The 62,995-nt window shown below is 40.8% G+C and overlaps 1 protein-coding gene across 1 annotated transcript; it reads right to left on the bottom strand.

Annotated features, from left to right (window-relative positions):
- Positions 1-3,205: 3,205 nt before the first annotated feature.
- Positions 3,206-31,921, bottom strand: KCNK1 (potassium two pore domain channel subfamily K member 1). The gene is made up of 3 exons (XM_072332387.1): positions 31,447-31,921; positions 10,693-11,088; positions 3,206-7,640 (listed from the first exon to the last, which is right to left on the bottom strand). The coding sequence occupies exons 1-3, from the start codon at positions 31,799-31,801 to the stop codon at positions 7,381-7,383; spliced, it is 1,011 nt and encodes a 336-aa protein (XP_072188488.1). The 5' UTR covers positions 31,802-31,921; the 3' UTR covers positions 3,206-7,380.
- Between the last annotated feature and the right edge of the window lie 31,074 nt (positions 31,922-62,995).

Below are 62,995 nucleotides of genomic sequence, written 5' to 3'. Positions count from 1 at the left end.
CAAGATCAACAAGTTGCACAGTGACCCCAAAAGAACTTGGGTTGGGAAGAAGAAGAAATGTAACTCCAAGAAGCAAACTGTTGGCGCAGCCTTTGAACAAGGATGCTGCACAGTCTTGCTGTTACAATACAACGTCCATCGGGTTGCAGAAGAGATTGTGTAAACACAGGACTGGCTCTCAGTTTTGGAAACGGTGGTGTAAGAGTTTCAGTTCCTTTGGGGTAACTTGGTGTTCCAGTTGAAAGGAGATGGAGCCACATGCATTTCTGAAACTGCATTCAGCCACTGAATGCAATTCTAAGGTAGTTTCCTGGTTGTCCCCAGGGACTGGGACAGACTGTCTTTTTCTTGTTTGATGGTGTTCATTTTGATTTTGGGTTCCACTCATGCCTAGGGCAGCAAAGCAACCGCAAGCAGAGCAGGGTGCTGCTCCTGTTGCATGGTGACTCAGTGGAACTAAGAACACTTTCGTGCATCTGACCAGTTGGTGTCCCATGGCCTGGGCTGGATCAGGTCAACTGAAACCAAAGAAGAGTTCCACTTTCTCTTACGTTCCATCAGACCTGATGGGAGGATACTCAGATTTACCAGCAGACAGAGAATAAAACCAAAGAATGATGAAGAACATGATGAAGAAAGGCATTACCAATTAAGTACTTGCACCTGATAGACTTCTTCCCATGACTTGGACTGATTCTATTCCTGCATGTGTTTCAATACAGCTGGGTAGAATAAACTGATTTCAGGGAAAGGTGACCTACGGAAACCAATTCATAGACAAGTATTTGCAAAGCGGAGCTTTCAGCCTGTACTATTCCCAACTCAATGCTCACCTGGGCTTTTTTGTTTTATTAGAACAAGAAAACTGAATACTGTTAAGTGACAACACATGGAAAACACTGCATAAAAATACCCTGAGAGGTAATGACCCATGTAAGCACAACCAAAGGAGCTGTTATTTAAAGTGTGCATTTTTCACCAAAGAATAATTGTCAGCCACTAATCTGTCGTGTAAATACACATGAAGTCATTCTTCCTCAGCACGAATGCTGTTTATCCAAAACCTCCTTCAGAGCCTATATTGGCCAGCCACTGAACAACAGATGTCTTTAGACAAAACCATCTGACATCAGCATCCCTCAGAGGACTGATAACTGAGTGAAGACTCGAGCCTGTTAAAAGCACATGCAATTCTGCACAGCTTTACTACATACTTACAGTCAATATGAAGCCCAATGCTCCATATTTGTTTTGAATTATATCCATCCAGCAACCCCTAAAGTGTCACAAGAATTTCTATGTAATCCATTTAGCTGGGGTTCAGACTGAAGAGTGACACACAGAACAGTTAATCACAGAATCACTAAGGTTGGAAAAGACCTCTAAGGTCACTTAGTCCAACCACCAAAACAGTGGCACAAATACAAAAGGGACAGAATCTCTGTGAGACCTTAGATACTGACCACACAGCCTCAGGAAATGCCTCACAGGGCTGCCAATGGGGCGGCGTTAGGACGCTGTCATGATGTTGACATAATAACTCTAAAAATCGCTTAAAATTGGTTTGGATTGTGTTCAAGAAGGGTGGCTGACCCGGGATTACAGGATGGCTGCAAAGCATAATAATGATAAAGAAGCAGAAAAGCAGCAAAAGCGATTGGTGCGGCTGATAGCATTAGCTGGAGTTCTGCCAAACTGAGGTTTCTGTGATAAACGTGTCCATTATTCCTACTGTCATCATTTCTGGGTGCTTCCTGCAGGCCTGAGCTTTGCAGTGGGGGAACACAGCTCTGGGTAACAGAGGATGTGTTTGTCAAGCATTCAGCCTCAGACCCCTGTCTGTGTACGGATCAATACGTTATTCTGTTTAGTCACTAAAATCACATTTAAGGGCATTCAGGTCTGAAACCATTGGAAAAACTATTGATGTTTTGAGATGAGTTTTCGTTTCAATGCACAACGTGCAAAGAAAAAAAACCTCATTAGGCCCCTTTGTGAAAAGATGAACTAGAAATACTCACACCATCAAAAGAAATGGTACCTTGGCAGATACTTGCAGATTTTCAGATGGGTCAGATGCACGTCCTCATGACAGCTGCAGTGCCTTGCCTGCAGGGAGCCTACCCAGGTTCCAATTCCAACTCCAGTGCCACATTGAACCTGAGCCTCCTTCTTCCCTCCAGCCCCAAGGAGCAGATGCTGCCCAAACCCTTCCCAGGGCACAGCCAGCCTGGCTCTGTGCTCTGCTGCTGGGGTTCCTCAGCTTTGGCCGTGGTTCAGCAGCACTGTGAGCCAGGTTGGGCCCCCTGGGAAGCAGAGTATGAAGTGAGGTTGTCTTCTAGGGTTTGTATTAGTTTTTTCTTTCCTCCAAACTCGCAGATGGAATTTGCATTAAGTGGAGAGCACAACCGAATTCTTGCAAAACACATTTGAAACAAGGCCTCGTTACCTCGCGCAAGTAGGAGAGGCCTGCAAAGTCGCTAAGAGAACGTTTCAAGGACTTCAGCTCGCATCTGTATTTTTTGCATCTGTTCAAAAAGAATGCTTCAAATCGCAACTTCCAGCTGCAGAACAGACCCAGCAGATCTTTGCCCACGGTCAGGAAACCAGCCTCGGAAAGCAGAATTGGGACGTGCTAACTCCCATTTAAACCAACAGTACAGTTTGTTGCCTTCTGTTTATGCAAGCATCTTAATTAATCTTCACCAACGCGTGGCTGGAACAGGCACTTTACAGCTGTAGGATAACACAGAACCACAGGCCAGGATAAAATTAGATTCTAAATAATGGCCAGAAGCAGAGTAATGAGGAACTTAAAAAGAAAATAATGTAATCCTTCTAGATGAGCTCCTGGTTTTTATAGTCCTCATGTTACAAGCAGCACATGCTCTGGCTGCCATACAGAGAGCGGCTGGGTGAATCCCACCATGGTGGTGTGGCTTTGGGCCTTGGGACCAGTATGAGGGACAAGAGATGCCACCCGTGGGCTGCAGCCCCACCACCTGCCCAGCCCCCATCCCTTCTTATTCCCCAGCTCTGCCATACGGCACAGACTCCACACACATGGCAGTCCCTTTGTCAGCTGAAGCACAAAGCAGCATCATGACCAGCATAATAACTGCACCACAACATTCATCAGCAGCAAGGTGACCTTTGAAGGTCATTGGAACCACAGTCTAAAGAAAACAGAGTGATAACTTAGGAAGTGATTTCAATATAGGTATTAAAAAATAAATAAATCAATATGCATTAGCATGAACATGATTTATAGAACTATTTGTGGCGATTTCAAAAATTACTGTTTGAAACAAGCAACATGAAGATGCATTTTTTTTTGGCTAAGAGCTTCTCGATAAACGAGACACTAATGACCATTACTAGGGGAACACTGCAGAAAAGAGAAGCCAAGCGCTTGCATACTGGTGCACACTTGGAGTGATGCTGTTTTCAGTATCATAACTTCATTTTGCCTCCACAGAAAGCAGAATCTAGAAGAGTGAGTAATAATGATAGTGCATTGGGAGAGCAATGTTTTAGCAACTTATGGTTCATCTCAGTTCTTTCCTGACTGCTATTTACAAAGCAAACATTAATGTTGAGCTGCAAGGTTCTGTTCCTACCTACGCAGGAGACAGCAGTGTCCAAGTAACAGCAGCTAATATTAATTCCTCTGCCTTTCTTTCCTTTTTCGAGAGGCTCTCCCACACAGTCACCACGTTCCATGTATTAGTGCTACGCCACCTGGCTGCTGCAGAGAACCTACCCTCAAGCTGTTTTGTGGGAAAGTAATGGGTAACCTTCATTTGATCCTGTGTGGGACAACCTCTTAGTTGCTGAGACAGAGCATGTACATCAGCACACTGTGTCCTACAGCACACCTACGCTGATGCTCTGTACCTCCCAGGTACTGCTACAGACCAAGCTCTGCACGTTGCTGGAAGCTAGGAAGATATCCTTTGGAACAATTGCTGCGTGCTTACCCTCCCCTCACACAAGCCCACACATATCTTCTCTTAGCCAAAGAAATAACTGGGCTAGACAGATATTCAGTGCAATCCAGAACTTCTGTTGTATAATCACTCTGACATAAATGCCCGGTTAGGTAACCTGTGTAATTCTGGCATTAAAGCTGCAAACCACTCAACTCTCTAAATTTACTTAAAAAATTACTCGTTTCAACCCCAAAAGTTTTGTGCTCACTCTCAGTAGATGTTATTTGTAATACCTGGGAAGAAACTCTCTTAGGGCACAGAACATGTTCTCAGAAGGACAAACATGGCTGTCACCCAACATCAAAACTCAATTGGTTCTTCCATTTTCTTTGATCAACTGAAGTCAAGAGGATGGCTAGGTGACAAGAAGATACAGACAACTCTCCATATACATAATTTACTCACTGACTCCCTCTTGCAGCTTCTGTTCAGGAAATGATGTTTTGTAACCAATGTTCTCCATATGAGTTTACACATAAATGCCTCACAGTTTGCTCCTAGGAAAGATAAACATTTTATACCAAGGTTCTTGCACAATAACCAGTTATCTTCTAAACTGGATTCCAGCTTTAACCACTCTGACCTTCTGCACTGGTTTCACACAAAGATGTAAATCCACTAGGAAATGAAGCTCAGCAAATGATCGGTGCTACTGGTAACAGGCAACGACAGTTTTTCATCCATTTCCTCAAATACTGCAGTAGTTAGTCTATAAAGACAAGGTAAACATTATGCTACTATCTTTTATTTGCTATAATCAGTCAGCATCTGAAAGAAAACAAACACACTTCGGAATGCTTTTTTTTTCCTATACAAATAACCAATACAGTGCTAAGCTACAATCAGTTTCAAGGTTAGGTAGCACACTCTGGCATTAACAGTCTCTCCTTGTGTTGAGGAAGACTTAACTGAAGGATACGCAATCTTGACAAATGCAGACAGGCTTTTTGCACAGTATGTGCACGCACACGCACTGCTAAAGAAAATACTCCTCACTTAATAGTGCAGGCAGCCAAAAGCCATACTCGTTTTAAGTTCAAAAAAAAACAAAGACTCAACTACATCACAGTATTACTGCTTAGTTTATCACTTCTGGTTTGAATTCTGTGCTTTCATTTAACGTGTCTATGTTTTGCAACTGTGTACACATTGCAAAATTATTTTGTATATCATTTAGTATCTGCGCATATCCTTTACAGCTTAATGTTACACTGAAATTCAAAGAAACCTTAAATTTTAAGGTACTGACAACGATAAAATTTCACTAAAAAAAACCCAAAACAGTATCAATATTTCTTGTGGTACAGTATGCTTATTTTTATGCCAGTGTTACTTTATGCCATAGTTTCCTATAATTCATTGTATAAAGAGAAACCTAGGAAAACAAAATCTAAAATGCTGTGCCTATGTTGATTAAACTCTGGTGATTTATGATATATGTACAGTATATAAATATATTTATGTATATATGTACATATATATTGGTTAACATTTGTTATAAATAGAACTGTGTTAACTTAAGCAGTATAAAAATAGCCACTTTCCTGGGAACATGCAAACACAGTATGCTCTCACCTAATCTATAAAACCCAAAACAACCAAAACCTTTAGCTTTGATTTTCTACAAATATAAATTGAAGACTTTTAGTTAATTTAGCCATAAAGTAAGTTTTTTTCCAGTAAAGATATAAAATTGGTTTGATGCTAGCTATAATTAAGCTCAAACACAGAATATTTTGGGTTGTTTACTTTCAAGTATTTTTCCCATGTGAGCTAATTCTAGACAAGCTGCATTTTGTTTTTTTTCTTTTACAGTAAAATATTCTTCAGCTCTAAACACTACAAGTCAAATTACAGGCAATCTGGCATGCTTGCACTGCAGGGAAAAGGCTCTCCTCTACACTATTCCTATGTGGGAGGTTGTCCTAATATGGCTATTTGTGCTCCAGATCTTCTATTCATTGCAAAACATTACCTAGATTCCCATTTCATAGATTCTTAAGGCCAGAAGAGAGTACTGTCACCACTTAGTCTCATCTCCTGCTCCCTGAAATTCACTTTGAGATCCCTGCATTCAGCACAGTGACAGGTAGCTGGACTAAAATGCCTCTCCTGTTACAGCCAAAGAGGTTCCAGCTACAGAAGTTGAGTGGGATCTTGACTTTGTAGAGACTTTTCCCAAGGGGAAAAAAATTCAGTTCCATCCGGTTCCACCTGAACCAAATATGACATTTTTCCTGTTTTCTTCCCATATGAAAAACTGAAAAATTGATTGGAAACATTCCATTCTCCTCCAAGGTGCTCCGAGTACTAGCTAGAAAATCAAATCAAGAAAAAGGGGCTGCGGTCAAAGATGACAATACTTCTATTCCTCCAGATGCCTAACAGCCCAGAACACGCTGGGTTGTACTGTAGGTAAAATAGAGCCGAGCCTTTACTCTGCTCATAGACTTCAACCCTCATCTAGGAGAACATTTAAAGTGTTTGACTCTGACAAATATGGCATATGCTGAATTTCAGTTCCCCTTTTCATTTTGTTCCATTCAGCCAAAAAAAGAAAAAAAAAAAAAAAAGAAAAAAGAAAAACATTCCTACCTATTCCAAAGGGAAGAGAACTTTCCCTTCCCTGCAGCCCTATCATCTAGCACTTTTGAATGGCTCTTGCTACCTCTCAGAGTTTACGTTTGTTTTTTTTTTACAAAGCAAAACAGCATGGAAGACTCAAGGCACATTCTCTTCAGGACAACATTCTTCCTGTGATTAGGGAACATTTTAAGGAAGAAGGAAATTTGAATGTAAATGGCCTGGGCAGAGGAAGGGATGGAGTCCTGCTTTTTCATTCCTAGAGTTATTGTTTGCACATGCAACTTACTGGGTAATAGAAGGATGAGCTACATACTCCCCTCCAGCAGGTCTACAGATACTGCTCTGGAAATGTTTTCCAGATGAAGATATTTGGTGTGTTTGGAAAAAAAATCTGTGACTACTTTTCTGAGATAAAGTACGTATCTCAAAGTTTCACCCGGTTCTAAGACAGGGCACGCAACCAGACAAGCTGGATTTTAGTGAAGGCCCTACTCTCCTAAAGACAGATGAAGTTGCTTGTCCAAGCCTTTCTCTCTGGCGCCTCCGAAAGTGGTATTCCCACCTCTTTATCTCTCAAGCAAAATGGCCTAATGTTCCCAGTCACATTCTACATTTCTTTCCCTATTCCCAGAGTGGCTCCCACACTTTTCCCCAGAAGTCTTTTCTACGTTAGGAGTGACGAATCTTTGTTAAAATAGCACAGTCTTCCAGCTTCATTATTTTCAGGAAAATAAAAGATACATTCTATTTCTTATAGTAAGTAGCATAAATGCACCAAAACAATGTTGTGGATGCCCCTGTATTAATTGTTTAGAGAGCTGTCATTGGAAGTCGGGGACTGGGAAGTCACAAAAGGCTCGTTTGCCTTCTGATCGTCCTTCATGGAAGCTGCTTGGTCTGAGATGGAGGAGAAAGAGAGCTGGTCATGTTCCATTATATGCACGTGGTCCTCTTCCTTGTCCTTCTTCACATAAAACAACTTCCTAAACTTTTTGAGCTCATGGAGTTCACAGAATGTCTCAAGAACCACCAGCATTGCAATGAGGCCCAACAAGAGGTAACCTGGATACAAAAAAAAAAAAAAAAAAAAAAGTAATAATAAGAGAGGTTTTAATTGTTATCAAACTGAGTGGGGCTGCAACACTTTTAACCCTGTATCTTCCTGCCATATGTTCTACCCCTGCCATCTCTGAATATTATGTTAATCTTCTCTACGACCCACTGTGGGCTGTCAAATCCAGCCCCTGCTCTTTCTCATTCTACAGTCAACAAGACATAATAATTTATAGAAAGTAACAACAGTGGTTTTGAATCTGTTGCAGTTGTACCAGACAGAAGTATGTAAAGGCATTCAATGAATTAGAATCCTACAATTCAGCACTTACTTAACAAGCTTAGTGATTACACGCCCTCAAAATACCTTTTTCCCCCCTTAGCATCCCAACATGTTACACACAGGAGTATCAAACACAGCAGGTAATTACAGTTCCTCGCTGTTTGTATCAGTTCAGCGGGACAAATCACTGACGTGTCATAAAATCTTTCCAATTATTTTCCTTTAATACTGTAAGAACATACCTGACACTACAAAACTACTGGAAAAAAACAAAAGCAAAAAATGAAGTACCAAGAAATCTGTGCAAAGCCTATAAAAACAAAACTTAAATTTGCTATCAAATTGCTGCTGATATTTTCAAAACCTGACAAGGTTGCTGCGTCTGATGAAAGTTATCCCAACTTGATAATGTTACCTCAATGATATTACTTATAACTCCGGTTTTGATTTTAAAAGAATTTGTTAAGTCTGACAGACTGAGACCTTTAGAATCAGGGTTCTGTATGGCTAGCAGCTCACTAAGCTCTTTTGTCTTCCACTCCGAATACATAACTAGAATTGAAGGAAAGGCATTAAAACGAGCATTTCTTAATCCCAGTGCTTCATTAGATCCTTTCAATTCATCATTACAACATAACAAGGATCACGACAACTTGAATATTTTATCATTTCAGTGAGTAAATCAAGCAGAAGTGTATTATTATTAATAAAACATGTTCATCCAAAGGCTGAATATTAAATGCGCTGAAAGATCAACACAGATTAATTTCTACAATCTACAAATGGACAGTGCTCTGTTAGCAAAAGGCATAAATATTTTACAAGCAGTTGCAGATTATCCACTAAAAATAACACTTCTTTCTCTCTTCCAGGAGCACTGTTAAATCAATACTGCAATATCAGGTGCTGATCTAAATTGACACCATAGCTAAAATTTATGAATTGTTTTTAAGCTATATCTCATGAATTCAAATGGGAGGTATGCAATAACACGTATCAATGCCAATTAAAAGACATCTATAAATCTGCAATGAGAGCTTTTAATAATCTCTGAAACACTGCCCAGGTAATCCAACACTTAATTTAGGACACTTGCATTTTCCTTGGAAAACCAGTATTAATCATTAAGGGTTTTCAGTTCTGGAACTCCTGAACTTTTCTTGGAAAACAATTTAGGTTCAGAAAGAGAAAATATTTTATACATCGTATTTGGTTCCATGATTTGTTTGCATGAGAGAAGAAAGGCAAGTTCAAAAGCTATGACCTGTTCCAACAGTTTAGAAATGCATCACTGCCTACAGGCTACTTTTTCCATTTAGAATTTCCTTCTATTTATTTTATAAGCATTCTAAAGCTTGAAAATGAAAAGTTGAAAAGAAAACTTGAATTTTCAGTTAAAAAAAAGGGGGGGGGAGGGGGATGGAAAGAAAGAGAAGTTAATTCCAAATGTCTTCCTTATGGCTTTTAAGGTTTCAGAATTTTTACCATGTATTTATTATGCATAACTTCCACTACTCACTTGATCATTTAGCATCACCAGATTAACTCTGCAGATCAGCAGGGTAATAATTAAAAGCTACCGCAGGTAAGATAAACAGGATGGGGAAAGGAAAAAATGTGAAATGATTCAAATGTTGTACTCCAGATGGATCCTCACAAACGCAGAGGGTAACAATCACCCCCCTGCTGCTTCCCCTTCTTTTGATCCAGCCCAGGACACTGTTGGCCTTTCAGGCTGCAAGAGCACACTACAGGCTCGTGTCTGGCTTTTCATCCACCAGAACCTTCAAGTCCTTCTCCCAGTCTGTACACATAGGTTGGACTGCTCTGACTCAAGTGCAACACCTTGCACTTCGACTTGTTGAATCTCAGTAGGTTCATGTTAAGTTTTGGTTAGTTCAAGGACTCACTTCCAGAAACACAAAACACAAAACCAAGCTAATGGGCACTTTGACTACATTATGATTACTGGATCAGATATGGGAGTCCAGGTACAGACATGGCAGCCTAAGACATGGACCTGACAAGAATGGCTTGTTGTTTTGGCTGCTTAAATCTTTCAGTGAGTGCCTCTACTGAACGAGGACTGTGCAGCCTGAAGCAGAGAAGAAAATACATTCATTCAGAATGTCAACACAAAGATCATTTTCTTGGTTCTACTTTTTCGTCTAACCACTGATCACTGTGCCTCTCCTCTGTGTCAGACCTAATTAAGTAATTATAATTTAACATTCACAGTCTTGCTGTATCATCATTTCAGTCTATTTGTCTCATTTTGACAGCTAGTATGTCCCAGTGCCAGCTTTGGCTATCTTGTGTTACAAATGGAGTAAGAAATGTTGCTCTACTTTCCATTTCCCATTCCTCCTTCATCTCTGTCTGCCTGTCATCTCACCTTACAGGATGACCTTGAGTTACAAGGATCATTTTCTGACTGTGTGATGCTCTGTGAAATCTTAGCTCTACATGCTCCTATCCATTTCCATAACAGTAATATGAACATTTTTTGCTATTATTAGTAGGAGAGTATGTAAGTAACTTTTAGCACAATGGAATTTTGTTTTCAGCTTCTCCTTTCTTAACTAAGAAGCTGACTATTTAAAGCACAGCTGCCTAAAGTTGCCTTCAGTTGCAACATTGCATAGTTACCTACAACACCCAGTTTGCAAGCTGACAACTCACAAAACAATCACCAACTCTGCACAAGAGACATAATGCCTAATTTTTTTCACTGTTAATGAAGCATCTCTTAGGTAACTGGTAAGCTTGAACACTTACATGTAATTCCAATTTTATACAGCTCTCGGAATTTTTGATTGTAGCCTTCTCCTGGCACATAATCTCCTAAGCCAATGGTGCTCAGGGAAATGAAACAAAAGTAAAAAGACTCCAAAAAATTCCAGTCATCTTCCAGCACAGAAAAAATTGCTGCTGGGATAAAGAAAAAGCATGAGACCGTGATGAACCCAAGGACTACAGCATGGATGATGGCAACAATCTGCTTGGAGAAGCCCCAGCGAATGTGGAAATAGAGTACAGGCCGCCTGGTGACATAAACAATGATGCGCTGTACCACTGCTGTCAGGAAAAGCAGCGTAAACGGGATCCCGATGACTGAGTAGATGATGCAGAAGGCCTTCCCTCCATCAGATAAAGGCACTGTATGTCCATAACCTAGAATAAAGCAGAGGGAAAACATAGGCTGAGTCAAAGCTGAGACTTCATGTATCCATTTGATATTAGCTATACTGCATGAAATAAAAACTAGTGATGGGATTTGCTGGCCTAGCTTAAGCAGGTAAACAGCATCTAAGTACTGGCAAGGAGGAAAGAAAAATCCAAAAATATTTTTGTATTTCAAAATGATGAAAGTAATTGCATTAATGCTTATTTTGACAAAAATACTGCATGTATACACTTGTACACAGCACTAGCAGCTATGCCATTAATAGTACACTCAGCCTTGTTTTAATTACAAATCATGGGTGTGGAAAAGAACAGTAAAGCTTCCACTTTCTGTACCACCCCATCCCTTGTAATGTCAGACATCCAACTGGTGTTTTTGTCTACCAGTAAGTGCTGAGCTGACATTTTCTTGGCCCTCTCCATCAGAACCTCAGGCCTTGACCCTCAGAGGGATCCCAATATTCATCAGAGCAGATCCCATAACTTCAAATGTAAAACTATAATGGCATTTGTTATGTACTTCATTTAACATTTTATCCTACTCATTTTCCAGTGCTATTTTATGATCCAGTTGCCCAGTGGTCTTCCATCCTTACAACCTTAATTATGTGTCTTTAGTCTTTTTTTCTAGCTCATTTATGAGCACTCATCCCAGAAGAAGCTTTTGAGAAACACCCCTTGTGACAGTCCTCTGCCTCAAGAACTAACCATTTCTTTCTGATGCTTTGTTTTTTTCTTTCTTTGTTTAATCTTTCTCTTATATTCACAAAAGGTCCCCTTCAGTCACTTTGTTTTTCCTGACAGTATTTTTAATGACAGGCAATCGGCACAAAGTTTGAAAGTATTGTTTCAAATAGATGTGTGCTTGAGTTCATTATAGGGTATGTAATATTGATTCATTTGACACAAATATGAAAAAAAGATAACTGCAGTGCTGTATCACATTGGGGTGCCTTCAGTAAAACAGAACTAGTATTACTTGAGTAAGATCTAGATCAGACCTCATCTGGACTAACCTACCTCATGCTATACATTCATGCTTAAGAATGAATTGACACCAGAGGAAGAACAGAGAAGGGTTACTAAAAAAACAAACAAACAAACAAACCATGGGAATAGAGACTGTTTATGAGAAAAGGGTAAAAGTAGTTGGCTTCCCTGGCAAAGCTGAATAGGGACTGAAAATTGATACACAACCTCCTTAATGCATCAGCAGACCAGTATTACCAAGGGAAAAGAAATCCTTTTAGACAAATAATAATACTGCCACACAAACAAACAGCTTTGATGTAGCCATGAATAAATTTAATCTAGGAATTTAGAAAAAAAAAATTTCTAAGCTTAAGAAAAGAGTTTTGGAACAGTCAAGCACTTTCAGTGCTCAGTTTTGTTTAAGATGAAACTTGGCAACTTTATGGATGGTAAGATACTATGAAGCTATACACCACAAGCAGAACTTAAACTTGCAGATCTACAATATTCCTTACAACTTCAGGTCCCTATCATTAAATGCATGCTTGAACTGTACAATTAGTCCAAGCCTTTTTGAACCCAATATCCATATCATGCATGTTAAAATATACCACCATACTTAGTTTTTCACAGACTCTAAGAAGCTTACAACAATGTCCAGCTGCTGGCAGACAACATCAAGGCCAGCATTGTGTTAAACCATTCCATGCTAATCTTACACCCTGTGTCAGCTTGGTACTTGTTGGTGCTGGATGCTTTCTCCTTTAACCTTCCTCACATAATGCTTTCAACCAATCTAAGCAGTTGTACAGCATCACTGTTTTGTCTCTTCATAGTTCAGCAGACTTCCTCTACACAGGAGTCCCCAGAGGTTTTGCGCTGTCTGTTTCTGCCAGGTGCTTTTCCTCTGCCATTCACATGCTTTGCCAAATCACTGCGCCTTCAGACTCTCCTAGCTCAAGGTAGCAGTGTTGCAACACTGAGCTACTCAGGGCCAGAAGGGAGGTACTCTAGTTGTCCTCCCCAGACACATCCACTCAGCTGCTGGAACAGCCAAATCAAATATGGTGGTACAACACTAGCAATATGCACATCCTTTTGATGGCTTGAGTCAGAACCCCTGAGGAGGAGTCAGCCCTTTCAAGTCTGCTCACAATCTCAAAACATCACAGCAGATGGAGGGAATTATATGCTACATTTTAAAGTTATACAGAAGTCCTTCACTCAACCCAAGCATAATACGACTCACTGAAATATGATGGTGGCCAATGATAACATTTACATAGATATTACACGGTTCTTTTTATAAACCTTTGAAATTTTCTATGAGTTTACACACTGAAATACATCCTTCATAACTGGCCTTTAATCTTCTTAGCTAAAGGGAAATGCCAGCTGATGGTAGAGAGATCACAAAGGAGTTTCAATTACTTTTTCCACTGCAAAAAGAAACACAACAGTAACCAAAGCGATCAGAAATCTGCCTAACGAAATTCATTTCGACAACAACATGATGAAAGTTGCTGGTTAGGAAGTTTATGTAAAGGCAAGCAGTTGATTGGGCCACAAATGAGCAGATTGTTAACAGTCACCTACTACACAGAATGAAAGAAATTCCAAAGAAACACTACATTATGCATCACATCTAAACAGGACAAACCATCTACTCAGACTCAAATTGTCTTCAGGGAAAGGTATTCTGCCTTTTCTACTTCTACCAGCTACGCATTGGGAGAAACAAGTGAACAACTTTAGGGATGACTACATAGGCAGGTAGTTAACAACTTCTTAGCACACCATGAGACATAAACCTTCCTTCTCTGTATCACAGGTGGGAAGAATTTGAAGGACTGGAAAAATAGGTGAAAATTGGTCCATAGCTTAAAAAATAGTGCAAATCAGTAGTGCTGTGCTACTACTAGAAAGGGCTTCTCAGAACTTTCACTCAGAAGTTTAAGACTCATGGAAACAACTAAAAGAAGACATTTTAAAGTTGTCTGAAAAAAAGCAGGAGCAAAAATTCAAGAGGTCACCAATTGAGTTTCATTAAACAAGTCTGAGAACTCTGAAAGAAGGAGAAGAAAATCCCTTTTATGGTGGGCGTTTTTAAACAAAGGAAATCCCATTTACATCACATTTCTGCTGCCTCCTCAGTTGAGCCATTAATGGAACTGGTTCTGTGTGCAGCTGTAAACTGAACTGATTAAGTGATCTGGGTCAAAAAAATGAGGGAAAGTGAGGAAGCAATTTGTTTGAAACTTAGTTCCATTTCACTAATTAAAGCTTATGGTGCAGCCTCAAACAGCTGCAGTAGCCTAATTAGGAAGGCAACCAAGGGCGTGGCAGAAACCACTTAAGCCAGTTTTGCCATAAAGGAAATCATTAAGTCCATGCTCACACAGCAGCATTAAGGGTGATTTAAAACCACAGCTGAAGTGGTTTGATTTAGTGCTGCTCAGCTCCCTCCAATGTCAGTAGAATAAAAGTGGTAAAAAAAATAAAATAAAAAAAATTTAAACGATTAAATGAATCATATGAATTACATCTTTCCCATAATGATTTTTCACCTCATCACTTCTTAGAACAGAAAATTCTGTTTTGCCATTTGCTAGTTACAACTGCAGTGTGAAATTACAGGAGCTTCTTCCAAAGCAGAGGCTCCAACATACTGACTTGTATCAGCCCACTGACTGACTGTACACAGCTTCAGTTCCTTCTGAAACCATCTTCTACTGCAGTTAGTCATCAGTGCCAGAGACCATTAATTCCTCAGAACCACCGTCCTACCACCTAAGTCTGGAGTTAGCTCAGAAAGACCTGGTTCATATAATGAGCTCATTAATGTTACCTGCTGCACCAAATAAGCTGGAAATGGCACTGAACGCAGTCAGGTTTGTAATAAGATTGTGTAAGTCATTTGCATGGCTGTCAGGATCAAAGGCATCAACCCAATTACGTAGATGTAATGGCGCCTACATTTAAAGGTGGCTTCAAAACCGATTTCTACCAGAACAGTTGTACATCAAAGCACTTACATTTTGTAAAGCATATAAAGGTTACCACGTCTGTTCTTACACAGAAAGGAATACTTCACCTGTCCAAAGAAACAGATCTAGAAACTCTGCCCAGAGATTCTGGGAAGAGGGGATGTTAATGAATAAAACTGTGGAAAACGTCTGAAGGAGAGCAAGGAATATTCCCCACACCTAGGTAAATACATTGAGATAAAACATTTGCTTTATGATCTTACATTTGGTATTGTTAGAACTGCCAATGGATTTGTATCACCACTGGCAAAAAAACACTCCTGTTTAATTCCTGTCCTGACTAACATGACACAGGTCAGCCTAAACAAGCACTGTGACCTACTGACACATAACACATCCATTTTCAGAAAGCACAGCAATCCTATGTGAATAGCTTAGTCTGCATGAGGTCTTATTGAGCTTAACCTTTGCACAGGATAACGTTTCTGTTGGGAAATTACCTAAATGAAATACATAAATACTTAGCAGCAAAAAAAAAAAAAAAACACACATTAAAATCAGTCAGTTTTTAAAATACAATTTGTGATTATATTTTTAAATGCATGTTATAAGCATTTAGAACTCAACGTGCAATTAGCTATTTAAAACAAAAGCAGTAAGAAAGTCTTGCCCATTATCACACTAGAAATGCAGTGGAAAAGGAATGATTATACTGAGCACTGTGAGACAGTCTATATCAGCATAATCACTATTTAACCTATATTCCTTTTTTTTCCATTTTTAAAATAGCAATCATCAATGAGAAAAACACTTAAAAAGCAATTTTGAAAAAAAGAACAAAAACAAAAACATAGCAATGGATATCGTTATTAAATGGGGCGGTATGGGAGAGAAAAAAAAACAGCATGTACACATTACTATTCCCTTTTGAAGAAAAACTTCAAAGCTCCTGGTCTCAAAATCAGACTCACATTTTTTCACATATTTTCACAGAATCAGAATCACAGGCTCTGGTTGGAGGGGACCTCTGGATCCATCTGCTCCAACAGAGTCTGGCTCTGTCCACTTAGCACTCTCTCTTCATGTATTTATAGACATTGATAAGATCCCCCTAAGCATCCTCTTCTCCAGGCTAAGCAGCCTCAGACTTTCCTGACGGGAAGGGATGTTGAAGTTCTGTCATCATTTTTGTGGCCCCATGTCTCTCATATGCTGGAGAGCCCAGACCAGGACACAAAACTCCATGTGTGTTATCACCAGCACTGAGCATTGGAGAAGGATCACCTCCCTCCATCTGCTGGCAACACTCCACATGCCTGTGTGATATTAAGGCTGCCCTACATCTTTCTACATACCATGAAATACTCTGGGTAGGAAACCAAAATTGTGGCACAGGCGTGTCTTTCCAAGTCCTTTTCTTTCCTATATCAATTGTGCATCAAGAGGAACCGTGCCACTGTAAATATTCAGAACAAATAACAATAAACCACAAAAATCCTTTTATTTCTGTCTCAAATTCTGACATACTTTCATATGAATTATTATTAATCTTTTCTCTCAAGTAGAGATTAAAATTTGAACATGTTTGTACAAACAAGGAAAAAAAACCAAACCCAAACATTACTGAAGATTTATGAAAAATAGCTTTGCAGTGTTCCACCTGTGAGTTAGCTATTATCTCCATCCATAAATACTAATACAAGAATGCACTTTAAAAACTTTTTCTTTAATTAAATACAAGTGACATTATTACTTAGCAGTACAACTACCCTGTTACCACTTCAATCACCTAGAGAAAAGCTGCAGCCAGTTCAGGGGGACCCTTGGAAAGTATATACTTAGGAATGGTAATTTTCTGTTTAAATGTTGACAGTGTTGATACCCAACAGAGGCATTAGGAGAAATAACAAGATGTCATGAAAAAGGAAATCTTTAGTGCCAACTCCTGTCCAGAACAAATTACTTTAGCTATAAAAATGTCAATTATAGCAGTGGAAGAAAGAAATGTGGCAAAAAGACTTGCATAGCTGCTTTGTTTGTATTAGCACAGTGGATGTGGATCCATACAGCAGAACAATTGACTGCATGGGCCTAAGGTCATTATGTTTGGGCAAGTGGGGGTTTAGCTTAAGATCTGCTTTACTTTTTTCGCAGAGACTGGATGCCCGTTTTAGGAGTTGAGGTGCACTTCACAGTTCTCCAAGGTTGCCTCCTTCAGCTTTGTTCCACTGAAGAGGAATCCAGTTCACATGCTCCAAGGCCACTCCATGGTGTGTACCACCAGTGGGAACCATCTGGAGACTTGGTTCAGCAGCAAACTCCTGACCTGAACCAAAGCCCTAATGCAGATGTACCCACCCAAGGCTAAGAAATCTGGTAGACTTCACCAGCCTTAGAAGTTTGAAAATGAATTTAACCTCTGTTAAATTCAGTACCTCTGCAACATCACCTCCTGCACTCACATTAAGCAGGCCCCTGCCAGATCAGTTTAAAAGTGCAGTTCCTTATATGAGAAATGCTTCCTGTTCTCTGATGGGCTCCAGTTTTTGTAGGAAATACCTTCACTTATAAATAGTTTCTGAAGTGCCATAATGACTCATGGAGACAAAAGACAGGTGATGACAGCATTAATGCTCCATGTGGCTCCCTGAACCACAGATCACTCAAGAACATACAAGGACACTTCATAAACTGTAAGGAAACTAGACACAACAAGGTCAACCCAAAAGAAATTGTAATACTTTCTTAATTCTAGTCTAATTCTACACTTTTTACCCACCACATGGTTCACTCGATGTCTCACTCATCACACCATATGTGCCAATGCAAAGATTACAGCTGGATGGGCACTCTGAATGGCTAGTAACATTTTGATCAGTTACTGTGACTACTGTTTTAGTCAGTTATTACCTATAGTTTCTATTTAATGTAGTGTGAAATATTTCCATCACTGCTGTGCAGTTATAATGAGGAACTAGTCACACACCAGTGGCTATAAGGAAGTGCTCAGCCCAATGCTACACTGGAAAATGGGTTCTACTAGAGCTGCGTAAATGGCAGTTCTACTACACGAGCCAAATACAGACAAAAAAGCCAGTACAGAAATTACTAAGTCCCTTCCATACCCCACATGATTATTGGTGAGCGGCTGGTGAAGTAACATCTTTTCTTCATTACAGGGTTAGAGAGAAACACAACTCAAAAGGTAATAACTTTAAGTGAAAAATGAGGGCATTCTTCCATGTGGCAGCCTGACACTGGATCTCCCTAATCCTGCCTGGATACATTACATCTCAGTAAGGCACTTAGCAGCAGCCCAAGAGGACTTCCTCAGTCTAAACAAAAGCATATTGCTTATCCCTGCAAAAGGGCCTGTGTGAAACAAGGTGTCACAACTCCAGGTGAGGCACATGCTCCATTTCCAGGGCTATTAAACTTGCCAATAGAAAGGACACATGCTCTGTAGGAAAAGCTTGAGTTCTCCAGGTGCTCAGCTAGTAGAGCTTTCCCAACTGCCATGTGTGAACACAAAACCATATATATATATTTTTTAATACCTTACTGTAAGCTACCCTGTTCCTATGAAACCATTAATTGTGAAAATACTGCAATAGCATGCTAAACCTTGAGCCCAGAGTGAGGTTTGTGGGGGCTGGACAGAGTCCTGGTAGACTCAAACATGTTTTGTGAAGAGATGTGCCATTAAAGACTTCATGTTCTACACAGCTTCACACAGTGCTCAAGACAGGAACAAAGACTAGGTATGTGAGCGTATTCAGTAGACAAGTCTGCTTGATGTGTCAAAGCATTCAGGCTTCAATTCTATCACAGATGACAGTCAAAAGATACACAGGCATTACTGCATTTGCCAGTTAAGAACAGCAGCAGCAAAGCTTACTAAGGTTGTATACAGGGATTTGGTTCCTCTTAGTGTTCTTCTGGATTTAAGACCCTATAAGGGTTAAAATGCAATCCAACCAGAATACTTTGGGTGTTGGCCTTCCCCCCACCTCTCAATAACAGCGCATTGCTAGAAATACTTATCTGAAACCACATTTTAAGAAGTGCCTCCAGCAGTCATTTAGCAGAAGTAATGCAACATGCATCTTGTATCAGGAGTTTCCCCGAAATCTCAGCTTCATTTTTCAATGTGGAGGGAAAAGGAATACGAAAATGACAAGAGCCTGATGAATAAAAGATAACCCCAACAGGTCAAAAGCAAGGTTAGACTTCCTGAGGGCTCCTCAGAGAATTCAGCAAAGAAAATTCCAATTATTGTTTCATTAGCTTACCTGCCTGCTAGGCAACAGATGGTCAAAAAATCTGTACCAAAGTGCCCCCTCCCTCCCACCACACTATTTTATTATGGATGCTTCCTGAGAGAAGAAACTCTGCCTCAAAAACTAAAATTCGATAAAAGAGAAATGTGAATGGATTTTAGTATGGAACATCTACTTGTAGTCCTGTGAATGTTAGAAAACAAGGTGAGGTTTTGTGCTTATCTTTTGTTTAGGGTTTTAGTTCTGTTTAGGTTTAGCAACACATGCTATGAACACAGCAACTGATTGCCAAGATTAAAAAAGCAATCAAAGAAAAAAGGAAGTACTGAGAAAGGTACAAACCCTTCTGCAGTTTTTCCTGGGATTCAAAGCCCAAAATGTTCAGTGTGGAGGAAAAGTAAATAAATCTTCACATGAAAAATGTTTTGGTAGAACAGAGAATGTGACGTTACTGAATGGATTTAGTCACTACTTTGTACATGACAGTCATTTTCTCATTTCATATGTTAATTTAGCAAAATCATTGTGATACTTTCTCCTTGACTATAGCATAAGTGATACATCTTGAACAACAGTAATACTTCCAGATTTCATCTGTTGCAGTCTGCAACAATGACACCTATAAGTTCAATTTAGTAACCTAGGAATGCATCTTGTGTTTAAGCGGCAGTGAACCTGTGAAGATAAACACATTCTGAAGAGACTAGCAGAAGATAGAGCTGCTTCTGTCTTGGAAAAGGTCTGGAACCATGGTTTCATTTTATGCTGCCATTTTCTCCTTCCCCACCTCTTCTAATTTTCCTGAAATGGGATTTAAAATTCTATCAACTACTTTAGTCTTCCAGCACTTGAAAGACCTTGTTTACACTTGGTATACTCAGAGGGATGTGCCAGCTGCCACTGCTGAGCCCAGCACCTGTACAGTACATTACTCAGCTTGAAAAGAACAAGTCTAGTGCTGCTTACTGGGAAGAGGCTTCTAAAAATTGATAATGAGCACCTGGTACCATCCTGAATGTATGTTGGGAGGCGTCAAAAGCTTTGAATGTGTTGCAGTGGCACTTACTGCAGTACTTTCATCAGATCTAATTAGAGAAGAATACCTATCTAGCCTTGCTAAGTTATCATTTCTTGCACTGAAGTGAGCCACAGTTGTTCCTCCTATCATTTGGGAATAAAAAGAAACAACCAGCTGCATATTAGTATGCTTCCCACCTCTACTCTGGAACAAAAATTGCTTTATTGCACCATCAGGAAGAACAGAGCATGAAAACAGTGAATGAAACTGGTATTGTGAGCAGTAAAGAATTATCATGCAGCAATAAAAATTAAGCAATTTCATGCTGGGAAGTTGAAAACAAATCCGTAAGCAGCATATTTCCATTAAAATGCAACTCTCACATGGAAGAAAGTGCTAGCTACTAAATACAATGGGGAATAGGAATTTATATTTCTAATCTTGCAGCTTATTTGATACTTGGAACTCAGGGAAAAGACTAGCATCAGCTCCCTCATTTGGCAGAGAAAGACAAGCACTACTTACATATATTCACAAGATGCCTCAATATTTCAAACTCAAACCAATCAGATGCGATAATGCATTTGAATGTAAATAGATCCTCTTTCTACCTATAGTTTTAATAGCTACTTCTTAGAAAAATGAAGAATTCAAAATCAAACAGAGCAAAAGCAAAAAGAAGCAAATCAACACAACCAGCAGCAATCAGTGAATCAACTGACCAAAATATAGGGAACTAATCTGCATCAGTCTCCACTTTCATGGAAGGTATATTCCATCTGTAGTATTTATTTCTAACCTGAAGTTTACGCTTATGGCTTCTAAAATTAAAATATACGGTTTACAAAGGGGCCAAATTGGCTTATTTTAAATCACAGTTCTCAATACAATGTTTGATGGTACTCTGCTATCTGTATAAAGTCCAGCTGGATATACTCACCATTTTATGCTCAAAACAGAACATTAATTTGCAAGGCCAACTGGGGAAAATTAGCTGCCTTGAGAGCTAAGCTACTGAACTATAAGCAGATGTTACAGATATTGAATCATTCACATGTTTAGAACAGCCCATAATAGCAAACACCAACTGCAGGAACCATAAACTCAATTAGTCACACTGGAATTGGGATAGGCAGGATAATCACATCTGTATGTGTGCTACCAACAACAAGTAAGAGGAAAGCAAGAAGAAAGAACAGTACGGTAATTGCACGTACTATGATGAAGAAGCACAGATAGCTATGTTCAACTAGAAATTATTTATAGATAAATAGCGAACTACAGATAAAAGACAACAATATAAAGACATGAACACAGCAGAACAGATATTTGATGTATTTGGAAATACTTGCAACTATAGTAACAGACTTCAGATCTCATTTCCTTAAGTCCCAGCACCTTCAAGTTGTATATGCATGTGAACCTGCCTAGCAACCACCTAGCCCACTTCTATCAGTGCAATTGCAAGTGCCCAACAAGAAAAAGGCTAGACTGATGCAACCTATGACTAAGGGAAGTGGGATGCTGTAAGCAGGACCTCTCAGACCTCTGTATACTGTGGGGAGAAGAAAGTCATAAGCTGTCTGGTAATCTCAAAATAAAGGCCTAGCACTGAAGTGCCCAGGTCAGCAATGTGTAAATTGACAGTTTGCACTTCTTATCAAGGGAAGTATTTCTTCTCGAGCATCTGGCCCCAGGAACACATCCAGTTTCTTGTAATCATCAGCGATCAGGATTTATGAACAGTAATTAAACAGGACAGTATGACTGCATTAGTTCCTTATTAGTTTCAAATATGATGAAATTTATCATATCATACTAATTACCTAATGAGAAAAAACACAGGTCCCTCAAGATGCATGCATATGAGGTACAGCAGATAGATTCCTATCTGGGTATAGAAATACTTCAGTGATGGCACCTGTTTTACCAAAGAGAGGAGCCCTGTTAAATTGTTTCAGCTTTGCTAGCTGTCATTTTAATCTTGCTTGAAACAATGCTTCTTTACAAGGGGCAGTCAGCAATTGTCAGGTGCATCATCAGTACAGGAAACATGTTCTTAGGTTGCCAGCCCCTTTCTTACGTCTGCTGTCAATTTGGCTGCACACTTTGGATTCTTCCCGTGCTTCTGCCAAATTGTTACATGAGGCATCTGATTTAATCTAAGATGTCCTGCTGAGAAAGAAAGTCTTTTCCCTTTGTGTGCCTATGCCTATTGCAGTAGTTGTAGCTTATCTAAACGCAGCGACTCAGAGCAAACTAATCCTGCAGAAAGTGATTACTTTTTCCCTTGGCTGAAAAGCTGACTCAGCTAACTGTTGTGATCCAGGAAGCAACAGACCTAGCACAGGGAATGAGGTAGGGCCATAGGGTGGCAGACAGGAGTCCAAGCTGCTCTCTTTCCTGCAGCAGAGTTGTTATGCAGCTCTGCACATTTGATTTTATTTCACCCACTTAAGGGATGAGTCCAGGCACAACTAAGCTGATGTCTCAATGACTCTTGGAACAGTCCGGAGCAATGCCTGAGAAGCATTCTGTCACTGAACTGGGCCTGGGGTCATCTTTTTTGTTTGGGCTGGTGGTTGATGTTCCAGACTTGGCAGAGACTGGAGTCAACTAGAAATCCAAATAGAGGCCAGAAGGAGACCATCCCTTCCCTCTTTGCATTGATGCTATAAATAAGGGCTGTGAGGTGGGCCAGCCTGGCCCGTTCTCCCTTTTTTGCTGTTGCTGCCCATCTCAGTTCTACACCACGCGAAGCACCACAGGGGCAGGTCAGGCACTGGATTCAGGTCTGGTGATCTTCCTGTCTGCCTTTATTTCTCTTATTCCTTTTCCTCTTTCTCTCGAAGTTGTTCAATAGTGCAAGGCTTATTTGAATTTCCTACCAAATCCAACAGCTTAGATTTACAGAACTGTGGGAAGGCCAACACATGTACCATACCTGTTTTGTAGAAGTCTCCCATTAATGTTGATCTTTTTTTCCTCTTATGTATGGACCTTGAATGCTGTTTCACCTTAATCTAACCAGGAGGATTAGTGAATCTGCTCACTCCTCCCTCCCTTCACGGACAGGACATGACACATCCTGAGCAAACACTTTGGTATGTATAAAGACAGGCAACCAGCACACTAAAGCTGAGCAAACTCTACCTTCTTGCCACAAAGGCTAATTCATGCATCTCATAAGTTATCTGGGCTGTATTAACTGATAACAGTCTTGTTATCTGCACTGAGTACACAACGGTACAACCTCCTAGCTGGGAGTGGGAATATGTCTACAGTCTCCACTGAACAAAAGATACAGAAGTATGTATTACAGACCGATACAGAGTTTCTAAGTCCTTGTCCAAGTAGTTACAGTTTTCACTTACACTACTAAACAGGAAAAGTATAAGTGACAAAAACAAAACAAGCAATAACAACAACAACTCCCACAACCATCCAAAGCAAGAAAATGACGTCACGAGGAAGTGTATCTGCAAGACAGAAAATAAGCAGGTTACTGTAAAAGAACACAGCCTAGGAGCAGAGAACTGCAAGGCAAGATTCATATACCCCCATCCTGATCACTCCTACGCAATCTTACACAGATGTCTTTTCTCCTTTTTGCCTTATATCATCCTTTTGCAGAATGCATACAGAAGTGCCACTCTATCACACAAGACACAGAACACAATGCAAGTGCCCTAGAAAGCAAAGCAGTTCTTAGATGCAAATACTTCAGTATCTACTGATAACAGCCAATTCTAAAACAATAGAGATTATCACCCTCTCTCTCATGACATATAAGAACATTGCATAATACAAGGCTAAAAACTGGAAATAAAACATCTGTTTATGATGTAAAGAGTTCCTAGTTTTGGTTGAGATTGATTACTAATAACAACTTCTAGTGTGAATGACATTTTCCTCTAAGCAGCATGCAAAACTGTCGGATGGCAATTACCCCAGAAAGCTTGACCCAAAAATGTAATTGGCTTCAATTAGTACAAACAGCTGCAGTGAAAGGTCTGACTAAGAGATTTTTGCACTATACATAGGCAGAATATAAATAAATAACTCCATAACAAAATAAGGCAAGAACTTGCCCTATCCTCAGATCTTCTCTTTTCCTATCAATGGGAATTGCTTATTCACAGAACATAACATCAGATATTCCTGCACGTTGTTTGCCTAATGGGTGTTGAAGTAATGGACTAGAAGACTGGCTGGGGGCAAGGGTTTCTCAAAAGACACTGATTAACCCACCTGTGTGCATCAGGATCTCTTACATAACAGAGCTTCATTACCAAATGCTAACCATTTAGATGATTGACAGCATTTTGCATTCCTTTCTGTGCATCATTCTCTGTAGCAACATATTTCAAATAGTAACAACACGTCTCTGAATCTCAGAATATTGATAGTTAGAATATGACCATGAAAATACGTTACAAGACATGCTCCAAACTATTTCAAATTTATTTGCCCAGAAGTACATCATACAGCCTGAAGCTTCCAAGATTCTACGAGAAACTGTAGTTCTCTGATTTGACTCTGTTTTCTCATTTGCTGTAGGCTTCAACAGGAAAATCCTACCCCTTCCTTGTATAATACACTGTTGGTTAACAGCTACTTAAATAATATAGAGTAGAGATTGCGTGGCCTTATCATGTTAATATTCAACACAACAAGGAATCTTCATGGTTTTTTTCAGCCTTTTATGAAGTTACAGGTAAAAGTTTGTACACACAGTTTTCCACTCCAGCTTTCTTTAAAGCCATGACCCCTATGAACCCAGCCTACTATTACAGAGCAGGCAAAATTATATTAGCCTTGTCTTTGCATCTGGTGGCTATGAAGGAACAAATCCCTTTTCAAATTATATAATAAACAAAGGAAAGCACCCATTCTAGCTTGCCTTTGGACTTTGGCACTACTATGTACTGTATGTTGCAATGTCTGAACCCGGCAATCATACTTTAAAATGTGTTCAGTGTTCCTTGTAGGTTTAAAATAACACAGTATTAGCCCAACCGTCACGTAAGAGATAATGCAATACAAGCTTTAAGATAAAGGCATACATAAGTCCCACTCAACTCAGCACTGCCTTCACCTGAAGTCTTATCACTTTTTCATCTTGCTGAGAAATCACCTTGCATTTTAAACCAACTACAGTAGGTATCTAACACTCGAACGAAACAAAAGCAAAGAACTTGGTAAAACAGTAAACTTTACATTCACTGTTGTCTGGCTACTTCCTTTTTCCTCGACACAGGAGACTTTTGCCCTGCAATTCTGTACCTCACTTAGCTTCAGGACATTCATGTGTCACATTTAGGCACATTGCAATGGAAAGGAAGATGTGCTGACATGCACTTGAGCCAGAATTCCCCCACGTTTAGCAATTGGGAAGTTTTTCTGTAGATCAAACTATTTTTCTCTCTCAAAGGTATGAAAGACAAACCCTGTGCTCACGCTTTCACCCTCACTGCATGCTTCTCTAAGAAAAACCTGGCATTCAGCTTCTACCAACACTGCAGGAAGTATTTAAGCTGAATCAGATGCACAGCTTTTTATTTTAATGGCATACCATCACATCGATGCCAACTACATGTAGTTCCTTTACAGTAAACGCTGAAAAATATTCAGCGTTTAAACAAAATATTTTTGTATTGATTTGAGAAAAGGACTCCCTATATACTTACCTCAGCATAACAGTCAGCAATACCATATAGCCAGTACAAGAAAGAAACAAAGTTCTCAAATATAAGTGCTTCCTGATGTTAGTTTTCATTTGTAAAAGTCAGAATCCTGAAGCTATTCTTAGAATTAAGTTCATCCATTCTTAGGATTAAGTTTTTGCTCGTAAAAAATACATAAAATAAAAATACATATATATAATGAGTGACTTTTTCATTGTACAACATATTACTCTACCTGTCATTTCAATAGTTCTTTTCCCTGAAAATAAGACATACACTTAGGTTCTCAGAAACAGCAAAGATTTTATTAAAGAATTTAAGGTTGCTTAACCGATTTGATTAAAATACTATTTAAATAACTGAAAGGCATGTAAGTAAATGCTCAGGTACCTCATGTACTTCCGAGTTTCGTGCTACTTTTTAGCCTTTTCCTTTTGGCTTCTCAGGTTATTTTTAATACTTTCAGAAAATACATTTCATGTGCAGAACATGAAATGCAAACAAGGAGCAAGAGATGACAAAACCCCATTCTCAGAGTATGAGTTCTCTCAAAAGCCACATTTGTAATGGTGTAAAACTCTGCTCGAAAACTACTCTAAGTTTTTGCTCTGTAGCAGAGGGCAGTAAAAGGATGCATAAAGTCTCTACACTCCATTATCTTAACATCAGCCCAGACTCATGATCTTAAAGAGAAAGATATGGAAGCTGCCGTTAAAAGTTTCTGCTGGAACACAGCATGCAACTTCAGTGGAGGACATTGCCCTGCTTTCTCTCACACTAAACAGAGTGGTGTGGAGACTACTGGGTTGGTCTGTTCTGCTGGTGAAACCTGTTTCACAGCCCAGCCTCACCCCCCTGCTGCTGTCAGGAAGCACTACTTAAGCACTCTCACTGCTTTCACATCCGTGCTAGGTTCTCAGGTGGAAAAGCAGCAGACCCACAGGGTCTTCAGGATCATCACCATTAACTACTCTAGAGCTGGAACTAAACCTTGTACAAATAATGGCTGACATCAGGCCCAGAAACACAGCAGGAATTTAGGCAGCTAACTCTTTAAAAAAATGGTTTTATAGCTACTTTCTAGACCTGAAGTCACGAGAACTTGCTCAGGTTTTTCTCGAATTGAGAAGATCTCATTTCTGTACATGTCAACAAACACTGTGGTCTTTATATGGTTTAGCAGCTTGTGGCTTACTTTATAATCAACCTGGAGCAGGGGCTTAACCAGGAATTTCTCCCAGGACTATGATGTTCTTCTATAAGAAAAAAGTATGGATGATTAAAATGATGATGCAGCGGATCAAAATGAAAAAAAAGAGAACAAAATATAGCCAACAGACTGAAAATCCTGTAGATTTCTATCAAAAATAAATAATAAAATTAACATTTACAGTCAATTAACAAGCCCATCAACTCAGTTCTGATGCCAATTACACTGTGTATCAAACGAGGCTCGATGGACTGCTTCATTCATTCTTTTTTTTTTTTCCTCCATTAGAGGAAAAACAACCTCAGACCTGACAGAAGGATGAGAGAGGCAGCAGCAATAGTTTTCCAGCATGGAGAGCTGCTGGACTAGCTCCTCACCACTGGGATAAGAGCAAGGCAGGCAGCACAGTGGGATGTAGAAGTGAGGACAGAGCAGGTAAAAGCAGCGCTCCAACCATCACCAGCCACCACTGCTCTGAACAGTAAAACAGTAATGCTATTCCATAGCTTCTCTGGTTTCTGCCAAGAGATAGGCTGTACTACTCATTGGCTTGCAAAGCATGAACACTGGATTAGAGCTAGGGTTGCCATCGTTTATTTTAGCAAGTACAAACTGATGGCTGTGGTCACATGCCTGCACAAGAGAACAGACCCGGATTTCCTCTCTGCTACCTTCTATGTCAGTAGAGAACACAAGAGCTTTGTCTCAGGCATACAAGAGGTAAAGCAACCAGGCTATTGGCTGGAACTGTCATCTCTGATAAGTAAAGATCAACTCACATCCTGAAGCATTAAAAGGATATTTCCTTCTCAAAACGTTTAATACAATTCATTTTGACAATTACCAGCACTTTGGAAATAGTCACCTAAATGACTTTTATTTGTCTCAATCTCAGAGAGGCTGCGGAGTTGGAGGTTTTTTTCTTTTGTTCTCTTAAGTTTAAGCTCCTTATCTAATAGTTTTAAATTTGATGTTGTTTTGATTGCGTTTAATGTTGCCATGTATTGTAAGATAAAGATTGTGACACAAAGCATCCAATCTACCTTCTCAGCATTACTGCAACCTATCTGTCTTGTTTCCTCTTACAGCTTCATAAGACATACAATGGTAGTTGGTTTTTTCACTTCCTTCTAAAGAGAGAAGAAAACTATTAGTTCAAATCTTCGTCCTGAGAAAAGCATAAAGCAGACCTCATCTTAAAACTCTCCTATGCCCCAGATGAAAGCAGCTTAACTCTGAGAGTGGATGAAAATAGGGCAGCGGCAACTCTGGAGTTGCTTTGCGGTCAGTAAAAATGGAAATGTACCCCAGGAGGAGGGCAGACACACGGGCAGACAAAATGACTCTTTCATTCTGTGCACAATCACTAAAGCTATGAAGTGCGACTGGACTCCACGCCTGATTCTGGGACCATCTCCTCATCAATCTGTAAGGAGGCAGCTAACAGCTATGGCTGTTCCTACAGTGCCTGCTAACATCAAGCCATTCCCCAGGGGCACTGGTTCAAATCCCTCCAAGCAAAGGAGGGAAAAGAATGTGGTTTCCTCACATCCTAAATCAACATCCAAACAGTTAGCACATTGAAACTAAGCTTGCTTTGGCATCTTTCTCCACTCACCTCTTCATTTCTTTCACTTTCCTTACCAGCACGCCAGTATAAAGACCATTCTACTACACATCTCAGCACAATCTAGTTTTGTCTCCTACAGCATCTCCAGCAAACCACATTTTCCTGTGAGTGCTGTTGCTAAGTAACTAACTACTCCTACAAGAGAAACCAAGTTCCCTCCCAAAGTTTGGCATCCCCACCCTGGTGAGTAGCTGCAATTTATCATAGGTAGTTAAATGAGCCACAAGTGCTACACACAGGAGCAGCACAAGGAAGCTTCAGTTTTCCATTGGACAGAGATAACCGAGTTTAAACCATCATAAAGTTTGTATTTTTACATACAAGAGCAAACAGAGGTGGTTTTGAGACAGCCACTGCTGCAGCCTGCTGAAGCCTCACCCCCAGCCCACAGCAGGAATGTGTTGCAGTTTATGGCTGTCGAGGGGCAGTCTGCACACACAGCCCATACAAATTTCTTCCAAGTAATACTTTACCTCACTGTTTTTATTTTACAAATGCTCTGCATTGAAAAAAATATTTCAGAATTCTTAACTGGTTTTATCATCTTCTTCGAGGATTTTTTTCTAGTTAGGATGATCCAGTGCACATAAAATGAGAGAACAAGAAGTGGAGTTGGGGGTGCAAAGATTAAACACTTTCCCTAAACATTTTACATAGAAAACTAAAAGGCTGCAGGATACGCTCTGTCATCTGTGTGCATTTATTTACACAATGAATGGCAAATTCCATCAGATGAACCTAAGGAAAAATCCTCCAAGCGCTCCTTGCAATTTCATATCGCCTCTCCTAGCCCAGAAACATGGTACCATCATTTGGGACCAGCACAATCACATCTGTCAAAAAAACATTTTACCTTCCTGTTAAATACAAACTAATAAGCAGACAACCCGATCTGCATACTCAGTGACTTAAAAAAAAAAAAAAGTTAATACTTGTTCCAATAATTCAAGCAATGCCAAAATAAGATCAAGTAAGTACACAGCAAAAACAGTAAAGGCCATTATTGATATCAGCTGATTAAATTTGCATTAGTAGTGCGAGCGATCACTTTGGGGCAGTGGAAAAAACATCTTTTGTAGTAGTTGCAACTGACTGCCAAGACTTGGATCGTAAGAAAGGCAGCACTCTGGACAACTTTTAGGTGGACTTTTGAAGCTCTTCTTAATCCAAGAGCTTCTGCTAATGAGTTTAGTGAAGAACTTAGCCACGCAGGTTTTCACAGTTCAGCTTTGCAGCATAAACACCTGCATCTGTTCTTCTCAGGGAGGCTGGCCATTACAACCATACCTGGAACATAACTGCTTTGAAAAATAAGTGCTTATCAAAACTTTGGCCAAAGGAACACTGCCTCAAAATTTCCAAAATACCAATAACATTGCTTACACCAAGTAAGCATTATATAACATTAAACCAAAACTGACAGTAAAGAAACAAAAACCCAGCAACAAACAACCCCCACACTGAAAAACAGCTACAAACCAAACCACTGACATTTAACAGCTGGGTGTTCCCCCCCCCAGTTCAGACTGAAAGAAACGCAAAGGAGGCTGAGCCCCTAACGAGTGCTTCTAAAAGAAGTGAGAAGTTGTAAGATGGGCACCCAGCTGGATTTCTAAATGCACCTTCCTGGGAGGGGGGTGGGGGATGGAAGGAACAAACCTGGCACAGTGCCTGCCTCTTTAAGGACTGCGCAAAGTCAGTACTTTTGCTCTTGGTGCTAAGTAGGGCGGGCTTAAAATACAGCTTCATTTTTAATAATTTAGCATGCACAAGGACACCAGCGTAGATGTTCGTGGGAGGTAGCACTAATCCATGAGAGATACCTCTTACACAAGAGAATTCTACAGCTCCTGGGAAGTCGGGGCAGTGGCTCAGATGTCCCCGGCTCTGCCCTACAGCCATTTGCTGGCTCCTCTGTCACAAGGCAGCCCGACGCCCTCCTGAAGCCAAGGGCAGGTGGGATGAAAGTTACATCTCTGCAAACGAGATCTACTCAGAGCCTCTGCACCATAGTATGGTGCAAGGCATGCAGATTCTCTTCTCGCCTCCACTGCGAGATGCTCCAAATCCGACACTGACCCACAGAACCAGAGGGGTGAGTTCAGACCGAAAACACCCCATGTTTCATTAAGACGGAATGTCGGACCTCTGGCGGAGCAGCAGGGACCCCGCGGTTGGCTGTCCCGGCGGTACCGGCCGGCTGAGCGTGGCTTCCAGGTGCGGCAGGGCAGCACGCCCAGACACGGAGGCCCAGCGGATTACAGATGCGTTCTTTCCAGACACCCACACAAGCCGTTGGTTTTTCCACAGCGAAACAAACGACTCCCCGGCTTACCCTGCCTCGGTCGCTCCTCCCGCGGCCGGGGCCGGCCTGCTCGCCGCCCCCCTCCCGCCGCAAGGCCCCGGCCCGGCGCGGCCCCGCGGGTCCCCTTGAAGCCGCCACGCTCCCCGCGGGAGGCCGCCCCGGAATCGGGACGTACCGGGAGCGCGAGCGGCAGCCGGAGAAGCCCCGCTCGGTGAGGCCTCCGGCGCCGCGCGTTGTCGGGCCCGCCGCCGCCTTACCCGTGGTGGAGAGCACGGTGCTGGCGAAGAAGAGCGAGGAGGTGAAGTCCCAGTTCCAGTTGCCCGAGGCGTTGCTGAGCACCGAGACGCCGTAGTTACTGGCCTCCAACACCCGCTGCAGGAACTGCTCCAGCTGCTGCTCCGACAGGCACGCGTGCTCCACCAGGAAGCGCTGCTTCAGCTTGCCCAGCTCCTGCCGCAGCAGGTCCTCGTAGGGCAGCTCCACCGAGGAGAAGACGACGGCGCCGAACACCAGGTAGAGCAGGTAGCCCAGCACCAGCAACGCGAAACACCAGGCGGAGCGGTGCTGCTCCACCAGCCGCACGCAGGAGCTGCCCGCCAGCGACTGCAGCATCTTCCCGGGCCGCCGAGCGGGAGCGCGGCCGCTGCCGCCTGCCGTTGCTGCGCCTGCCGGCTCGGAGCGCGCGGAGCGGCGCTGATGTGGCGCTCACGTGGCGGCGCCGCGCAGGTAGCGCGCCCGGAGGCTGCCCAACCGACAGCCGGCACCGCGCCGGGCGGGACGGGACGGCCTACCCCAGCCGTGGCTTCGTTGGCGTTCCCAAGAGGACGCTGGGCGGGAGTCCCGGTGCAGCCCGCTGGGGCGGGGCGGCCGGGGAAGCCAGGCAGGGCGTGTGGCCTCCTCCCCTTTGTGCGTCCGAGTGCGGGACATCCCCTCGCATCGCTGTGGAACGCGGACGGCAGCGAATGCCTTCCTCGCGCCTTTGGGATGACACTCAGCAAAGCAGGAGGAGGTGATGCCCCAGAGCTGCCACTCAAGCAAGGCACGGAGCTGCCGTTCACTTGTGCGATGGGTTCACCAAGTAGTCCTGGCGGCAGGCGCTGATGGGCTCCGTCGGAGCCACGACATAAAAATGGGACCATTAGGGCTGAGGTGTGATTGAGGGAACCTACAGAAGCCCCATCCAGGCTAAAGTGCTCCGATTCTGTGCTGCATTCCTGAAAATCCGCACTCTTTTAATGGGAAGAAGTGAGTGGCTATTGTTTGGAGCAGTGCCCACAGTACACACAAACACACACACAGGTACAGATCCATCCAGCCCTCTGTGATGGTCCAAAATGAAATGTCTCAAGCTTCAGAGAACCACAGAATGGCTTGAGATGGACGAGAACTGAAAGGTGTTGTCTAGTTCCTACTCTCTGCTGTGGGCAGGGCTGCCAACCACTAGATCAGATACTAATAAAGGAACTTTTCAGGTGAAAGGTACACATCTCAGCTAGGCAGCTGTCTCAAAACCCACAAAGAAGTTCACCCCATATGACAAGAAACAGCACACACCATGGCCCCTCTGGTGCACCCCAAGAATGCTGAAGGCAGCTTCTGGTAAAGGAGGCAGAGGAGGGCCCTATGGCCATGCCCAGCAGGCCACACCACTGCTGCCTACAGCTTAGTTGTGCCAGCACACTGCAGCCCTTCTTGTTGTGCGCTCACAATGTCATTCTGAAAGCACAGAGCTTGAATGCTTGGACACAGAGCACCTTTGGGTGCTGTGGGTGGTACATACCTGAGAAGCCAAGCAGATCAGGTGCCAGGAGAGCAGGTGTGCTCCAGCCTACAGATGTTTGTGTGCTGTGCTTGTGTATGCACCTTCTGAATGTTCGCTCCATCACACAGCCATGGAGTGAGCCCTATGGACACATCCCTACACACACCATCACTTCAGTGCCTTTCATCAGCAGCAGTGTATCTTTCAAGGACCATTTATTTTGCTGTAAAACAGTGGTGTGTAGGAAAAAGACTACCTAAATCAAAATCAATGGCAATTAATAATGGATACTGCCTGAAATGATAATGTAATGCAGACAAGCATTGGAAGGGAGTATTCCAAACAAATGCATTATTGCACTGCACTAGGACAGCATGCATTTAAGCATTGTTTTAGAAGAAGAGGTCAAGGAACCTCATTAACCAATTTGGTATGCTTGGCTGACTCGGTCCTATTACTTAATCACTTGTCCCTTCCATGTCCAAGCGACTGAATATGTCAGTCTATAATAGAAAAGCCATTTAAAACGATACTTATGACATAGTGGCATCCATTTTGATGAAGTGTTCCCAGTTCGCCTTATACAATAGGTTTCATAATATGATCCAATTTATAGCAACATCTGGTAGGTACACTGCTTGCTTGACGGGGAATGGGTGTCTCTTTGCTATAAAACAGTGTTTTCTCAACCTTCAGGCCAAATATTTGCTTAAAGATAGGAAAGTGTTTGCCTACGAACACACCTCACTTCAGTGGTTACAGGAAGCTGTGGTGGGTAGCTGAACAGTGTTATTCATGGGCCTCCTTCTGTTTTCCATTTTTATGAGTCAGTCAATCTCCATTTTTAGAAACCTCTCACACTTGCAGGCCTGCTGGGCCACAGGGAGGTACTGGATTCTGCCAAGCGGAACCTGTGCTGCCCTTGTAACTCAAGGATTTTTTCCCCCAAAATGGTTTTGAAGGTGTGGGCTGGAGGACAACAGCAGGGCAGCACAACTTTGCCACTGAAGCATTCATGCTCTTGCTCACACAGATGAATGCAAATATGTCATTTCAGTCTTATTCCAGAGTATGTTATGCCCATTTTTACACTGTTTTGGTAGTCAAGGATGGAGCTAGTTGACCGAGTGTGCTGAATTCAGTGTTAGGTACTGTATAACAAAAAGTCACACGATGCCTCGGCAAGAGTGAATGAAATTCTGGAGAAAGCTATTACAGATCAGTCTTTTTTTACAGCAACATTTCACTCTGTTGCTATCATCCCTCATCATAAGCCATTGATCCAGTTAATAAAACAAACCCCATAATTCTATCACTCATTCACTAGCTAAGCCCAGTGATGGCTGGGCTCCCAACTAAATGAGTCCAGCTGCTAAATGAATGAGGAAACCTGCAACCGGTAGGTACTGGTGCTCTCTTATTGTGCCAGACTCAGTTCTGAGCTACAAAAAAAAGCAGGTACAGGCTGCTTGTCCTGTGAGGGAACTCATGGGGAAGGGTAGAAGAGAAGACAAGTGCCCTATTTCACAAATACAACTTAGAAACTGTGTTTGTTTTCTTGGGTGCTAGAAAACCACAGAGACAGGTAGTAGTCAGCTCTAACTGTGCTACTGGGGGAGATGCGACAACTCCCCTGTCACATCATTCAGGTAGCATTTTCTCTAGTCAAGTATGCTAAATTTTGCTGAGAAAATCCTCTCTCACATGCACAAAAGTAAGGCCTTCACAGAGTCTTACTGTCTTACATCTCATCACAGAGATGTTTTCCATTAGGAGAGATGAAATCAAAATACGGAGGGCTTGTTTTAAACACAACCCAGTATTTTGTGAGTTTTCACATTAATAAATATTTCATTACTGACACATTTCCACTGAAAATCTGAAGCACTCCAAACACCAAAAAACAGGAGGTGATGGCAGGCAGGGAGGAGATGACAGTCTGGTGGCAGACAGGAGAGAAGGGCCACTGTACACTGGCCTTTATTCTAGTCACTGGCTGGAGCACTGCTGCTCTCATTGCTGAGCTCTACACCCTGGGAAAAGGGAAACAACCACACTGGGCACAATTATTCATTAACAAAACTATAAGCTACTTTCACTACCTAAGTGAGGTAATTCAAAGGGATTCAAACATACAGAGAGTTTCAAGTTGACCGAAAGGTGTTTTTTGTTGCAAAATAGCTAATCTCAAGGGAACATTACAAGCAAACTTCTCCATTTTGTCATGTCTCACGAGAAAATATCCTTCCTTTAAAAAAAAAGAAGTCTAAATACTTGTTCTGAAGAATCTTAAATAGCTAAAATTAGCTACTCAACAGTAACAATCCTGATGTGCCTGTTCTGCTCTGATATACTTACTGCATGAGCTCACAGTGCATTGAGCAGGGGTGGTGGTGGTGAGTAGAATGAACCTGGGCAATGTGGGAGCCAGTAAACTGTTACTTGTGCAAAACATTAAATAGCATCTAAGCTATCACCCTGACAGCTGAATACTGAATAGTAACAATACCGATTTGTCCTCTAGGGTTTTTCTTCAAAAAGAGCGTGAACTCAGCAGTTATGTCAAGTCAGAAGTCTCTCTGGTCAGTCCTAAATTAAATGTATGTGAAGAATGATAGGCATAAGTGTAATATTCACTGAATTCACTTGCATTAAGGATTCTGCCCCATTTAATTGTTCTGAGGAAAAAGGAAAATTCTTCATAATTTACCATATCTGTTAAATGAAGGCTGGAGCATAATACATTTCCTGTTCTTGTAGAAGAAAATATATCCTTAACCTTTGTTTCTGAACACTCCATCTGTGGGCTTCTGCAGAAGTTAATGTAAGGTCATCCAGTGGCTCTGATTGAATGTTATGTCCTTGTGGGCAGGTGGAATGTCAGTTTGTAGGAACCGTGTCCTCACAGACACCAACACAAACGTAGCTGAGAAGCTGTCAGATGGGTTGCCATGTGTTGTGTATCAGATGGGTAAGGCTATTTTGGCTAAAAGGAATCATCTAGATTTGGGTCAAACCATGTGAATCTTATAAAAATTGAAACAACACAACCTGATGTTATAGGAAAAAGCAATCTTTGAAGAGGGGATTCATTCCTATCTTAATGCAGCAGGAGGATGGACATGTGATTGGAGTGTACAGACATTTTAGGTCTTTAAAATTTATCACCAAGCAACCTGGTGACAGAAGAAATATTGCAGTGGAAGTAAAAGAGACAGCAAAGTGTGTGTCTGTACCATTTCCAATATCCTGCCTGGCTGTATTTTACTTGGAAGGGAGGAGTGAAGGCTTGTGTTTTAGTGGCAGCCTCAGAAAAGTCATTTTATCCTGTTAACTTAATTGAGCAACACTGTCCATAGAGGTTAAGACCATTGAACTGTGATAATAAAAGATTGAATGTACATGACTGGGGGCTGGAGGCAAGGTTTGAATCATGAAGTAGTAGTATCTAGAATCAAGAAAGTTTATATGCATAGTCAGACACAAATTCTTTCTCGAGTGAGTCATGCCTTGTTCAGAGTAAATGTAATTTCCTTTAGAGTTGCAATAAGGATTCACATATAACCTGTGATGTCACTGTGCAAGCAATATAGCTAATACTTAATGGTTTTAATGAGATGTCATGGAAAAGATAATCTCACATATAGACTTGCAGTCAGATTTATCCTGACGTTATCCAGAAGGGAACTTGGTCATTCTAAGAGGTATGGGCCCAATGAGTACAAGGGCTGCACACGTGAAGAAAAATACGTAAATCATAGTGTGCTTTCTCAAGCTTTTCATTGTTACTTATGTCATAAATTGTGCTATGTCATGGTAAGAAAGGTAATTATCTGTGATTTGTAGGACTGAGTTAATGCTAAAGGAATGTAATGGGCTGAGAATTCAGGATGTCAACGTGACCTACATTAAATAAAATTTAGTGTTTTAAATAAAGTGACCTTGTCCTCCTAAATCGTGTGGCAGTCAGCAAGCAAAATCAGTCTTTTTAACCTCTGTTCAAGATGCTGAAAAGGGGAAAAAAGTAGTTATTAGTACTAGTTTTCAGTAGTACTGAAAATAAGGGCTCATAAAATGTTTTATTTCTCTTCCTTCTGCACTGTAGAATTTTTAGTACTTACTCCCCCGTCTTCCAAGCCTGGTGTTAAAGATGGTTATGGTGTAAAAAACAACAACAAAAAGCAGAGTAGTTGAGGTGGATTCAAACAGCTGTTGGAGTCCAAATCTTCCTCCTGGTCTTACCACCTCCTGGACTGATCCTGGGTTTGTCTTAAAGACATCGTCCTGGTTCTTGGGTGCCCGAGATGTGATGGTGACAGAAAGCCCACCAGCTGTGTCATTTTCAAAACACTCAGCCCCAGAAAAAGGTTATGAACTGAGCAGCCTGTCATTACTTTATTCAGTAGTTATACCTTACTTCCTTGTTTTCCATTGGTGGTCGATTGCTGAGGCCCAACCACAGTCACTCAGAATAACACTGTCGTTGATGGGTGCTGGTAGATCCTTTGCCTGTTCTAATTCAGTCTGTGTTGCCTCAGAGTCTGTGTATTCATATAAACAATTATATGCATTCAGCTGAGTTGGACGTGCAATTACTGTGGGATTCACAGAAGTGCACCTGCATGCTGACATTTTCCCTGACAAGTAGCCTGGTAGCATGCCCTCTCTCCCATTCACAGAAAGGTCACATTAACTTGCCAAAACAGCTTTCAGCTTCAGCTCCTTTTGACTCAGTTTGTTTTCCTGACACACCAGGTGTGTACACAACACAGCTCTACAAGGCCTCTCTGACCCAGGTAATTAATGCTGTCTGAAGAGTATGCGTGTTTGGATCTCCTCATGCAGTGGAGATGGTGTGCCAAAGCCCAGTTCAGAACACCAACTGCTCTTTGACTCTGCACTGGGCAGTTTTTGAAACTCCTGTCATTTGTAACAAGGAACTGCTGTATGTCCATGGCTGTCCCTGGTAACTATGCATCACCTCCAGTCCACATTACTTTGCTGTAACAGGAGAGACTGGTAGTGGATGTGACTGCTTTTGTGTGTGCATCTTACACAGTCCAAAGTGCAGGTCCTTACAATGGCTTTTGGATGTTTCCTTCATGGATACCAAGAAGGGACTCTGGAAGGAGAAACTCCATGGAAGGTTTGCTCTCTCCTATAACTGAGAACTAGGATGTACAGCAGCTTGGCTTTTCAAGAACTAGCTCTTGACTTACTCTTATGGAATAGAAGTACTAACATGAGACCCATTTTACAGCTAGTACATGAAACACTAAGCTAGGTCTTCAGCTATACCTGAAATCAAGGTACACCAACGGAACACTCATGTTTGACCTCAGGTCCTCACTGTGCTGGATGGATTCTACAACTCGAAGAAGCTTTATAATCATCCGAAGGCTAGCACAAGCTCCAGTTTTTTCATACAACTGCCCTAGATGGTTGGAGAATGCAGGCAACCCTCTTGCCTTTAGAGCCAGCACATGTTGGAAGGCAGTGGTGAAGACACCCTTCCCTACCCATGACTGCAGAGCAAATCATTCCCTTCATGTGGTCAATACTGATAGCAGTGCACTGGGAGTGCGGCACAGAATGCCACACATGAGCTTTGGTCTTTATTTCTCACAGTTGAAGTCCCACATTATTACATTATAGCAAGCAGAAGTTACTGTGAGGAAACAATGTTAGGATGCTAGGAGGTACCATGAGGAAGCACAAGCATAACCATCTAATCTGTGATACTTCTAGTTAGCCGTGCTATTTGGACAGATTGATTTTCCAGGCAATTCTGCCTCAGCAGAGTTAAAAATTTTAAGAACCATGATTCATCGTGTCGCTGAACCAATGTCTGAAACAGCCCACGGATACTACTGCCACATGCACCTGCTACAACGAATACCAAAGCCTACTTCAGTGACCTGAATCTTTTGAAAATCTAGTCCTTTATTTTTATCCACTTAGAGGGAACACAAGCTGCTGTGCCCTACTTTTTCCTCAACTGTGTCATCTGACTCATCAATCAAAACTGACTTTGAGTCCTAATTTCACCCACTGACTCTCAGTCAACCCAGCAAACCTATCAGAAGTACAAAAGGACCTTTTTGTCGCTTAAAACATATCTTTGTAAAACTTGAATTACGTGAGATATTTTAAGATTTGAAAAAATTACCATTTGGCTGAGGCCAAATTTACACTTTCCTCTGAAAAAAATACACGTGGATAAAAAGAACATCACAGGAGAAGAGAAGGTCTGTGAAGTAAGATAGCATTAATATAAGGGCATTTTATGCTACTGGGCTGACTGATTTTTATCTAATAGTGTTTGAAGGACCAACTTTATTTTAGTTTTTCCTCACTGTTATGGCAAAGAATATATTGGTGAGCTGATCCTATCCCATTCAGCTCATAAGAAACACAAAGGAAACAATATGCTGGAAGTTCATTCCCTCTCCTTCCTCCCAAAATCTCTCTCCCAGAACCCAGGTTGCTGTCCTTCAAACAAGTCTTTGGTCTTCTTGGAAAGAATAAGAAAAATGAAGAATTCAATTTCCAGAGGGAAAAAAAAACAACACCTTTCTCACAGTGCCAGCTTTCTCTTCTGATCTCTCATACTTCATCTTAAGAGATCAACAAAATACTGCAGAAAGATTAAGTTGGGGACTAATGTTTGCAACCCTTTTGAGAACTGCCAGTGGTGTATTCTGATTTTATGTTGCACTATAATTTTCCCTACCTTACCTACCTCTTCGTTAAAACTAATAATTTCATGCTTCTGGCTAAACCCCTCTTCTACACACTCCTCAAAATGAATTCTATATCTTCATAAACAGGAAAATTAAATAAATTAAACACTAAGCATATGTTTCAAGCTGTCCTTCTGTTCATGAACTCTCCCAAGGTCTGAGGGGTGTTTCTGCTGCTGTGCAGAGCTGAATAAAGAAGGAACAGACAGCGTACATGCTTACTGAAGACTGTTTAGCTCAGCCTGTGACCTGTCCTCTGTGCTTTCTTCCTCCTCTTGCATTTTGGTGAACCTACTTTTGGGTTTTAATTAACAATTATCAGAAATATTGCCACAATGACAATTACTCTACTTTTTGTTTACTATGTTAACAGAAGGGTTTTTTTGTTTGGTTGGTTTGGTTTTTCTGGGCAGTGCACAGAGAAGGAAGAAGGAAGCAGAGAAACCTAGTACTACTGAGTATTAAAATATCTTTCAATATCACTAGCCAAGAGAGATAAAGAAATTGTTTTTATACTGTGCTACTATCTTCTATTTCACTGCTGTTCCATTCTTACCATATCTAGTTCAACAATAAAATACAAGGGCTTTTGTACAGCTGCCACACGGCTCAAAAGGTTTCTTTTTGAAAAAGGCCTGTTGTTAGAAAATAATTTACCTGCAACAGTGCAAGCCACTGTTGGGGACCAAAAGTAAATCTGCTGATAAAATTTGGTACATCCAAAACCCATTAATGAATCAAAATGGAATGTATTGTTTGTAGAAAAAAATATCTTGCAGGCTATATATTCTTCGTTAGCTAATCCATGTTTGATTGCAAAGAGAAACAGAGAAGCAGAATGGAACACAGGAAAGTTAATTAAGTCTCTTTTCATAAGTGTTGAGCATGATGATACATACTAAATGTTCGGCTTTGCTGATATTAAGCATTTCTATACTGTGGTCTATGAAAAGATCTTTCTCCCCAGTGTCACCTCATTCTGGCTTGGGTTTCTCTTGCTTTATTTCAATCCTGCAGTTTTTAGCTTATTTTGACTCTTCCTCCCCTCCTCATATTAAAGGTTCTCTCACCAATACCCTCCATGCTTGTCAAATCTTTCTTTTCTTTTGCTGTTGAAATGTCTCTTCCTTCACTGGGGATTCCCTGGTCCTTTGATTTCTTTGCCCTTCAAAATGCTAGTGTCCAAGCAGGACAGAAACAGGCAATGGCAGTGTTTGCTGCCTGGGCTCTACTTTCTACTATTGTGAATGTGTCACCTATATTTATCCATACAGATGATTACACTGCTCTGCCTTGTTGTTTACCAGTGCCTGCCAGCTAGCACATTACCTTAGGTGAGCTGGCTGAGTTAATTCTTTTAATCAACACCAAGTATATCAAACCTCTGAATTATGAATGTGTATTGCCATAATAGCATACTAATGAGATTGCAGTCTGCATCCTTGAGCCTTACATCATTAACCTAACATCACACATCTTCCAAACTATCCTTTTTATTGATAAACAATCATTGTAGCTATTATATACCGACAAGTTTGCACCATAAGCAAGATCATTCCTAGCTTTCACTATGCAGCCACAACTGCATAATTCAACTGTATTAATATCTCCAAGATGTGCTCTAAGGTGTGGCTAGGAATAAGCTTCCAGAGAGAGAAAATGAGATTGGCTGTAGTCAGTTTTGCTCATAAAAACCTTCTTCCCTGAAACAACCTCAAAACAAACAGTTAATTGTTATCAGCTGGTGAATGTTTTTCAACAAATGTACTGCAAGGATGGTAAGTTGTAGAATGGTTTTACAATGCTACCAGTACTAACTACAAATCTCCAAATGTGCTCACAGTGGAAGCTGAGAAACTCAGATGATAGTACCAGATAGACAACTGTTATCAGTTGTTAAGTGTTTCTGATTCCTCAGAACCAATTGCTATTCTTGACCCTTCCTTCCTTCCTTCCTTCCTTCCTTCCTTCCTTCCTTCCTTCCTTCCTTCCTTCCTTCCTTCCTTCCTTCCTTCCTTTTCTAAATGAACAAAAAAAATCCCTGGATCTGACTACATTTTTAATTATCTCAAAATTAATCAGCCAAAATCAATGTTCCCAAAACTGCCAATATGATAACCCACTTACTTTTATCTTTCCTGACTAGCCTCTGTCTTCTTCAAGTTTCTCTATGAAGCACAGAGTCACAGGCCCCATTATAGAATATATTAATGAATTACAGTATTATCATATATTAAGATATGACAATAGAGTCTTGCATGGCTGCAAATAAGTACATTTTAGTTTAGTACAAAGACTAGAGAGCAGATATAGGGCAGTAATGGCACTATACAATTTAAGGTAGGTGATGAACAGACCCCTGTGTCCTCAAAAGACTCTCACTACAGTCACACAAAGGAAGCAAGTAGAGAAGACAATACAAACATACATCCAGCAGATGGTGGCTGAACTTTCTCTTGTGAGAATACCAGTAAAGCAAACACAGTATACAGAAGAGCTGAGGCTGAAGGGAACCACTGGGTCCATCTGGCCCAACCTGTGCTCAAGTGGGTTGCTCAGGCCCACATCCAGGTGGTTTTTAAAGATCTCCAAGGATGAGCATTCACAGTCTCTCTGGGCAGTCTGTGCCAGTGCTCCATTACCTGCACAGTACAGAAGTGCTTTCTGATGTTTAAGGGAAACCCCTCGTGTTTCAGTTTGTGCCCATTGCTTCTTGTCTTGCCACTGGGAAGCACCGGAAGGAGCCTGGCTCAGTCTAATTTGCATTGTCCCTTCAGGTAGCTGTGCACACTGATGAGATCCCCTTGAGCCTTCTCCAGGCTGAACAGTCTCAGTTCCTTCAGCTTTTCTACATAGGAGAGGTGTTCCAATCATAAAGTAATGTTAGTAAAAATAATTAAAAAATAATGATGATAATGAAAATTATGTTGCTTATTCCTACTGATCAAAACTGTAGCAATCAAATTCACAGTTGCAAAGTTCTTTCTCCTCAGGATGTTATTGAATAATTATATTCTCAGTCTATTATCATATCTCTTTACCCACAAAAATTACGTAAGTTATTATTTGTTATTATCATGCCATAATTACTGAGCTGCTTACTGATTTTCAGCACTGAAAAGAGAGAGAGCTTCAGTGCTTTCAGTCTCCCAACAGCCTTTGAGTCAGAAAGTTCTGTTTCCCTCATACTAGATCTGGAATATTGAGTTATAGAAACAGGAGGTTACTTTGAACCTCAACCACCAGAGATGTGGATAGGCATTTAATAACATAGTAAAGAGTACCAGCAAAACCCTATGTATTAGGAAGTTGATATGTACAGTTCATAGCAGTTTTTGCAGTCTCATGAAGAACTTTCCAGCATCCTCCACCTCTAATCCTCAGTGGCTGGAGCCACTAGTTGCTGTTCAGTGCCATCTCATGCTTGGAGAAGAAAACAATGAAGGAATCAGTTGTTTACTGCCTCTAAATAAGTCAAGAAACAAAGCACGTGCAAAGTACATTTTCAACAGCATATGGAAGAGATGCTCAATTTCCAAGCTGGCCTCTGCCAGAAACCCTTGCTAGGGTCTTTCTTATCTTTCTGCCATTCTCAGACACCCTCTTTATCCTTTTTTATTTCCTGCAGGTTTTTATGGGTGTTGGTGTGCATTCAGGCATACCTCATATGCTCATCAGTATCCAGACACAGCTGCTCTGTTGCTGAGCACCATTTTTCCTTCCTACTGGACACCCTTCTCTGTTGATTATATTTTTTGGTACCTGAGCTTCCATATCTCCCACCATTATTCCCCACTAAGTGGCTTTTTCCATGGGCCAAAACTCTTTTGCTTGCAGCTCTCAACACCATCCAGGACAATGCCTCTGGGAGAGCTGGCCTTAGTCCCTTATGGCATCTGAGCTGTGCAGGAAATGTGCAACATATGCTGGAGATGTTGCTGTACAGCAATGTAGGGCCCATGGCACTGCATCTGTATTTCTACCAGCAAAGGGACCCAAAGGAGCATTACAAGAAAGGCCTTGTAAGAGCACAGCACCTTAGGGAAGCCAAGTGGTTTGTGGTTCATTTCCTAAACATTATTCAGTGGCTGGCAGGTAGGCACTCTGAAATTTTTAGCCATAGGCTTCAGTCAGTTTAGACATTCCTGTTCATATCTTGTGATGGATAGACTTCAGGAGGAGAACAAAATGTACTGTTTACAGAGGACCATATAAATCCCGCCTGTCTTCTGGGATGCCCACACTAAAAGAAAAGCTGGATATAAGTATCCTGAGGCATTAAACATTAATGAAAAATATATATCACAGAATTTTACATACAATTGTGCAGTATAGCTTTGTGATTTCATTCCTAAGATACTTTTTTTTTATCCTAAGTTGTTGACAAATGGCTCAATGCTTTGCAGCAGGAAAAGATCTCCCCCTTCAGCCCTACAAATGAAGTCCCTGAAACATACTTCTTCTGCTTGATGTTAAAGCAGAAAACTGAATTTTCACCTCATTTATATTGAAATGGTTTTGATTATCAAAGTAGAATACTCAAGAAAAATGTTAAATATAGCATCACTAAACCACAGAGGAAATTATATTGCCTGATGAGTATGAAAATCTGTTTATAATTAGGTTAAAATTAGGATCTTTTTTGTATATTTAACATATCTCCGGACTATAGTGCTCATGAAATATATAGTTTCAGAGTAAGCCTTCCTCTTACTAAAACTACAATCCCGTGGCATGCTTTCAAAAGAGTGTGTTTGTACTTTGCTAAAAAAGACAATCTTATAATCAGTGTGTTTGCTGACTCATTTCTTCTCATCCAGTAGCACAGTTTTTTATTGTTTGCTTTTCTCTACATATTCTTGTGTGATATGAACTTGGGAGGAAAATGATTCTTCTGTAGCTAAAGATAGCAGAGAATTTAAGTATCTGTATTGTATATTGTACAAGTGATGCTTCTATATATAAAATGCTACTTACTCCATTTAAACAGGAATGGAATTTCAGCAACTGTCCTATTTTCTTTTGTTCTGTAGTCTTAGTATATAAATAAAGAATAAAGGTTACTGATATGGACAAATATATATATCTGTGCTTTAACAAAAAAGATGCTAACTGACTAGATGTTGCTTTTTGGTTTTTGGTTGTTATTTTTTCACTACCTTTATTACCACAACAATGTCATCTCTTACAGGCTATGGGTTTTTTAATTGATCCACTTGTGATGGCTGCTTGCAAGCTGAGGTTTGTTTGTCTAAAAAGGAATCTGAAGAAGAATCTGAGCAGTAGGAGGTGTCTCCCGCAGTAACTGTTGACATCATGCTATATTTTGTCTAATTACCAAGACATTGCTGTGCTTTAATGCCTTCTGGATATTCCTACAGCACAGTGTGTGGACAGGGGGGTTATGTAAATAAAAGGGAGGGACATGAGGAAACTGCTGTGTTCCCTGGCCACCTCGGCTATCTGCCTTCTGTCCTGCTCTTAAGCACTTCCTGCTCTAACAGATGGTAGCAGCCATGGAGCTATGGAGACTCTGTGATCCTTTCCCCTTCCAGCACCGACTAGAGGACCAAATGCAGATAGCTTATCCCACCTGGCCACCTATTAGACTTTGGGTAGATAGAGTTTATTTTCTCTTCCAGCTGCTCTGAGGTCATTGCAAGATGCACCAGGAGTTATTTGCATTTTAGATATAGGTGCCTCCTGCTCAGTAGCTGTGGGTCACAGCCCCGAGAAGAGCAGAGCTGCACTCCCTTCGTATGCTGCTGGTGCCTCTTCTGTTATTCCCAAGCATTCACCCATTGTTGGATTTGTGCTTGAACCAATTGGTAGAGAAAGAAATGGAAATGTTTCCCCTTTAGGACCTTTGACTTTTAGAAGAAATAGTTTCCCTTGTTAGCCAGAAGTAAACTGTAAAAATCACATCTCAGACTAAGAAAACCCTGACTGTACTTGAAAATATAACCTACTTCAAACTTCAGACTCTTGCTTTGAAAGAAAGAATGTTGTCATTTGTGATGTTAGGTAGGTAAGGCAGCATTTCCCACTTTAGGACATTTTTTACCTGACAATGGTAAATTCGGATATTCCGAATCTAATTAAGACATACACAATGGACTTGAGTTCTATTCATTAAAATGTCTTGTAAGCAGAACCTTCATCTCCAAGGTATGCAGCTCAGGTGGCCTAGCCTGCCTTGCCCTCCTGGCTTCCAGACAATGTGGCTGAAGGAAACAGCACATTTTCTTTTATCACAAACTCCAGGCTTCAAAGATCTGTCACTGCAAACAGCCATGGGAATAAATCATGTGTCAGACTGAAGAATCAATACTGAAGAACAAATTGAACTGTAATAGCGTGCCTGTCTGGTTATTTAAAAATGGACGAACAAAGAAAATGCAAAAGAAAAGAAGCAGCCAATATAGGTTTACAGAAATTATTCAAAGGTGTAAAAACTGAAAAGAAACCTTTCCTTCTTGAATTAGTCCAACTTCATATCCACCAAAACCCAAGAAGTGGTTTCATTCAATGAAGTCTTATCTTCAATCCAATCCCCACAGACAAAAAGAGCTCACACAAATAGTAGTACCTAATTTCCATTTCTTAGCCTATATACTCATGCTAAGGCACACTGATATTGCCCATTTTTATACTATTGTACAAAAATAAGAGTCTTGGATGTGTAACAATCTAGCCTTCAGACCATAAACTTCCAAGCAAATGGAGCACTCAAAACCAGAATGCATTAGGATCGTCCCAAGAGGCCTTATTAAAGTTACAAGAGAATTAAGGACACATTGAAAAGATTCTGCTGAAAATTACTATTGAAACCTCTGAAGAGTTATGAATATCCTTTTGTAGTACTCTTGAGACTTCCTGCAGCATTCTACAGAAGATGCAATTCTCTAAACTCCACAGGGCACTCAGGGTGCTTCAAAAGCCTACAAGAGTTTTCATTTTCTAATAAATACGTTATATTGAACCATTCCTTTTAAAATGCTCTTTCAAAGGAAAAAAAATTGTCATACAATGAAAAAAAAAAAATAGCAAAATTTTCACTACTAGGAAAAAGTAGGAGATAGCTGAAAGATTTTGGTATGCATGTGCCAGTAATTATAAAGACTGTGAAAGTTAAGGATTTGTGAAGTAACTACAGATGATTCTGAATGAAAGTCTCCCAAAGTGGCTTGGTGAAGTTTTGAGAAACATCATTAAACTTGGCCATCCCAAGTCTCTTCTGAAACTCTGGAGGCAAAGACTTTTTCTTACTGCTGTCTTTTATCTGCCCCAGAATCAGTGAAAACAGAAATATTCCTTACAACTGGAACTAAAGCTCTTTGCATGTCATTTTATATTTGCCATCTTGGACGAAGTAACAAAAATTGATCTGTGCTTCTTGCTGAAAATTGTATATGTAGGCATTAAACTTGGTGGTAGAAGCAATGTAGTGCTTTTTAGAGGGTTTTGTGTGTGCCTGAGCTGGTGAGACCTGCAATTGCATTATTAGATATTATGAACCCTCCTTTGAAACCAACTCTATTCATTCATTTCTGCTCTAAAGTACCAAGTCTGAGGAGCCAAAACACTATGAACACCTGTAGCTCTATGGTCACTGAGCCCTATTCAGTGTAGTTCTGCTTAGTTCCTGTCAAGAGGGCAGCTTGCCTATAATTATACAATCCTTTTCCTCTCTCACAGCATCCTCTTTTCTTTTTTTTCTTTTCCTTTTTGTTTAGTAAGAAAAGCTGAAAAATTGTACTTAAGAAGTGATTCTCAGAGGGGAGTCCAGGGAGATTCATTATAGCTTAAGTTAACTTGATTTTGTAGGCGCACGAAGAAAGTAATCTATTACAAAACTTGATCGTGTAAGGTATGATAAAATGTCTGCTGTCTACACAGTCTGACAAAGTAGCTGAGATGAATGGATAAGCCTCATTTATGTTTTGTAATTACTTCTGCTACACAGACAAACTTCTTTCAAATCCTGCATGCCTTTGAGGGAAAGAATGGGTATTGCAATTATTTGTAAAGCATTAGCCTGTGGTTCTTTCTTGTTTGGTACAAAATTTCCCTTTACTCATGGGACTGCCTGTAAAAGTGAATGGCTTTGGTGGGTAACAACAGCCACTGAAAAGGTGACATTTAGGATTGTCCGATTTCTGACACTTCTGTTGGATAAATGTCTACTGAGGAACAAACCTTGTTGAGTGCTATATCAGAACAGATACATTTCCACTGTAAACTAACTTTGATATGCTAATAATATGTTGAAAGCTATTTATTAAGTATTCCTAGATTTATTCATAGTAGCTGCTCTGCTTATTGTTGAGACTATCACTGTGAGGGAAGGGGCAGGGGGAACCCGATGGATAGCTTCACTACAGGAAAGGCTGATCTGATAGCAGGGACACTGTGTTTGAATCACCTGTCTACGTGATTGCTACAAGCTCCTGGCTGCTGGTGAGGAACTTACAGAATGAATTTCATCCCAAACTGATCTTCCTGAAGAAGCTGAAATAAATGAAGAACATTAGCTCGTTTTACACAAAGTCCGTGTTGCTTTTCCTAAACTAATTACCATGCAATCACATAGCTGGTTATGTTTTCCTAATGCGTTATGAAATCTGTAGAATCTGGAGCCAAAATAATTACGAGACATGGGATTTATTTGTGATTAGACACGGTGACTGTTCTTACAGCTCACAATTCATCAGAGAAACTCAGAGCATTTTATAAACACCAGTAAGTCTCAGAACAGTTGGATGAATGACAATTGTTTGTATATTTGAACATTGTCACTGCTTTTTCTTCTCAGAATGTTTTTGGAATATGTAAATACAGTAAAAGCTCCACTCTATACATCACTGCATACCCTATATAAGCATCCCAACAAGGTTTAAGGTAGGAAGTGAAACTGTTTGGCAGTAAAGATGATAAAATCATAGATTTTGGCTGTATTATCAAAGCTAAAATCTCTGTACACTTGGAAATGAATTAAGGCTATTTTTAGCAACTGCAGTGTCAGGAGCACCCACTCCCAATCCTTTAAACATAACTCCTATTAACACAAATCTGGGCTTGATGTTAGTGCAGGGTCAGTAAGATGAGTCATATACAGTGAAGTAATAGCAAATCATGAAACACATCTGTAATAAGTGTCCTTCAGACTTTAAAAGCTAAGCATTAATGCTACATGACTGCTCTGCTTAAGATGGCACAACTGCCAAACTCTGGTTTTCTCTGCTTCCAGATGAGAATGCATACCTTGGTCCTGGGCCACCTGGAAGATGTTCAACAGGTGTAAAGGAAAGGGGAGGGAGGGGATTATGTCAGGACAGGCAACTGATATTGGGTTTGTGGCATCCACAAGAGGGAAGGAAGCCATTCTGGAATTCTGCAAACACAAGAACTGCTCGTTGTGGAGCAGGGGAGTGCTATTTAGTGCCTATATGAGGAAATGCTGCAAAGATTAAGAGTGGCAATTAGACTGAGGTGTACAGAGGCTGAGTATTGTTACCTCAAAAAATTAGCTGATAGGACAAAGAACAGACACAGCATTGTGATGACAAAATGAACTCGTATGTGAGCAAGACAGCTAAGAAATTACCTCTCATCTCCTTATTCCCTACCCAGGTTTGTAAAGCAAAATGTGTTATGTGCTCCACTCTGTCCCTACAGCCTCTATACACAGGCTGTCCCTGCTGACTGGCTTGCACTGCATTGCATACTAAAAACTGCTATGCACGATGAAAGGCTCTGAGCCAATAGGGTTGAGGCAGCCTTAATTAAAATAGCAATTAAAACCCCAGAATGAGTTACTGTTAGCCAAGGGGGCTAAGAGAAAACAGAAGGTTGGATTTTTTTTCTTCCTAATATATTGAAAAGGGAACGGAGCTAGAGAGATAACAGGGCAATTAAAAATGAGAAATGAATGAAACTAACTATGACTCAAAATGATTGGGACAGGCTCAATTTTTATATATCTCTCTATAGCATACTAAATAGAGAAAGTTTGAACAATCAGGAAGTCAGAATGGTGTTGTAAAATGAACTGCTGATTATGAACACTTGAAATGTATTTGGAAAATATCAAAAATATAACAGCTCCAGAAACGTGTATCTCAAAGGAGATAGTGGAATGGTGAAGTTTGTGAGAGGTTTTGATGGGGCTCTGCAGGGTGTCTGCAAAATCTGACTTTATGTACCTCATGGCAGTGCCAAAGTTATAGGTCTCCATTCTCAGCTGTCATGGTGAAAGAAGCACTTTCAGAAGATGAGAGTATAAGTGAAGATAGAGGGAGTGTCATAAGGGAGGGATCCATTCACCTGAGCATCTGAACTAGTGCCTTTTGTTGCAGGTGATGTGTAAGTGCCCTTTTGTTTCATGCTGTAGCACTCCATGAAGAGGCTGGGGGAAGAAAGTGTTTTCTATATGAAGTGGATGAAATCTGTTGCTGCTGCTGTTACCACTCAGGTTATCATCAAGATGTTACAACCTTCCTGATATTGACTTCACACTTGTTCTGTATTCTCATAACTTTATCAGCTTTGAAGGTGTATTGGTCTTTAATGTACAGATGGTAACAAATGTACAGAAGGTATAAGTAAATAAGTAAAGGAAAAACTCACCAATGGTGGCGCCTTGGCTGAAGCAGCTGGGGCAGTCCTCCCTGGTGAGCGATCTCCAAGAGATACTGCTTCAGTGGGAGTCAGCCCTTAAATGAGGTCTCAGAGGGGATGGAGTCGAGCTCCACCCCTCCCGGGAGCACAGCTACATCACTCTCACCTGTGCTCCCACAGCTGACCCCATACTTGCCTCAGCTGATTAATCAGAGGTTCAGGCTGTGATTACCAATCTCCCATACAGAAGGGAAAAAACTGGAAGAAACTTTAAGGCACAAATGAGACATCTCCAAAGGGGAAAGCTGACACTTCAGTTCCTTGTACCACCACTAAGCTCAGAAGGATAAACTTCAAAGGGAGTGAAGCTTCTTTTCTTCAGTCTTTGGAGTAAAGAAACATAACACATATCAACACAGCTGTGGTTATCCCTATCCCAGAGTGAGGAACACATATTTCATGCCTCTAAAGACTAGAAAATCAAAAGTGATTCCCCCTTGATTACAAACAAAGAGCCTAAACACTTTAATCATAAAAGATTCCTGCCAAGAATCCCTTCTTTTTAATTATTTTTTTTTTCTTTTAACAGAAAACAACAAAGAACTGCAGAGTTGATGTACCTCAAAAAGATTGTGAAAGTGGATCAGTCACTTAAAAGAGTAAGTGGGAGGAGAAGACATTAAGATATCTGGAGACCAGCTTCCATTGCATACCAGCTTTGCCTTTTTCCCTCACCACTGAAGATTTATGCATCCTAATCACTTGCATTCTCTGCCTGGGTTTTGAAAACAGTGCTGAGGTACTGTACACAAGAGAGACCAGTAGTTCCAGTACTCACATAAAAAATTCCCTGTTGTACTAGTGTGAAAAGATAGGAAAAAGCACTCACAAGCAGATCATGTTTCAAATATTAAAATGCTATCTACCCTGGATACTGTGGACTTATATCCAGCATTAGAACACCGCATCAATTATCCCACCACATCAATGGATGGCACCAGGGAGTTTAGGAAAACAAGGAAAAAAATATTTTGCATAAAGTTTTTCCTGTAGACTGCTAATTAAAAACAAACATCAAAAACAAAACAAAACATTTTCTCATTCTTTTCATCTTTCACCACTCTTTTCCCACTAACCAGCTAGGTTGGAATGGAGTGTTCTGCATGCTGCTGTTCCCAGCAGCCACATGCTATGTGCAACCTTCCAGATCCACTCCAGAAAAGATTATAGGGGTGAGCAGTATGCAGGTAATGTGCTTCCCTCACCATATGAAGAAAATACAAGGGTAGGATTTTCTGTTCAATGTGGAAACAGGCATATAGCATCATCATCTCCCATCTCAGAGACTGTTAGAAGTCATCAGTGGGTAATGGGCTACAACAGGAGATCCCAGGCTACTGAATGAACACATAGTATTTGTTATCTTCTACTCACAGAGACTTCTCTCACTGGGTTTCAGACTATCCATTAAGTAATCTGGAATCAGGTTGGGAACATCAGATCCTGGTGGCTTCCCCTCTCATTTTAATGCATGAGTGCAAATGAAGACGGGACAAAATTAACAAGCAAATTTTACAGCTTAGCCTCTGTGAAAAAATCTCCAGCAGCCATCACCAGATTTTTTCCTTAGTCTGTTTGAAGTCTTGAACTTCCATGTACACTCATTATTTTACAGGATAGATCAACATGGTGTCCTGGCTTCTCTGGCCTGGTCTCAGTATGATTTCTTTCTTGTGTCAGCAGAAGATGTGGGAAAAGAAGCATAATTTCTTCTTCCATCAATCACTGTCCTAATGAGGGCGCTGATCCTGATTTGAGACCTCTTCCAGAACATGCTTTCTTAATCCCATTAGCTTTTAAACATTCAGCAATTGTGAAAGAGAGGAATAAAATGAAGTAAGCTGGGATAAATTCATGATGATGCTTGGTGACCCTGTAGTAAGCAGCAGCCAATACATTTAGTAGACAAAAGCCTTCTGTCAAGATTCCTTAACATAACATACTAAGGACAATGAGCATGGCAATGCACTCATGTGAACTGAAAAGTCTCCATAGATAATTCAGAGATGCAGAAATATAAGAAACAAAAGCTCAAAACAAAATGCAATAGTATCAGGAACCACTGACATATATTCTCTGGAAATATTTTGTCAAAGAAAATACCTACACCCTGCTCATGACTAATTTTAGCCTCTCCTGGAACCCGAAAATAGTGAGGATATTTCTTGACTTTTTCAGGAATCCGCCTAAGGAGATGTTTTTGCTGAGGAGGATCAGCAAAAACTTTCCAGATCTAAGGAATGCAAATCTAAAAACCTCACAGTTTAAAGCATGAAGTCTATAAAGGAATGGACAGCATGGAAGTTCAAGTTACATACCATTACAGAAATATCTCTTACAAATGACACTTCCTCCATGAAAGTGCAGACACATTTTGCTAGACATGACAGTTTAGAAGCAATAGGATATAAAAATCAAATTTAAATGATATCTGCTACCATGACAAATGTGATGATCTTAAGCTTCTGAGTTGGCTCAGTGAAAAAAGAATAATCAGAAATAGGGAAATAGTATTTCTGGTAAGAAAAAAATGGCTGTTTGAAGAAAAGGTAACCAAGGAAACCTGAGATCTGGTGTCCAAAAGCCCTGGAATAGGCTGCCCACTGTGATCACTGCCCCAAGCTGGTGGAATTCAAAGAGCATCTGGACAACACTCTCAGACATAGGGTTTGGATTTTGAGTGGTGCTGTGTGGAGTCAGAGTTTGGGCTTCATGATCCTTGTGAGTCTCTTTCAGCTTGAGATATTCTATTGTATGATTAACTTGTTTACCTACAGGAGTAATGTCTCCTTTTTGCACACCAACCCATGTTTAAACACCTGGTCAAGAAGAAATTCAAAGCAAAAGGAGTATTACAATGAACATATCACTGAATTACACTTTTGACCTTAGAAAGAGTGGCCGTGACATTCTGTTGCAAACAAAGACATCAGAGTTGATACCTCCAGAGTTCTCCATTAGAAAACATCCTTCTGAAGCACTGCTCTTTAAAACCACATTAAAAAGTGAAACCCTTTCTTTCATAAAACTTCACAGTTCCCCTGGAAGCATGCATTGCATCAAACAAGGGGAAAACACCAATTAACTGGAATGAATTACACAGGGAAAAAGAATAATGAGCATCTCTACCAGCCTTACATATGCTTCTGAATTACTCACTTTCCAAGCCACGAGCCTAGTACTATTGTGTAAGCTTTCAAAATCAGCAGAAATTTTTGCTTAGTTCACACCACAGAGATCTTTCCATTCTCATTTCACAACACTAATATGACCGTGGAGAATGAGGAACTAAATTCAAGGATGACAGCTAGTTATTATAGTATGCTCTCCCAGTAGTAGAATGTGTGTGTGCACATATTGACCCACACACACACACACACACATACCTGCTAGGAATAAAATCTTATCGTATTTCCATAACAGCTCTCTTCCCTGCAGTGAATTGTATTCTCTATTCCCGACATACCTGCCTTTTTGGCTCCAGCTTTTGCTTGACCCTTCACATATTGCACATCCTGTAATGTATCACAGTCCCTGTAACAATATGAAAAGTCACAGAACTTCCCCACCAAACTTGTTCTGTTTGCTTGCTGTTATTGACAGACCTCTGAAAAAAATCATGGGTAATTAGCATTGCTTGATACAATCTCCTGTGATTTTCTGACAGGAGATTTTAGAGTGGGTGCACTTCAATATTGTTATATATAGAAGGTCAAATAAATCCCAAAGACTTCTCCTGTGTATAAATAGTAATACTCAGCCCTGAACTCACACACAAATTTATTACCTGCAGTGTTCATCCTGTCTTCAGCTGTAGGTAATACTGGAGCACAGGGAAATAAAATCCCACATAAAATTCATGTTAATAAGCCATCCCTTATTTTAATCCTGCTCAATAAGCACTTAGTGCATAATACAGTTCTTAGTGTAGAGAGAAGGATTGTTTTATCAGTGATGCTTAGTCTAAAGGAATCAGACACAGTGGTACACTCAGGTTCCTGTGTCACAATCCAGTAAACAGAAAAATGCATAGAAGGGATTCTAATGGCTTTACATTGCCTGAATATTAAAATAATGTGGCTTCAATGTACTAAAAAATACACTCCATATTCAGTATAGTTAAAACCTTACACAGATTTTCCTCTTTTACTCACAGAGTTGTCATTTGTTAAATTGTCAGATAAGGTTGATGCATCAGCTGTGTAATTCAGCCTGATTTCATAGTGTAACAAGGCTCACAATCTCACTCCCTGCTTGCATGCATGCACGTCAGCCCTTGTCTAATAACTATTGCACAGGACAGCCAATTTCCATCAAATCTTCTGACATCTCAGCAGTATTATGGTCCCATAAGATTTATGACAAAAGAAAATGATGTGCTTTTTCTGAAAGAAGTTATTTGACACGATGGAATCCACACAGTTAAACTTTGCTGGTCCTCAGGTCTACTTCACATTTATAGGTAACATCATCATCCCACAGAGACAGAGTTGTTACAAAATATGCCAAAAGGGGACCTAAAGAGGGTTTTAGTCCAAGCAGACAGATAAATGATACCATGTAATACCTGATAAACATCTGTCTAACCTGTTCAAGATTTCCAATCCTTAAGGATCCCCAGGCAATTGTATGAGCATGTATCTTTATTCCTCACCATCTCGTATTACAACTGAAACACTGTCATACATTAGTGAAGCTCTATAAGATATGTTACAAAGACTGAAAGTTCTTGGCTGCATTTGCATTTCAATTTACAGAAGTCTAGGTAAGGAAAGGAAGATAAAACAAAACTGCAACACTGATTTCTCTCAGGGACGTGACAGTTGCATAAAGGGCACTGCTAATTATAGCTAGCAGCTATCAGACTCAAAAAAGCCACGGTGACATTGCAGCAATTCGATGCCTACCATAGGACATAGCTCTTTAAAATGAAAGTATTTGTCATGCATAAGAATTGATTTTCAAAGGTAATGCCCCATCAGCCCCCTTCAATAAAGCATGGGTGGATGTGACGCCATCAGGTGGTGTGTTGCTGCCAGAGGGCTTTTCCACAGTGTATCCAGTTCTTTATGGATGGGAAATTCATGTTAACTTGCTTCCAGGGAAGCTACCAGCAAAGCTACCTTCATTTTTTTTCCAGAAAAGACGCAAGCCAATCTTCATAGCAAAAAATGCAGTGTTTAGACAAAAGATAGGGTGTTCAGTAAAAGACTTGAGATTGTTGAAGTCTGATTCTCAAAATGCTTCTACTTGTGGTTCTATTTAAAATGAATGGATCAGGCTAGGTAAAAATAACTGTCCTCATACAGAATTTTCACTGCTTAAATCTAAGGTTGTATCTAGCTGGTTAGGCAATGATTCCACGCACACTTGAAAGCAGCAGCTAGAGGAGGACTGGGAAATGTACTCTTTCTTTTCTCAGGATTGAGGGTATCCCAGCAGCTCTCTCTTTATCTTGCCTCTAAGGCCACACCAAACTTCTTAATAGAATGATCTGGGTTGGAAGGGACCTTTAAGATTACCCAGTTTTAGCCCCCTTGCTATAGCCACGGATACCTTTCTATAGACCAGGTTGCTCAAAGCCCCATCCGGCCTGGCCTGAGACCTTTCTAATGCTTTCTTCTCTCCGTCCACTTTGGTCCCTACTGTTTGGGAAGCAGATAAAAAACATTCATAAAATCAAACTCACCACTCTCACAGTAAAGGATTTCTTCCTAATATCTAGTCTAAATCTACTCTCTTCCAGTTAAAAGCCATTTCCCCGCATCCTGTCACTACATGTCCTTACAAAAAGTCCCTCCCCAGCTTTCCTCTAGGCCTCCTTGGTGCAGCTCTATTGTTCAGGGGGTTTGTGTTGGTTTCCATTGGTTTTGGAGCTCCATCAGCCTGCCAAGGCAAGAAGGCAGTTCCTCAAATGAAGGAGATAACTTTATAGAACACGGGAGTGATGGCATTTGTGCTCTGCTCTCCCTAAGCCTGTCTCCCTGCCAAAAATGGCAAATTATTTAATCATGATATAACTTCTTTTTTTATTTTTATTTATTTATTTATTTTTTCTCCTGTAGCATTTGGAATTGAAACTCCAAGCAATAATTATGATAATGAGAAATAAAGCATTTTCTTGGCAGCAGAATGCCATTTTGTTGGCATTGTTGCCTTGTTTATTTGTTGCTTTCTTGTCATTATTACTGGCTTCTATTTGCGTGCAATAACTGCCATTTACAGCTGTCCTTGAGAAAATGGCTGTAGCTTCCAAAAATTGCTTTCTCTCTATTTTTTTTTTTCTCATTTCAAAAGTTACAGCTTTTCTCTTCAGTCCTTCAGCAGCTGCCCACCGCATACCTATTCCCTGAGAAGGGTAATGACTTTCTCAGCCATGCAATATGTCAGTACACCATGGGAATAGATGTGGGGATTTGCCATTACAACAGAAATGAGAGAAATGAAGTGCCCATCCACAGAGGCCTCACTATTAGGCTGAACTATTCGATTCCCATTTCAGTTCTTAATTGCACAATAAGTAAGAGGAAATAGAGTAGATCCAGAGGGATCTGCAAAGGAAGAAAGTAAATTCATAGCCAGGGCTTGCTGCAGAGAAATGCTGTTCTTCAGCTTATACATTCTGAGCAAATGCAGCAAGTGTATGCGAGCAAAGCTATTTTCATAGGGAAGTTCTTGGAAAAACTGATGAGCCAGCCTCAGTGGCATCCTCCAGAGCTGGTTCTTTGCTGAGAGGAGAGCTGGGGTGGTAAGACAGGAGAGGAGAGGCTGAGCAGCTCACTGTTCCTCCCTCAATCTGGCACTGAGAGGCCATTGCTCCTCAGAGCTTCTGCCCTGCCTGCTTTGGGGCTGTATGTAGGTGAGCTCTATGAAGAACTCCCACCGAGGCATGGGAGATCTTTAAACTCTCAGCATAATGTGGAAGAGAAACATCAGTTTGACTTCCTTGGGAGTGATGAGATGTCAGTGGCCAAAGAGAGGACAGATCCATTTGCTGGTGTGATCTGCACGAGCCAGAAAAGCCCTTGCTGTGGTAGCAGGGTCACAAGCTGTGTGGAGGAGCACCAGGGCACAGGGACAGTGCTATTGGGAAGGCTGTACAGAGCATTCAAAAACAGTGAGTCTGAATTCCCAGTTTTTCCTGGCATACCTACTGGATACTGTGCAGTGGGATTTTGGCATTTCATGTTAAGATAGAACTATTTCCATCCAGAGACTGAATTATCCTGTGACAATTCTTTTAAATAATGTAAATAGAAATTGAAAAGTGATTCGGTTTTTACTTTTAATTTGTACAAGTTCCTGAGATTTTGAGCATATTTTAACTGAAGGTCTAATTAGCAGATAATTGAGTTAGAGGTGAGAAACTGTAAATGCAATTCATTAAAGCTTGAATTTTAAATTACTGTGACATATGGAGCTGTTAGAAACAAGAAACAGAGACATGGGATAATGTCTGATGAATATACTTTCTGTGTATTCCATCTCTAGTATGCAATAAATTACATTTCTCTATTTCTCTTTTGGGATATCTCCCTAAAAATCTCTAAATTACTAGATCAGTGAATCAATAGATGTTTTTTTTCTCCTCATGCTTTCCCTGCAGCAAGCACAGCAAAGCAAATCTGCCTCTCACTGCACTGAGGTTAACACACATTAACACACAAAATGGCTCCTACAGAAATGCTGAACCTTCCAGTACCTAGTGTTCTATGTCACTAGTTTTACATCTTTGTGTATACTTGGTGAATGGTTGTGGCTAAAATATGTGTCTAATATGAGCTACAGACTGACCAAAATAAACTTTGCTTGCTTCAGGCTATATTAGAAGCAGCTTTCTCAGGGCCTGGCTCTCGGTGGGTGCTTCTGAGTGCTGTGCTGCTGCATTATGAGCAGTTGCTGATAAGAATCCTGTCAGTCTGGGATCTCTGCTGTTATATTGACACAGCCCTGCTGTGCTTTTTTATTTTTATGTCTGCTCCTTGCCAGAGGACCAGGCCTACACAGGGCATGCTGCTGCAGGAGATGTAAGGTCTTTGTACAGATACATTAAATAAAACACAGAATTCACACAGATGAATGTAGGAACATACACCTGTGCTCACTAATGTCATGGCAAGCACTGGAGGTTAAAGCCGTATACCCTGAGAGATGTAGACCTTACTTGAATGTACTGGCTTTGATTCTTTCATCCCTTACTTCTTTGCTCATCTGCTCATCTGTGCAACACATCTTTAATGCTCGAGATGCAAAAAACACAGTGAAACAAAGGCAGAGCAAGCAGGGCACCAGCTCCATAATGTAGCATCACATTAACAAGATGGAAGGGGTTCCACGGAACTTGAGGTGGATTACTGGTGTCTGTTCTTTGACTCTCAAGTGAGCAGAAGGGAAGGGAAGAGTTAAGAAATTGTTGCCAAGTTACCACCCAGCCTTGATAATTACACTTACACCTGTGCCCAGTGGTTGTAAAACTGGTTTGTCTTCAGCTGCACTGAAAATCCACCTTGCACTCATAAGGAACAATAAGATGAGAACTCAAGACCAATGAGTTTCTAACTGTATTTATGTGTCATTCACTGGAAGCCACGTCCTTTGGAAACCTCTGAATTTTTTTTCTACCTGCAAGAGGTAACTTTTGCATTCAGCTGTAAGTTACTCAAGAGATCAGCCTTAGAACTGATGGCTATTCAGAAGCCTTCTGAAACCTGAAGATGATTAAAAAAACCACTACTCATGACATATCAGTACTTGGATTCTCTAAAATACATGCTTTTTCTTCGAAAGAAAAAGAAGAAAATAGTGAATAGTCTGAAATAGTTTTCAGTTTCTTACTTGATGAACATCTGGATGATTGTTTTTGCTGCACTTTTCTCTTAGTACCAGGAGTCTGGGAATTAATTGTTCATGATCAAGTATCAGAATATCTGTTGAAGGTGTACAAAAGACTATTCTACGTTCCTTGAATGTATTAATAGCTATGGTTTCATTAGTTAGTTTCATTAGTTTAGAAGAAGGATAAAAGCAAAACACAGGACAGGCACTGGATAAATAACCTTCATATCATGGAGAACACTGAGCAGTTTAAAATATGCTGGCTGTAGCAATTTCTTCCCAAGTGCTGCTGACTAACTAGGAGATAATTCACACTTGGTTGGATGAAGCTGCATTTGATTTATTCAAGACAATGAAGGGACAACAAAGCAAGAAAGTATGACCTGGTTTATTTTGGCTTGTTTTGAAAACAGAAGAGCCAAAGCTGAAACCAAGTGTCACCTTCAGAGTGGTAAAACAGCTTGAGAGATGCTGCCTGCTCCAGGTGGCCGCAACTCAGCCCCTCTGGAAACTAAGTCAGGCCACTCACACAGGCCATCCCACGCTGCTGGTTTCTCTTTATGTAGCTGAGTGTTCCATTTGCATTTCTTTTCTAAGATACCAAATGGCCATGCATGACCTTTCCCTAGCCCTGGATAAGTAGTCCTGGCAACAGTCCTGTTTTAAGTCTTCTGAAACTTTGGGAATCATCATAGTAAATCCCTGGTTTATAAAGGCTATTAAATTTCTGCACATCATAAAATGCTCAGTTGAAATCTGCCTCATCATTAGAACAGAATAAGAAAAAATGGTTTCACTTCACAGAAGATGTAAATGTTTCAGAATCTGTTTTTCCTGTAGTTCCAAGCAGTCCCCTAATGTTTCTAAAGCTTCTGCAGGCTGGAATAGAACAGCCTTAGACAGGCCTGGAAGGCCAAAGAGCGTCTGCTCTGTGTGCCCCCAGAGCAATCCAAGATCCTGGCTCCTAGAAAGTGGCTCCAACCACCCAGGAAGTGAAAGCTCAGACTGTGTATTGTATGGGATGTGGGAGATACCTGCTGTCTGGTGGAAAAGGACTTTTTAGACTCTAATTCATAAACTGATCAGTTTTTGCACATAATTTTGTACATAATGTTTATGAAAGAGGTGTTGAGGCTGCTGAGATTATTTTGAATATATACAGCCTTGTGAAGTCATGGTTACATGTGAAATCTAAAAACCAGTCCATTTTATTTGAAAAATACACAGAACATTTCATGGCGGCTACATGCCTGAAGAGTTTCTTTGTGCTCAGCAGGATTCAGTTCTTAATTTGGTTCATGAAATCCAAATTCATAAATTGGTTTTAAAGTGCACATATATATGAAGTTACACCTGACTTTTTCTTTTCAAATCGTAATGGATGTGGACATTAAAAAATTAGCTAACAAAGAACTCATACTGTAACATGGAAAAGAATATAATGAATGAACATAACGTGATTTCTTGTGATTTAACTGGAACCAAGTCTGAACTAGATACTTATCCAGTTCAAATGAGGCATGTCTAAACCACTCATTCTGCTATCCACGTCTCATTTACTAATACAATTATATAAAATCTTGACAGTTTTAAATTATATTTAGTTACTTAAAAATGCCTTTCAGAACACCTTAACTCTTTATATTTGATGAGCCAATCCATTCCTAGGTGGTTTGATCTAACTGTCTGAGTAAACAGCAGACCATCACAGAACTCCCACTGTGGAATTTCACCAATTAAAGGTCTTTCATTTTTGTTTTTCTTTTCTGAAGAAATCAGAATTGAAGTGTATTTTATTTGGCATCTTTTCCGGTGTTTTATGATAGATGTAAGATTTCTGGGTGCACAAATTCACCCAGTTCATACAATTTCACATCACAGAACCTGCAGTTTCACATCACAGCTAATAAAAGGTGACACGATGGGAAAAAATGTTAGATATTTTTCCATTTTATCCTTATACTCTGAGTAGCCTGTACATGCCCTTTGCATTTACAATGGGTCTTACAAAGGTAGTACAATAAACTCCAAAGGTTTGTAGGTGTGATTTGGACAAGTGTACTAGCATCTCACTTGGCAGTTATTTTGAGTTAGATTTCAGACTTAGCAAATTGAGGACAGGCTAATTAGACTTGGACTCTTCAGCTGAAAAGAAGCGACAGCTGGGAGGGGAGATAACAGAGGTTTATAATGGTAACTGAAGTAAACAGAGAGCAATTATTCAATCTTTCACCCTCTATGAGAATTAGAAGACACCCCAATTATCAGGCACGAGGTTAAAACACAGAAAAAGATATACCTTTTCTCATAACATCTAATTAAACCGTGAAACTAACTGCCCATGGACGTTGCAAAGGCCAAACTTACAAATGAATTTAAAAAGAGATTAGACAAATTCAAGGAACTGTCAGTGTCCACCAGCGGTAAGGGAACATGACTGTCTGGACTGAGCTGCTGGTGCAGGAAGCCCCTAAAAATTCAGTAGCAGTTCTCATTTGCTCAACTTTTTGTGCTCATTCTCTAAGGACTTTAGCTGGGCACAGTTGGAGGCAGGATGCTGGATGGACCTTCAGGATGACTTAGTATAGTTGCTTTTATATTTTTATTATGGTTTTCACTATACTGCCACGACATGATTTCAGGCATTGGTATCATGAAGACCACAATAAATGAAAAGCTGTGAGAGATGATGAACTCCCCAAGATGCTGAGGAGCAACCAGAGGGGTCTAGCCAACTGCCTTGAATTGGATACCAGCATGGTCAGACTATGGCCATGGGACAGTCCACCTGGAACCTGTTCTACATCTGCACAGCGAAGATGATTCAACTCCTTTCTCTGGGATGGGCATTTGAGTGGCTATCATGACAGGAGGGTCACCCTATTCTGCCACCAGCAGCACATGGAGAAGCACGAACCCATGCCATCTGTGTCTACTGTAATTGAAGACTATAAAGACAAACTATAGAATTGACTTCTTGGTAGAAAATCATAGAATCATAGAGTCATAGACTATCTCAATTTGGAAGGGTCCCACAAGGATTATCAAGTCTAACTCATGGCTCCACACAGAACCATACCACCTAGACAATGGGTGCACTGCAGTTATCACAGAATCACAGAATCACAGAATGACCCGGGTTGGAAGGGACCTCAAGGATCATGTAGTTCCAACCCCCCTGCCTAGCAGGGCCACCAAACATACGCCTTTACTAGATCAGGTTGCCCAGAGCCCCGTCCAACCTGGTCTTGAACACCTCCAAGGACAGGGCATCCACAACCTCCCTGGGCAGCCTGTTCCAGGACCTAACCACTCTCCTAGTAAAGAACTTCCCCCTAACATCCAACCTAAATCTTCCCTCTTTTAACTTAAAACCATTTCCCCTAGTTCTGCTATTGTCAGCCCTTTCGAAGAGTTTGCTCCCCTCCTGGGAGTAAGTTCCCTTCAGGTATTGAAAGGCTGCAATGAGGTCACCCCGCAACCTTCTCTTCTCCAGGCTGAACAAACCCAACTCCCTCAGCCTGTCCTCATAGGGGAGGTGCTCCAGCCCCCTGATCATCTTCGTGGCCCTCCTCTGGACCCTTTCCAAAATCTCCATATCTTTTTTGTACTGAGGGCTCCACACCTGGACACAGTACTCCAGATGGGGCCTCACAAGAGCAGAGTAGAGAGGGACAATCACCTCCCTATCCCTGCTGACCACCCCTCTCCTGATGGAGCCCAGGATCCCATTTGCCTTCCGGGCTGCCAGAGCGCACTGCTGGCTCATGTTAAGTTTCTCATCTA

Source organism: Excalfactoria chinensis, chromosome 3, assembly GCF_039878825.1.
Source record: "Excalfactoria chinensis isolate bCotChi1 chromosome 3, bCotChi1.hap2, whole genome shotgun sequence".
NCBI lineage: Eukaryota > Metazoa > Chordata > Aves > Galliformes > Phasianidae > Excalfactoria > Excalfactoria chinensis.
Note: the sequence above shows the minus strand (reverse complement) of the source record. Positions and strands in the feature narration are given on the sequence as shown.

Coding starts and splice junctions, on each gene's coding strand:
- KCNK1 (XM_072332387.1), bottom strand. CDS start 31,801: ATGCTGCAGTCGCTGGCGGGCAGCTCCTGCGTGCGGCTGGTGGAGCAG. Junction 11,089..31,446: donor CACCGTGCTCTCCACCACGG/GTAAGGCGGCGG, acceptor GCTTTATTCTAG/GTTATGGACATACAGTGCCT. Junction 7,641..10,692: donor GTATAAAATTGGAATTACAT/GTAAGTGTTCAA, acceptor TTTTGTATCCAG/GTTACCTCTTGTTGGGCCTC.